Source organism: Lynx canadensis, chromosome A1, assembly GCF_007474595.2.
Source record: "Lynx canadensis isolate LIC74 chromosome A1, mLynCan4.pri.v2, whole genome shotgun sequence".
In the NCBI taxonomy this organism is placed as follows: domain Eukaryota; kingdom Metazoa; phylum Chordata; class Mammalia; order Carnivora; family Felidae; genus Lynx; species Lynx canadensis.
The window spans coordinates 207,818,176-207,890,264 of record NC_044303.2 but is presented as its reverse complement, the minus strand read 5'-3'; the positions used below and the strand labels follow the sequence as shown (position 1 = coordinate 207,890,264).

At 37.1% G+C, this 72,089-nt stretch overlaps 1 protein-coding gene across 1 annotated transcript; it reads right to left on the bottom strand.

Annotated features, from left to right (window-relative positions):
• Positions 1 to 23,887: 23,887 nt before the first annotated feature.
• LOC115523119 (elongation factor 1-alpha 1-like) lies at positions 23,888 to 65,994 on the bottom strand. Its single transcript, XM_030328853.1, is given in 10 exon segments — positions 23,888 to 24,009; positions 26,554 to 26,640; positions 28,418 to 28,512; positions 32,486 to 32,682; positions 37,832 to 37,857; positions 42,086 to 42,091; positions 64,925 to 65,455; positions 65,591 to 65,821; positions 65,824 to 65,889; positions 65,892 to 65,994. Coding segments are annotated over 10 exon segments (1,464 nt in total).
• Between the last annotated feature and the right edge of the window lie 6,095 nt (positions 65,995 to 72,089).

The following is a 72,089-nucleotide window of genomic DNA, read 5'->3' as shown; positions in this document are numbered from 1 at the left end:
CAGTCCCTCGACCCTGAGATCATGACCTGAGCCAAAATCAAGAGTTGGACACTCAACCCACTGAGCTACCCAGGTGCCCCTCCTTTCTTTTTATAAGCTCAGAAATTATTTCTAGCAGGCATCTCTTATAATTTATACAACATATAATTGTATTATAGCCAAAGGACCCCTTTTATTGTTTTGCCTGCAATGTATCACACTTCCTTTGCAACCTTAGCCTCCACTATTCCTTTTACTGAAACATTTATCAAATTATTCCCATGTGCCAGCATTCTACATTAGGTTCCCCCACTTAATCCTCTCAGCAGTATTCTAAAGTTAAGGATTGTTACCGTCCCCATTTTAGAGATGGAAAAAAAAAAAAAAAAAGCTGAGTCATGCTACGTAAGGGACAGACTTGGACTCTGAGCTTAGATCTTTCTGGCTCCAAAGTCATCTCTATTAATATCACCACCATATGACTTCTCAACATAAATTTTCAGCTTGACTCCTCTACTGACTCTTCCTCAGTTGAATTTCCCCAATTGTTACTAGCTAAATGGTGAATCTGGCCGATAATAATTAATTATTTATTTTCATTTTAACCGGCATATACTTTTTTTCTTTCCAGATGTGGGATTAGATTTTTAAGAGCATGAAATGTATCATTTACCATGTTCCACAGTAGCATCCAATAAAGTATTATGAAAACAAAGGTGTTCAGTAAATACTATTTAAGTCACGAAAAAATCTAACGATGTTTCAAACCCTAAAAGGAATAGGCAGTTTTTATTTTTTGAATAAACCTGTCTATAAGAATCATATAATAATTATTTTGAATTAAAATGCACATGTGTAACCAGTAACTAAAAAAAAAAATCTACAGCCACTAAGGAGAGTGCCATAAAAGGAAGAGTGATGTTTGGGTTAATAACGTGTCAATAAAATAACTAAAATGATTGTCTATTTTGTTCCTTGTTAATATATGTCAGTATATCAGGGTTATGGTCTACATTTCTGTTTTTGTTTTAACTGAATTGACTTGTCAATTTTTGAACATACCTAAGGTTTTCCACATTTCTCCATGCACCGATGATAATTTTAAAAGCAGGCATCAGAAATTAGCCTGTGACCAGGACCACAGTCAGTGTGGACAAAAAAATGTGTTGTTAGCATTACGGTAATAGGCTGACTTCTTTGACATCAACAACATGCTTTTCTTACCGCAATTTGTTCCGCTATATTGTTTCATCATTATAAGTGCTTGTTTAAAACCCATTTGCAAAGCTGATTGCCAAGTATTGACTAGAACTATTGCAAGAGATTTAGATGTGTGAAGTTTATGCTTGGTTATTAGACTTTTAACTGCGTTTTGCTTGCCAGGCACAGTTAATACTTGAAAACACTGTAACCAAGATGATGAAAGTTCAAGTTCCCCATGGCTGCCTTTACTTGCCTATCCTCCCCATCCACCTTTGATTACAGTTCCAGAAAATACACTGCCTCTCAGTAAATTCTTACGTTCTTGGAATTGATTCCAATAAGGCTAGTTATGAGGTGGTCTAATCCCTTCTTGCTGTGCTCCAAGTTGGCTTTTGGTTGTTATTTCAAATAAAATTCTTTTACTGCCTCCCTAATATGTCTGCATAGTAAAAGTCCCAGAATAGTCTCAATGCCTTTTTTTTTTTTTTTTTTTTTAGATGAATAAATTCAGCCTTGGGAAAAGTGCGGTTGTAGATATCATGCGAAAACTTATGATGAGTCTGTGATTCAGAAACAGCTACGCATGCATATGGGAGTGCACACATACTTACCAGCCCTGTGACCAGAGGTGTTGGCAAGGATGGGTGGCAGTCTGGTGACAGTGAAGCAGGGATCTGGGGAACAGGGCCAGAGGACTGCTGGCCCGCCGGCTCCCCCGAGTTCTGAACCGCTTGCAACCGCGGTGACGCAAATGTGCTCCCCAACTAAAATCAAGAACACGAAAGAGTTGACAGAATGATAGACAAATATAGGGAGGAGGACACATTAAGGAAGATTGGAAAAGAACAAAGAAAATTAGAGGTCAGTGCGGGGAGTACATTTCTCGGGCATCATCGGCACTGTTAGCTGCGCATGACAAGGTTTCCAGGAATCTAGACAGCCCGCCTCTTACCCAGGGTGAGAAACCACTCCTTCGCCGCATTCAGTTAGAGATGCTGAGAAAAATATTGATTTGTTCTTACTGAGTACAGGTTAGGTTGTAATTTGGAGGGCCCGTAACATGTTTAGGGCGAATTCAAAGCTTCGTTGTGATTTGGCTCACTGGCAAACTGATCCAGGAGACTGCGCAGGGCTGCCTGTCGTGCAAATGTGTTTCTTGCTCTGGCGCTGGCAGCTTTTTCCTTTCTTCCCCCGGCTCATCCAGACCACAGCCACACTTGCTACTCGGAGGACAGCTCCTCCGAAAGCATTAAGAGGCATAAATAATTATAGATTGGTTTTGTCCCTCAAAACCAGAACAACTTACTTAGGTCTTGATAGAAGTACTTCCTTGGTATTTCAAAAATAATTTCGGTCATTTTCTGGAATATAGGATTTAGGAATTGATACAAAAATAAATACGCATATACACACATACATGCACACGTTATAATGCTTAGGGTTTTTTTTTTTTTTTTGGCTCCTCAATTTTTAGGGTAAGGATAACCTCATGATACTGGTTTGATTTAGCCAAACTCGAAGTGAATAGCCATAATAGATATTTGTGGGACTATATTATAAGTGTTAGGTCACTTCAGTGTAATGTGTTGGCATTTTCCTGCTGCTGATTTGCCAAATTGGTGATTTTTTAGAAAAAGATTGGATAAACATAATAAACTTCTCAAAATTCAAAGAAAACCATTGCTATTGAAGTTATTTAAAATTTGGTATTCCGTAATTATATTTTCTTGTTCATTTTAACAGGTAATTTCAAATGTTTCAGAAAAAATATATTCATAGTATAATTACAAATTATTTATAAATATAAATTATTTTACATATTTATATAAATATACATCATTTATAATAGTTTATAAAATGATATCAACAATTTCCTTTTATTTTCACTGGAGTTTACACTTCCAATGAAACTCTGTCCAAACTTGTTATACTTTAAGTAGATCCACAGGTTATTTTTCATCCTTTAGATCACTACTGACATTGGAACACAAGTTATGCGAAGATGGTATTTATAACAATACACAGTGCTTGGAATTCTTCTAATTACCACTGAGACATCAACGGGATGGTAGATGTGCCAAAATAATTTAATCCATTTTGGACACATTTAAGTGAATACATTTGGGTGTTCCGTTGACTCTTAAATACAATCCACAGTCTTGCCCGTATTTTTCACTTTATTGTTTTGAATGTGCATTAGCCAGTGTAGGGGGATGGGGCACGTTTTATTAAGCAGTTTGTGGTTTGTTTTATACCTTTAAATATATAAACATATGGTACACGAGCCTTCCTTCATACTCTTGCTCCAGGCCCTGCAAATGTTGGGGCAGTCTAAGTTTGACAGCCTCAATATAATACAAATTGTACCTTTGCCAGATGCGAAAAGAGCTGTTTCTCCGTGGATGTTGTGTTAATGTGAGAATCCTTATAAGACCACACTCACTAACTTATTTTGAATGGAATAAAATATAGAAATCAATTCATGCAATGTTCTAAAGTCTTAAGATCAGTTATTTAGAAGTTTTTTAAAGTTATTTTTTGAATGATGAGAAATTATTTATAATTTTAGCAGAAATCCTGGATACGGAATTTGGAATTACCATGTAATATACCACCAATAAGACAGATCTCATGAACGATCATTATTTAACTGATTATTCATTGTTTTTCTGGTTGTACATAGTGTCTTTTTGTGAGGGAGTTCATGTGATGTATTCCTTCCATGTGAAGAATGATGAGGCTGTCTACAGAGGACCTCAGTAATGAACCTATCCCATCAGTGATCTTTTCTGTCTTCCACCCAGTTGTTTGGCCTTCTTGACTCAAGCTTCATGATTCATCATATGAGTCTATCTAATGCTACGGTCCTCTCATTACCACCAGAGATGTGTGGTGGGGCCGCTGTGTTTCAGTGGGTATCTTTGGTAACTGATTCAATTGAAAACCCACTTCCTTTTGATATTAACTCCACAGCTTTCACTGAAATGTTCTTTTGGGGGGGCAGAGAGAGAGAGGGAGAGAGAAAGAGCACGTGTGTGCATGCAAGCGGAAGAGGGGCAGAGGGAAAAGGAGAGACAGAATCTTAAGCAGGCTCCATGCTCATCGCTGGGAACCCGAGGCAGGGCTCGATCTCATGACTCCAGTATGATGACCTGAGCTGAAATCAAGAGTCAGAGGCTCAACTGACTGAGCCACCCAGGCGCCCCTTCACTGAAATGTTCTATAGTTAGTTTTCTTTTTTCTCTCTAATAAAAACACTCAACTTTCCTGCTTTTTAATTGTTTCAATATTTTTTCAAAGAAATCATAATTTGTAATCTTTTACCTGGTGTCCACCCTTCCAGATTCCAGTGTTTCACAGGGCCTTCACCTCTCTGGGCCTTTTACACTGTAAAAGTCTGTAAAAGTGGTGACTGAATGGGCTTTTATGTCTCTTGAAATTCCCCCATTTTCTGTATCACACTATTCTTTCAGATACTTTGGTACTCATTTGATCAATTAAAGAATAATGGATACATAGTTATACCATTGTGTAAGCTGATGCATGTAAGAAAAAGTAAAAAAACAAACCCACAAAACTTTGTTTACTTCCACTGCTTCTTTCTAATTTCAAGAAATACTACAATTTTAGAATTCTAGAATAATATAATGTTCTTTTTTGTTTGAGTGATTGAGTAAGCACAGAGCTTTTCACATCCTCTTCTCAACCTTCATGAATTAGAGTTCTTGTGTATAACTGTCCCTGTATCAATGGTCCTTATTCTACGGGAGGTTATTTATTCAGTTCCTATATGCTGTATTTTTTTATTATGAGAGCTTTATTGAAATGTAATCATACACCATATAATTCACCCCTTTAAAGTGTACAATTTACGGGGCGCTTGGGTGGCTCAGTCGGTTAAGTGTCTGACTTCGACTCAGATCACGATCTCGCGGTCTGTGAGTTCGAGCCCTGCGTCTCTCGGAGCCTGGAGCCTGCTTCCGATTCTGTGTCTCCCTCTCTCTCTGCCCCCCTGCCCCCGTTCATGCTCTGTCTCTCTCTGTCTCAAAAATAAACGTTAAAAATTTTTTTTTAAAGTGTACAATTTTATTAGTTCTTATGTGTGACCAAAAATAAACTATACCCATAGTCAATGTGAGATTGAATTATAGTTTTACACAAGGATAGGCTAATGACACTAAGCATTTACAAAATTAAAGAGATCTGTTGGGGGCTGAGATACCCTGGTTTCAGTTGGGATGTTCAAGGACAATTTTTTCACCTCTGTATCTAAACAAAAAACCAAGCAAACAAATAAAGAAACTATCATTTCTGTACAATGTATTTTATTCATTCCCCTCCAAATACCAAGTCTTATTTTTAGGGACTTTCATCCTACTCTAAATATTCATCACTATTTTCAGAGGCTTTCAAAAAAAGCATTCTTGAAACTAGGGTACATGTATCCCTAGAGTACATAAGAAGGGAAGAATAATGTGGTAAGAAGGGAAGAATAATAAGCTTACGGGATTAATTTTACTGGAATCTATTATTAGATCTTTAACATTTACTCCTAACTTTTAACTCCTAAAATAAATCTTCCTGAGAACTTATCTGTGGCCCAAATATCCCCTTAAAAATCACTCTTCTCTCACTTTTGCCTCTCACTGTATCATACTATTAGTGAGACATACATCTCACTAATTTTCTTACCTTGGTATATGCTCCTGAGTATTAAAAGCTTTGTGACACCAAACAAAGACCTAATTTCAAATATAAGGGAGAGAGGTGAGAAAATGAATAACTCTAATAAATAGGTAAGAAATCCTTTTTTGCAAGCTTGGTGGTTGTCAATTCTTTACTTTCAAAAACATTGAAGGAGAGACATAATAAAAATGCTAGCCAATACATTAGAAATAAGTCTAATGAAAGATCACTAGTGGCTTTTGCCACAAAACTCACATGGAACTTAAAGAATAGAGCGGCAGTGCACTAGGAAAACTCTACATTTTTATTTCTTTGCTTTGTGAAGATATAGTTCCTCAGCACTAACATCTACAAAAGCAAAAAATAAGAATTGAATTTATGCTGTGTAATCTAGCCAAAAATATACCATTTGTAATCATATTAACTCACTGGTGAATGAACTTATACAAATCAACAACATATGCATTTTCAAAAATACGTTTCATGATTATTTTTCCAAATTGTATGATATTTGCTTCATTTTGATTAATCATGGACTAATAATCATTGTAATGACTTTTTAACACAAAACTTTCTATCACTTAGAGACTTGTGAGTCAAAGAATTAAAAATTTGTAACTTTAACATGCACATATTTTTCTTCAATAGACATATGAGTGATTACTGTCAGGTTTTCAAGTGTGAAATTATATTACATTGGGATAAACCTCTATGTGGAGACTAGAATGGAAATTGTAGTTTATGGGGGAAAAGCAGATATAAAGCTTATGAGGATTGAAGAGATTGCTCATGCATTTGTTCATGGATAATGTTGGGTATCAGATCCACCATGGTGTTTAGACTCTAGTGGATACATTTAAAAGTTTTATAATAGTTTTATTTTAAAAGGAAGTATTTACAATATATTGGATTTTCTTTTATAAGTAATTAAACTTTTGTTGAAAACTTATTGATATCAACTTGTAAATGCATGTGAAGTATTTTCTTCAATGTTCGTTTAGCAATAAAAGAAAAAAATGTTTTGGAGACTCCATTCTTTAGTTACTGATGAAATCAACACATATCCTTCAGCCCCTTTTAATTTTTTTAAGTTTATTTATTTATTTTGAGGAAGACAGAGGGAGCATGAGCGGGGGTGGGGGGCAGAGAGAGAGAGAGAGAGAGGCAGAGAAAGTCCCAAGCAGGCTCCATGCTGTCCTTGCAGATCCCCACGTGAAGTGGGCTCCATCTCACAAACCATGAGATCATGACCTGAGCTGAAACCAACAGTCAGACGCTTAACCAACTGAGCCCCTCCTTCAGCCCCTTTTAAAGGTAAGAAGTGAGTGAGGCTGGGTTAGCTAAACCAGAAAGTTAGTTAACTATTCAGAAAGCCTGTAGACATCATGATTTTATGAAATTATTAAATATTCTTTCGTGTAATCTAAACGTCAAATGTTTCCTTAAGGAAAATATGTCATTTAAGATGACATATTTCGTGTTTGGTTTTGGAAATTAACTTCATTATTATCCTGGAGTTACTCAACAAAGTTGTGCTTCCAAATATGTCTTTGGGCCCTCACCTCTAATTAATGGTGCTCACTGCCACTAGCACCTGCCATAATTTCTAGGCCATGATTCTTTCGTGATGTAACTCTGGCTCTCTAGAACTCCAAATTCATCTTGCCTTTGCTGGGCAGTTGTTTATACTTCTACATCCTTTATTCTATTGAAATCACACTCTTGTGGGCTCTTGAAAAAATTATGGCTACTTATTTCATTTATTTGCTTGTGGAGAGCTCCTATTATTTCCCAGAAGTCCATGGTTTTAATTATCATTTGATAAACATTGTATAGAAAGGAGTATTAATACTCTCATATGCTCAGGAGTCCTTAACAATGATAATAATAACAACAATATCACAAACAGTAAAAAATTTCCACAGAGCTCCTTGGCAATTAAGTGGCAAGGTAGTTTGATACCAAAGCAAACTCTTAACTATTATGTCGAAGTAGTACCTGATGTTAATGCTAGTACCTATGTGTAATATTCCATAGACAATTGGCATTCCAATTTTCTAATTTGTTAAATATAAACTTACTAGTCTAAGTTTTAGGTGGTTATGTCATAAAAATAATATAATTGGGAGTAAATGATCAAATTCCATAGATCCTGAAGGGAAAATCACAGTTTTCCCTTGACATAGTCCATTTGTCTTCAAAATGATGCCATTAATTACACTGGACACCAGTGTGGCTGGGGCTGGATCACCACTCCTAAAAGGCTTAGAGTTCAAATTCTACTGACTGACACTATATTAGAAAGTTGTTTTTATTAATATATTATTGGAAAGGCAGAAAAGTTAAATGTTCATTTCTGCTGGAGAGATTTTTCTCCTCTTTGTAAGCCTGAGTTCCAAAATTAGTCTGAAATCAGATTTTGTTACTAACCTTGGTCTTAAATTAAAAAAAAATAAAAAGGTCATAGTATGTTTCTTATAGTTGATTTATGCCAGTCCCAGCTATGTGAAGGGAGAAAAAAGATGACAATCAAATTTTGTACTTTGAGTACATTAATGTCTTTTATGTAAACTTCCACTCTGAAATATATTTTTTAAAAATAGTCATGGGAACTGCAAATACTCCTCTATGCTCTGAATCAAATATGAAGGAATCAAATAAAATGATTTTTTGTAGCTTTTTTTGTCTTAATGAGAAAGCGTTTATCAGGTTTTATACACATTGCATATCACTGCATGTTCTCCTGAGTTATCCTTCATAGAAAATATTATTAAGCATTATTCTGAAATTATCACAATAGAAAAATGATTATGTGGATATGGCAACCACAAAATAATATGAGTTAGAGAAAGAGTATTCAGGAGTATGGTGGAAGTGAAAACCAGCCTAACTAGGCCAAAATTAAACGAGGAAAGAAGCCAGAAGTTAACTTACTCAAAATAAGTCATGGAAATGGGAAAAAATTAAAATTACTTATTGTGCTAAAATAAGACAAAAAACAATTGGCAAATAGTTTTGGAATTGAATACTTCCTTCCAAGGTTTTAAGATCATGGGAGAACATTAATGATCTTGTACAAAGTGGAAAAACAGAAAACCATCTTTTGTAAAATTTTCATTGAAAATATTTTTAACTTTAGTATTGACTTGTCCTTCATTGTTTTGTGATACCTTTTTAGAAGGAGATTGATATATGCACTGGCTTTTATAAATGGGACTTTATGAAGGATTATGGAATTGAAGGGAAACTTCAAAGTAAAGACCAGCCATCATTCATTCATTCATCCATTCATTCAATATTCCTTTATTCACTCAACAAATATATTCTTCGATAACTGGGGAAAGAGCAGTGAATGAGCAGATAATTCTTACTTACATTTTCATAGGGTTATATAAAGAACAAACAAGTAAATATGCAAAATGGCTAGAAGAGCTATGTAGAAAGAACATAGTAAGGGGAAGTAATACAGAAAACAGAGATAGTTGCATTAATACATAGAGTGATGGAAGGAAGGTTTACTGAGAAGATGACTCCTGAGTAAGACTGAAGAAGGTGACGGATGACACCTGTAGGTACCTAATGGAAGAGTTACTTAGGAACAGCACATGCAAAGAGCCTAAGACAGTGGTGGGTCTGGTATCAGCACAATTACAGGCAGTACAGAGCATGCCAAAAGGTGTGCTCTGGGTAGAAAACTCGTTTAAAGATGTTCTATTTTATGGACCGATGCAAGATTTCAGTTGGGGCCACCCATAGGTTATATGGGGTCCTAGGAAAAGAATTTTTGTGGGCCCCTGTTCTTATGAACAATTTTACTAAACTGTATCCCATTTTAATGGGCACATGCATGGAAATTTAGACTCATGAGTAGATAAGAGGTACTTAAGTTTATGGTTAGCAACAATCCTTGGTGCAGATGACACAGGGATTATTATTCAACCTCTTTGTTCCTAGCCCCTAGTACCCAGATCCTTATATGAGGCAGTTTCTGCCACCCGCTTAATTCCATTGTTTGTTTCATTTGCCCTTCTACCTAATCAATTCAATCTCTAGCCCTTGGCAAGATTCTGTACAATTACCATGCATTCTTATTGACTGACTGTGCTTGAAGCAGAGACATTAGTTAGGAGACTATTGCAATAATCCAGGAAATAGATGATTGTGATCAGCTGTGTCAAATACTGCTGATACATCAAAAAGATGAAGAGACTGAGAAATGATCATTGAATCATTAGTCTTTCCTGATTGTTCATGTTGGCTAATGACTGCACACTACAAGAGATAGGAAATTTCTCACTGAAGTATTTATTCCAAACTTCTACAGTTCTGGCTGTTAGACTTCTGCTTAAGGCATACAATGTCTACAAGTTAATGTTGAATACCCTTCTGTGAACATGCACTAGTTTAGTTTTTCTCTTCTGATAACACCAAAAAGAACATACGAGCATGGCAAATCATGGCAAATCTTCCTTCTTCATTAAACCTGTCAGTAAAGGAGAGGTTCAACTAAAAATTTAGAAACTAGTCCAAATAAACTTTAAATTCTTGTCCACTTTCTTAGTCTCCTAAGAAACTAATCCATTGTTGCTTTTTTTTTTTGTCAAGGACTAGAGACTGAGTTGGTAATTTGGGCAACAAGGCAATTAAATAAGCAGTGGAATTAGCTGCATGGTAGAAAGTGCCTCCAGTAAGGATCCGAGGACCAGGGGCTGGAAATGAAAGGGACTGTACAATAGCCCCTGCCCACCTACAGCCAAGGTGACCCCTGACACTGAACCACATACCTGATTAGGCAAGAGGTACCTACATGCTTTTGAACTTGGGTCATAGCTGGTCTCAGAATATGGGTTAATTCAAACTCATTGGTAGAGGTCAATAGGGACATTTGTCAGGCAGTTTCTGATATTAGAAAATAGGATGTGACTGGAATGACTCCCCCCCCCCATAGGAATTTAGAGCCTTATAACAGCAGAAGTATATTCTACATGCAAAACATGACCGTTATGCAGTTCAGATGAATGTGAAACATTTTACTATATAGATATAAAGTAGTGCTATGATAGTTGAGGGACCATTTTCTTTTATGTCTGTCATATCTTTTATGGGATTTTCCAGCTTCACTTGAGATATTTCTGGTAAATGAGGTACAAAACTCAAAACATCAATTGGAGCTGCAGACCGTAGATTTTTTTCTCTTTGCGTTTTATTTTCTTAAAATTCTGTTAAAGAAATAACTTGAGACTTTGGTTCAGGTTATAAATAAGAAGCATCCAGGGATAAGACCCATGCATGAGTCAGCATGAGTCAGTAATTCAGTAAGCCTGGGAACTGGAAATGAGTTGGAATGTAATAACTTTCTAGCACTTAAATGAACAAAGCTTTTGAACGCCTGAAATTTCAAATGTCTGTGGTTGTCTGTTTGAAGATGATTTTGTAATACAAAGTAATTCAGGGAAAGGTCTTTCAGACGGGACAAAAAGTTGCTACCACGTCTTATTAAAAGAATTACATTACTTGAGTAACTCAACCATGGTGAAATAAAGAAGTTACATAGTGTGAAATCCTGCAGCATCCACAACTAGTGAAAGCTTGAAGTACTTAACGTGAAACCCCAAATAAATCATTTCCGGGACAGATTTAAGCAAATTTCTTATTATAAAACAAGTGTAACTTTCAAATCTTCAAACATTGTAGTCATATAAAAAGGGGCTTCCACTTATTGAAGGAAGTAGCTGCATTTGCTTTGTCAGTATCTTCCGCTTTATGGAGGGTGGTGATAGTAAAGACATGTAAATAAATTGCTTGTGAATTCCTGTTATAGAAAAGCGAACGATCAAATAAATAGGCAGATAATTACCCACTGCCAACTACTGAGCTAATTAACTTAGAGATCCAAACAGGGACATTGAGAAGTTATAAATTATAAGCAGTAATGATATTCCAACTGATTAAAAAAAAAATAACATAGTCACAAGCCAGTCAGCATGGGTAGCACAATTATTCAAAAAGAACACCAGCTGTAAGTAACCAGTAGAGTCTTACTGGTAAGTATTCGCTGAATATTGGTGCAGGTTATGAGTAAATTCACCTATCAAGTTAATGATGCAAAGGAGACTTTGATTTCAACTAAGTCACTTTTATGTACCAGTAAACTTCTATGTACCAAAATTTTATTCATCTTCATATGTGGGAATTTGATCATTACCTCATAAGCTGTATGGAAAAGTATACAAATTGTTTAGGCTGCTGAGAAATAATTAAATTAAAATGTTTTCGAACAGTCATTAAATTAACTTGGGTAAGTGTAGGTAATAATAGACCAGTATTATTTGTCAAGGTCCTTGCAAAAGTGTGACAGCGAATTTGACTCCAGTGAAAAGGATGAGAAACTGGCTTAGTTTGTAGAATATATTGAATCTTAGCTACAGTATATGCTTCCCTATGACTTTGAGTAATATTTCGTGGTTTGCACTGAATGCTTGATTAGAGAGATAAGATCAGTGTTGTTGCTTCCTTATTTATTGTGCTGTAACTCTAAAAGTAGCAAATTGGAATTATTGATGAGGCAGCTGATATCTTACCCCACTTCTAACTCATAACGTTGGCTGTAAATTAGAGTTTGATGATCCTGTATGTATTCCAAGCTCCTTCAGACCCACTTGTGTTGCAGGTCAGTGCTAAGTTACCAAAAGCTTCATAATAAACTGTTCATCTGAACATGGAATTGCTAAGTAAATGCTGCAGAGAAAGAAGTTTAGGAGAGAGAAGGTTTAGGAGAAGGTTAGGAGTTTAGAAAGAAGTTTAGGAGAGAGAACTATTATGTTCAATTTGATTTATTATATTTGATAATATCAAAGGCTTTTGATGTTCATATATTACTGCAAACTTAAAAATTACCCAAGACCTATCCCATGTTTTTCCATTCTTATAGAGTATCTAGAAGTATAATGTATACAAAATAGGAAAACCTCTTTTGCAAGATTAAAGGAGTTCTGGAGACTGATCGCACAGCTATGCGAATGTACTTACTACTGGAATGTGTGCTTAAGAGTTGTTAAGATGGTAAATTGATGCTATGAGTGTTTTACTATACTTTTTTAAATGCTGAAAAAAATGGGCAGCAGACAAGCAAAAAGCAATGACATGTCTTGGGGAAATTCTTAAGTCACTTCACTCATGGAAGGTCCACAAATAACTTACACTATCTTTAGTCATGTAACTTCTTAATCAGTCAGACTTTTTAAAAAGTTTTCTTAACATTTATTTATTTTTGAGAGACAGAACATGAGTAGGAGATGGGCAGAGAGGGAGAGAGAGAGAGAGAGGGAGACACAGAATCTGAAGCAGGCTCCAGGCTCAGAGCTGTCAGCACAGAGCCCCACGCAGGGCTCGAACCCACAAACTGGGAGATCACGACCTGAGCTGAAGTTGGACACTTAACAGACTGAGCCACCCAGGCGCCCCAATCAGTCAGCCCTTTTAAACCAACATGGTAACTTGCTTCCTGGAGGGTTGGATCCATGAAGGGAGAGGACATTGTCTGCTATATCCCCATTGCCTATAACAGTGCCTGTTACAGAGTAGACAATAATCCAACAAATGGGAGACCACTTATTTTCTATGTTACATTATCCGCTAAAAGTAAAAAACAAAACAAAACAAAAAGTCAATCCCTGAGGATAAATATTTTTGTGACTCTCAATTCTAGGAGAAATGTATTTTAAAGCCCTGTTTTCAAGCATCATTCAAGTCCATTTCAAAATACTGTTTCTGAAACCATGCTTTATATTCCCACAACAGTATCTTCCAAACTGATATCCCACATAATGCTTTCTGGAAATTGGACAGATGTGTTGAGCACAAAAGAATTTTAGATTACAGAAGACTGGGAAGGGCCAGGTTACATCTTCCCATTTTTCTATATGGTAAGAATACTCATCATTTTTATAAGCCAATGAGCATCAGGAGCCCTCACCAGGGGATTAACAACAAGCCGTGCTTCCCAAACTCTTTTAATCATAGAGCATTGTGAGTGTGTGTGTGTACATAGTGCTCGTTATATATTTCCTGGAAGGAATGTTCTCCAGCCCAACATTCCACAGTCGGAAAATGCCGTTCCAGCTAGAAATCAGCGTATTGGTTCTGTGTCAGTGACACCCTCTGTTGGGTGGAACCATGTTAAGTTTCTACTTAGTGGGTTAGGGCGGTCCAGGTGTACTTTGGGGTCATCTAATCAGATTTAAAATATACAGAATCTCAAAGAAATCCATAAATCTCCTTTTGTTATCAAGTTAACTTTTGACACTAAGTTATGCTTAGAGAACCGTGGTGTCAGGATGATTCATTTTTGGATCATACACAGGCCGCGAGCAGATTCTTCCTTCCTGATATTTTTATCATAGTTCTCCAGGATGCATCTCCAGAGATCAGCACAGTTGTTCTTGTCTAACATAAAGCAATCCACTTTAATTTACTTTCTGGAACATGAGAGTACTGTTTTTTTCTGTTCAGGAACTAGTAAAAAAACATGGAGTCATATTTCTGTATTATATTTAAAATCACAAAGATTTATGTATATATATATATTTTTTCTAGTTGACGTGTGTTCCATAAATTCTGTTTAAACTGACGTTTTAGTATGGGATATTGTTGAAACATATGATTAACATGATTTATATGGAGCAACCCAGGAGCAAATTCTTTCAATAAAGATAAGAATCCTTTCTGCCTTCATTTTAAAGGATATATGTGTTTGATTATTCTCATAAAATCAGATACAACGGCAACCATGATATTTTAGTTGTGGTGGTGTTGGTAAAAAGATTATTGATAACTTGGAATTTCCAAAGAGATCTCATCCATCCATTCTCATTTAATTTTTGCAAATACCCTGTAAGGTAGATATTATTAGAAACTACGAAATGATTCTGACAATCAAACACATTTTAGTGGTTTGCTCAAGTTTCTGTAGTTAATAAGATGAACCTAAACTTAAGTCTAGTTTTACCAAATCCAGCCTTGATTCTTCTTTCATTAGGCTACAGCTACTTACTTTCTTGATAAAAAAAAAAAAAATTATGCAATTTGAATAATTCAGTAAGTGCATTTATATGATGAATTCTTAGAAAAGGAATTGATGGGTCAAAAGATGCACACACACAAAATTTGATATATATTGTCAGAATCTTTCTAAAGGCTAAGTCAATTACATTTTCACATAGGGGTTTCTCTTTACTCATACCCTAGACAGCTGTGTGTATTATTAAATATTGACCATTTTAATAAATTGCCCTTCTAGTAATTTTGATTTCTCTAAGTGATGAGTTACTTTGAAGGCCTTTTAATGTTTGTTTTTTGTTTTGTTTTGTTTTTTTTTTACAAATGTACAGTTCTGTTTTCATAAGACATCCTTGCTTTTCTTTTGCTCTTTTTAGAAAAACTGTTTTGCCTTATTGACTTATAAAAACTCATTGTACTTTAAGAAGATTAGCCCTAATCTTCTTGGGCTGGCTCAGTTAAGGGTCCAACCCTTGATTTCAGCTCAGGTCATGATGCGATTTGTGGAATCGAGCCCCACCTTGGGCTTGGTGCTGACCCAGTGGAGCCTGCTTGGGATTCTCTTTCTCCCTTTCTCTGCTCTCTCTCTCTCTCAAAATAAATAAACAAACTTAAAAAAAAAGATTAGCCTCAATTTACTGGCATATAAATTAGTGTGGAACTAAATTTATCCTTGTAATACCACTTTTCTCAATCATTCCAATATATTTTCTTTAGTGGGAGAGAAGAGACAGAGTGTTAGCTAATACCCTGAGAATTCAGTGTAACCCATGATCTGTTTTATCTGTGATTTGGTCTGTCTGTAACATTATTTGCTTTATTCCCCACCAGACTTTCTTTTATGTCAAAATATGGACATGCTCTTGGGAAAGTGTCACACATGTGAAAGTCATCTGCTGTGAATGTCACAGAAGGAAACAGTTTGAGAAATATTTATCGGGTATATCATCCCTGTTTCTAATGCGGGGGGAGGGGGTGGAAGTGGGGGTGGGGTGAATAGGTGAGAGGGGAACAGCCCAGAAGCACCGAGGTCAGGTGACTCACCAACAGTCATGAGATTACTGAGCACCAAAGGGAAGGAATACCAGGCTCTTGGAAGCCTCACATTTCGATCCCAACTCGCCAACAAATAAACTCTACTTCCCTGGCATTCCATTTCGGCTTCACATCCAAGCAAGGAAAAACTGCATCCTAGGAAGCTCTGCAACATTCTTGATATGGTTTCCCATAAAAATCCCCTTGACAATTAGCTAATAGGAAGCGTTCACATGAGTTTATTTGGGAATTGGCCGCGGCTGTGTTTTTGCTGTTGTTGCTGCTGCTGAAATAGTTTGAGTCTGAAATCATTATGGCTGTGGTTACATTTCTTTGGCCAGAGGATATTGTGAAAGCCTCCATCACCACAGAAACAGATGAATATTCCTCCGCTCATACTGGAAAAAAAGTGAATTGGTGACAAAGCTCTGGCTGCTTCATGGGAGGCCTCGAGCAGTGACTCAGGCTCGTGAGCTGATGTCCCCAAACACGATGACCCATTTCCTCTCCTGCTGGTATTTGCTGCTGCTCACAGGACCCAGGGTGCACTTTGAACAGTCTCTTTGAAAAGTTACTTTTCTCCCAATTATTTTCCGGATTTCGGATAGCTTTTGTAGAGAAAGGATTTGACATTATCCTATCTGGAAAGAGAGACTTCTTTCATGAAGCTAAGGAGTAAAATTTCTAGGTTCTTGAAAAGAAAAATATCCTAGGTTCTGATTCTTGAAACTTTGATATTCCAAAACAATAAATGTAATTATAGAAAATTTACATAACACAAACAAACCAAACCCAAAGAGATCACCTGCTAGGCCAGCACACGATATGAATCCTGTTGACCGTGATGAATAGGAGGTTTCTTTTCTATGAATTTTTGTCTTTCAGCCTTTTAAAGCTTTGGTTTAATTACAGATTACCCTAAAAGAGCACAAGGACAATTCTTTTTATATGCTCAGATGATATAATATTTTTATTTGGTGAAACATTCGTCTCCATTGTATGAAAAATATCAGATATATAAGGTGGCAATGTGGCTAAATTCAAACGGTTTTAGAAGACCGGTCTTAACAGCTGTCTCCTTAGTTCACTTAGTCGTGAATCTTTCAGTGAAAATCACTAAGTTCTTTAGGCTTTTCTTTACCCCATCTCTGAAATGGGATTTGATGACCCTAATTTTTTTTTAAATCCATACTTTTATGATTCCGTTCAAAGGCAAACATAGGGAAATCCCCCAACTCAATCTCCCAATTCCGTAAGTGTGTGGGAGGCCTCACAGACTAGTTAGAAGGTCTTAGTTTACCATCTCAGAAACACGAACATCAGACTAAGTGGATATTTTTAGTTACAGATATATTTTGGGTTTTGGAGAAACCAAGAAAATGACTCTTTCATTGCAAGAATGTTATCTGTTGCACAGTTTAATATTTTCTTTTAAAATGTGGTCATAATCCTGAAAGTTTTCTAGCATGTATCAGGATGCTGTCTTTTCTTTTTCACTTATATGCAATCAACTCATTATTTTTATTAAAAAAAAAACAAAACATGAGTTCTTTGTGGAAAATGCAAGGAATTCTAAAAATGTTTAAAGAAGAGGTAAAAATGACTCAACATGCCACCACCATAAACTAACAAGAATCAGCACTTGGTGAACATGAATACAAATATCGTCTGTGCGTTAATACAGAGAGAAAGACAGACAAAGAGACTGGCGTGAAGATGTAAAGGAAGTTTGACAAATATATTTAGCTCTCTGGATAGGTTTCATTTTATAATACGTCCATAATTCTGTACGTGCCATTTTAATAAAATTCTAAAGTTTAAATGTACTTGAACCTAATGGAAAAAATAAGGAAACGGAATTTGAAGTAAAGGAAATGCTGAATATCATTGCAGTCAATGTTTCTTCAACCCATGGGATGGGAGGGACAATTATAAAAATATAAGAACATTATAATCAATTTTTTCCTTAATTTCTTTTTTCAATTTTCTGAAAAATGGTCTCCCTGATATAAAAGGTAAGGAAGTTAGGATTCTTACATCTTCTCTACCCTTCCTTCTCCCATCTCATCTTTATTAGGTATAGTTTATTAGTTATCACTATTGCTTTTCAAAACTTTTAAGATTTCCATAGACCTAACAATCCTTACTTTTGTTTAATATTTGTCATAGGTTCAAATATTCACTGACCATCACCAGTTTTTTCCCAAAGCTTCTCCATTTTTGAGTACATTATTTTAAATCATCTCTTGATTATTCTGATTTTATTCACAATATAAGTTTCAGGAAGGGCACTGGTTATTACAGTCCCCAAGCTCTCTTATTTAAAACTGTGGAACTCTTGCCTTTATACTTGAATTGTGATTTTGTTTTAGATCAAAATTTGCAATAAGAGTTTTTCTTCCCTGATTTCTATAATTAACAGTAGCAATTCCATTGTATTGTCAAACTAAAGGGCGCTGCAACAATGGTTTTGAAACACTTAGAACAGTGCCTGGAAGCACTTAGAAAGTCCAATGTACATAAACATCTGAGACCAGACTTCTTTTTTTATCTCTTTACTGACGGATTGCTTAGTTTAGATGCTTGAAGATTTATCGTTATATTTTGATACATGAGCCAGATATGCCACAATATTGATTATTCTGCATCAATATTTCTTGGAATATAAAGCATCATTTCAAACTGCAGATTAAATTTTCTCTTAATTTTAGGAAATCTTCTTTTAGATCAAAGTACATTTTCCACTGTATTTATTTATGCCTCTGTTTCAGGAATAACAATATTGCTTCAATTGTTTCAACTCTGCTTCACCTCCATATTGCCAAACATCTCATCTTATAAATTTTCTTGTATTTTCCTTCCTGTGTTTACTGTAATTATCCTAAATCTTTCCACATGATAATATTTTTTGTCATAAATGTCTTTCTTCTCTTTCTTCTTCCTGTCCTTTTTTTTTTAATTTTTAAAAATGTTTTTATTTTATTTTATTTTTTTTTAAATTTTTTTTTTCAACGTTTATTTATTTTTGGGACAGAGAGAGACAGAGCATGAACGGGGGAGGGGCAGAGAGAGAGGGAGACACAGGATCTGAAGCAGGCTCCAGGCTCTGAGCTGTCAGCACAGAGCCCGACATGGGGCTCCAGCCCACAAACCTCGAGATCATGACCTGAGCCAAAGTCAGACGCTTAACCAACCGAGCCACCCAGGCACATCATCTTCTTCCTGTTCTTTTTAATTCACTTATTAAATATGCAGAAATGTAGCTTTTGTTAAGATATCTCCATAGCTCTGTAATCACAGAGGCTGCCGTGGGGAGGGCACTGAGGGTGCTGGGGGGTGGGGGCAGCTCACTCTCTTCCACCCAGAACCACCTTTGGTGTGTTGAACTGGGGAAGTAGAAGGAAGAGTGAAAAGATAACACAAATGTGCAGAAGGTGCCTTCTTTGGCTCATACTCTGAATCCTGGAGTTGGTGCTTTTATAAATATATTTATATACACAAATAGTGAATGGCAAAATCGGCTTGTCTAATTATTTGGCAAATAACCGATTATTTAAGAGGTAACACAGAGAAAAGTGATTAAAATTTAGGAAAGGAAAGTAAGACCCTTACATCACAATATATTACAAAATAAAATTACAGATTTAGAAAGGAATTGTAACAAACCACCACTATCACCACCACTAACAACAACAATAACAACAACAAACACTTAAAAGGATTAGCACAGGCAAATGGATCAACACATTGTGGTATATCCAAATAGTGGGATAAAAAGGAACAAGCTATTCGCAACATGGGTTAATCTCAGAATGACACTTTGGAGTAAGAGCACAGAGGAGAGGGTTCATGTGTATGTTGCCATTTATATGAAATTTGAGGAAAAGTCACTGGTCTACAATGACAGCAGTAGTGGTCACCTGGGAAGTAGGCTGGGGACAGTAGGGAAAGGGGCTGTAAGGGAATGCAAAGAAGTGTTGGGGGGTGATTAATATGTTCCCTCTTGTGGTGATGGTTTCACGAAGGTACACATATGTCAAAACTTAACAAATTGTACACTTCAGATATGTACAATTAATTGCATATCAGTAATACCTCAATAAAGCCTTTTTTAAAAGCCCCCTCCTCCCCGCAAAAGAGCTTATTGGGAGGTGTTGGAAAGACTGGATATTCACCTGCAAAAGAATGGAATTACACTCTAAACTTACACCAATCACTTCAAAATGGATTAATGAGTTAATTGTCAGACCTGAAACCATAAATCTCCTTATAGAAAATATAGGGATAGGGGTGCCTGGGTGGCTCAGTCAGTTAAGCATCTGACTCTTGGTTTTGGTTCAGGTCATGATCTCAGACCCTCAGACCCATGAGTTCGAGCCCCTTGTCAGGTAGAGCCTGCTTGGGATTCTCTCTGTCTCCCTCTCTCTCTGCCCCTGCCCCCTCAAGATAAATAAATAAACTTAAAAAAAAAAAAAAAGAAAATATAGGGACAAAGCCAACTGACATGAGTCTTAGCAGTATTGGGGGGGGCACCAAATCATAGGCAACAAAAGCAAATATACAAGTGTTACTATATCAAACTAAAACTTTCTGTACACCAAAGGAAAAATTAACAAAATTTAAGGGCAACCCATATAATGGGATAAAGTAAACGCAAAGCATATATCTGGTAAGAGGTTAATATTTAAAATACATAAGGAATTTTTACAAATCAATAACAAAACCAAATCACTCAGTTAAAAGATGGGCAGAGGACTAGAACAGACAATTGCCAAAGAAGACATACAAATGGCCAATATTTGTATATGAAAAGGTACTTGAACATCACGAATCACCTGGAAAAGGCAAAGCAAAACCATGAGATACCACTTCACATATATTAAGATGACTATTATATTAAAAATAAAACCCCTATAGATAACATATTTATAAGGATATGGACAGAAGGGGACCCTTTTGTTCAGTTGGTGATAATTTAAATTCGTATAGGCATTATGGAAAACAGTATGGAGGTTCCTCCAAAAATTTACACTAGCAGGGGAGCCTGGGTGGCTCAGTCAGTTAAGTGTCTGACTTCAGCTCAGGTCATGATCTTATGGTTCATGAGTTCAAGCCCCGTGTCAGGCTCTGTGCTGACAGCTCAGAGCCTGGAGCCTGCTTCAGATTCTGTGTCTCCCTCTCTCTGCTCCTCACCCACTCATGCTCTGTCTCTGTCTCAAAAGTAAATAACCATTAAAAAAATTTAAAACTAGCATATGACTCAGCAGTCCTACTTCTGGGTACATATCAAAAAAAAAAAAAAAAAGGACTAGGAGAAAAGTTGTGTAAATATTACCTTACTCAAGTATGGGAAAGATCATTCTCTGAATAAAAGCACAAAATGACAAGTTGTTAAACTATATCATATGAAAATTAAGGTATTCTATATATGAGAAATGCCATAAAATTGAGAGTTAATCTGACAAAAAGTATTTGCAAATAAATGCGTAGATATCTCTCCTAAAAATACTTTTAAAAATAACAGTCTCAACAGAAAATTGCATTCTCACTCATGCTTAGAAATTGTTCAACGATACAGGAAAATGCTCATGATCTATTATCAATTAAAATTGCATAGAGAACTGAATGACAAAAATACGCTGCTATAAAATGTCCATGGTGCTTAGTTCTGTGTGATGAGATTATGGAAACTTTTAAAATATTTTCATACTTTTCTAAATTGTCTCAATTTTCCTTTATATACAGAAAAGAATACCATATTATAAAAATGCAAAAGTCTAAAATAAACACAATGATTGATCCCTAAACCAACTTCAGGGAAATAGGTGTGGGGAAATATTTGAATAATGTATGTGTTCACCCTTTGTGAAAAGATTACTATTAGAAATGTTTGTCTTAGGGGCGCCTGGGTGGCTCAGTTGGTTGGGCGTCCGACTTCGGCCCAGGTCGTGATCTCACATCCGTGAGTTCGAGCCCCGCGTCGTGCTCTGTGCTGACAGCTCAGAGCCTGGAGCCTGTTTCAGATTCTGTGTCTCCCTCTCTCTCTGACCCTCCCCCATTCATGCTCTGTCTCTCTCTGTCTCAAAAATAAATAAACGTTAAAAAAAAAAAAGAAAAAAGAAATGTTTGTCTTACTGAAAATGTGATGGAAATTAGTTATTTAAAAAAGGCTTTTCTTGAAAAGCATGTTCGAATGTCTAAAACTGTGTAGCCTATTATCATTTTGTAAGGTTACAAAAATGTCTTAAGTGAGCAAAACAATACAGTAGGTTAAGTCATGTCTAAACTTCATCACTGTGTGTGTTCTTGGGTGAATCATTTTATTTTTCTCTTAGTTCATTTATTATAAAGGTTTGAGCTTTAAGCTTAAGCAACATTTGGGCATGTCAGGGAGCACCTTGATGTAGGCAGCTAGAAATCTATTTGCACGGAGGGCAGGGAACCAATTAGGCCATAATATCCCAATGTTAGCAGGGAGTCAGGTGGGGCAGGAATGCTTCTCAACCAAGTGTTAGCCATGAGCACAGAGAAGTGAGTCTAAGTACACATAATTTCTCTTATTTGAATTTGTTTCTGGCTCATTCCCCATAGAGTTGTGACTTAAGAAAATAGAATCTAAGTAAAAACCATAAAAACAATTTTATTAAAAATTTCATAAGGTAATAAATACAGCATAAACTGCCTTACTAAGACATCTAGTTGTTTCTCACTGGAGGGAGGCTTCCAAGTAGTTCTACATACAGGCTGAGTGATGACGCCTGACCTGAGAGGTCAGAGTAGCCACAGTACCCAAGATAAACCATTGATTAGACTCACTAATGGGCTCTCCCAGGGAAGCTTTGTAGTGAAGGGACTTTTAGAAAAACTCACCAACAACTGGAGCAAGAGAAAGCACAAATGTCATCATTTTACTTGAGGCACAGATGAGATAGCGCATGCGGAAGAACTTTGGGAAATAGGGATCATTACAAGTGTTCACGATGTGTATTTGCTCAGTTCAGACACCACGTGAGCAGCTGAAAAGAAAGAGAACAAAGCTCGGTCCCTGGACTGGCTGTTCTTTCACTGTTCTTTCTCTCTGAGTCCCCACTCTTTAGTGTTAATTATTGTGACGCCGTGTCTTCATTAGTAATTATAAGAAAGATCAAAAATCAACCAGAAATGGGCGCCTGGGTGGCTCAGTCAGCTGAGCGTCTGACTTTGGCTCAGGTCATGATCTCCCAGTTCGTGAATTCAAGCCCCACATTGGGCTCTCTGCTGTCAGCGCAGAGCCTGCTTTAGATCCTCTGCCCCCCTCTCTTTCTCTGTCCGTCCCCTGCTTGCACTCTCTCTCAAAAATAAACATTTAAAAAAATCGACCAGAGAGAATTAAAGAACTTACAACAGCTTGTTAAAGTTCTCTATAATATCCTTGTATGTGTACACAAATGCATATAATTTACGTAAATTGGATTACATTATGCATACTCTTTGGCAACTTAATGTTTTCACCCAGAGCTATTCATTGACAGCTTCATCCCATGTAGGGGCTGCACAGTATCCCTTTGTATTGACAGATCATATTTATTTAGCCAGTCGTGTACTGCTGGAGAATCACTCATTCAGTAAGTCTTTATTGAGCACGTACTATGTGATAGGCAATTGTGCCATTGATTGAGGTACTACAGTGAGCAAGGTGGAGATTGTTCTGCAGAGCTTCCAGACAGATGTGCAGAGACACAAATGAAGAGCCAGGAGATCCTGATCTCTTCTGCCCAAACAGTAACTGGGCAGGGCCTGAGAACTAGGGAAGAATTTGGTTGAGTTACCTCTAATTGTGAGCAGCCCTGCGTGGTGCTCGTTGGAGCAGGGTAGCGATTAACCTTGTAAACTGTGAAAGAGTGAGTGTAGCAAGCACAGGCTGTTTCATTGTGACCCAGTGTAGACATCATGTCCAGTGTGCCCAGTCCACAGTGAAAACGTCCTGGAGGTGCTCTCTTATTTGGATGTCTAGATCAACAGCCAGCCACAGAGCTCGCTGCTGCTGCCCATAACCGAGGGCCTGGGGAGCTGTGGAAGGAGTTTACATTCCAGGTGTCGGGGCACATGCTGAAGAGATCAACCTGTGACCAGACGTGGGGGAGGGGAAAGGAAGCGCGACGGGGCACCAGGCAATGGCGGCTCCAGGTAACATCCTCCATTTCTGTTTCCATGTATCATAAAATGTGTTCTCCTTTTCCCCATAAGCTTTGTTTAATTAATGTACAGAGTTCAATGAAAAGAAGAGTAAAAATGGAACAACCAAATCCTCTGCGTTTTGTTTTTTTGTTTGTTTTTTAGTATATTTTTTCTTTGTTTGAAAATGTTCTCTCTTTTTAATTTAGAATATAGATGGCACACAATGTTACATTAGTTTCAGGGGTACGACTTAGTTGATGTGACGAGTTTATATATTATGCTCTGTTCTCCACAAGTGTAGCTACCCTCTGACCCCTTACATCGCTGTTCCCATCCCCTTGACAGTATTCCTTGTGCTGTGCCTCCAGGAATTGCATTAGGACTGCTGTGACAATGCATGATCATTCTGCAAATTAGAGTATCCTGGATATTTTGAAATACTTGATATGAAAACAGTCTAGTTGACTTAAAACCCCGTTAGTACTCTCCAACAAAAAAATTCAAGGTTTCATTTGCTAATGGAAGAAAAGGAAACCTGTTAAGATTCCTTAGATACAAATTGAACTCTCATGTCCTGATGCAAAGAATCACCTTTACAGAAAACAAGTTCAAATTTCTCATTTTAAAATATTGGAAAATATTTTATTTGATTCAATAATTTCTTCTGTGTTTTGATTTATGCTGTTCTTATTACAAATATGTGGAGTAATAGTAATATTTTTCATTGAAACCCAGTTAGAAAGCAATTAAATGCCCTGACTTTACCCCAGTGTCCCACACAAATATTATCAACTTTTTAAAAAGCTGTGCTATGAAATGATACAGGCTAGGAAGCGTGGATCCAATGACTGCTTCTAAAAGTATATGTGGTGAGGGGCGCCTGGCGGCTCAGTTAAGTGTCCGACTTTGGCTCAGGTCATGATCTCACGGTTCTTGAGTTTAAATCCCGCATCGGGCCCTGTGCTGACAGCTCAGAGCATGGAGCCTGCTTCAGATTCTGTGTTCCCCCTCTCTCTGCTCCTCTCCCACTCACACTCTGTCTCTCTCTCCTTCAAAAATAAACAGACACTAAAAAATATTAAAAACAAATAAATAAAAGTATTATCTGTGGTAAAGTACCAATTTTTAAAAAAATTTCGGCTGTAGTGGATCATTATTTTTGTGACAAATGAAGTGGCAATAAAAATGAATGATTAAAAAAAGGAAAGAAAAAAGGGCATAAAATTCAAGCTTCTATATTTTTAATTACAAAGCTCAACAGATATGATATTACTTTGCCAAATTGCCATAAAAACTTAATGCTTCTTCTCAGTTCTTTATCTTGTCATGAACTCACTAAAAACCAGTTTGCAGACCAACAATAGAAAATGGACCATACTCTTTTGTGTAATCCTGATCTGTTAGAGTTGGATTCTGAATTTCAGCTATTTTGAAGCCACTGAGGCATTTCTATATTATTAGGCATACAACTTAATAAATTTTCTGATTATTTCCTTGCAAGAAATTCTTAGAAATGCAATAATAGTCTTTTTTAAACTTCTTCCATAGATAATGTAAATCAACTTCTTTTCCACTGATATGATATTTTTGGTTACTGTACATATGGCTGCTAGACTTGACCTTTTGGATGTTGATTTTATGTATCAATAGAGTCTATTTTCTTTAAGCATGATGCATCCAAGCATAGCCAAAACAATTTTGAAATAGAAGAATAAAGTGAAATAATAAATCTTCCCAATGTTAAGACAGTGTCAAACTGGTTGAGGGACAGACACATAGATCAACAGAACAGAGGAGCCAGAAATATCTATTCATACACATATGTCCAATTCTTCTTGACAAAATAGCAAAAACAATTGAATGGACAAGTGACAACCTTTTCAATAAATGGTGCTGGAGCAATCAGACATCCCTGGGAAAAAGGTGAATCTCAACCAAAATTCACATTTCACACAAAAATTATCTCAAATGGGTCATGGATTTAAATATTGAGCAGAAAACTATAAAACTTCTAGGGAAAAAATGAGAGAAAATCTTTAGGACCTAGAATTAGACAAAGATTTCTTAGATATGACCCAAAATATGTTCCATAAAAGGAAAAATCATCAGATTGGACTTCATCAAAATTAAAAATTTTGTGCTGTGAAGACTTTAATAGGATGAAAAGACAAGTTTCAGACTTGGAGAGATAATTGAAAATCACACATACAAAAAAAAGGTTTGTATTTAGAATATATAAAGAACTCTCAAAAGTCAGCATTAATAAACAACCCAATTAAAAATGGGCAGAAGGCACCCATAGACATTGAACTGAAGACACGTATGATGAAAATAAGCACATAAAAGATTTTCAGCAACAGCTGAGGGGCAGAATCTGAGGGTCCAGGAAAGGCAGAGCTTACCAGCTATACTCAACGAAGGAGCTATGAAAAATACCATCATCATTGTCATTGTTGCCATTATCATCAGTCATTAGAAAAATGCAAGTTACAGCCAGAAGGAGATAACAACCTTTCAGAATAGCTAAAAAAAAAAAAAAAAATAGTGATAACCCTAAATGCTGGAGAGGTTGCACAGAAACTGGATAATTCATTTATTGCCTTTGGGAATGTAAAATGGTACATCTACTGTGAAAAATACTTTGGCAGTTACTTTCAAAGCTAAAAATAGACTTCCACATAACCAGAACATATATCACAGAGGAATTTTTTAAAACATTTATGCAAAAATGTGTACATGAATGCTTATGGCACCTTTTTTTTTTAATAGTCAAGAACTGGAAACAACCCAGATGGCCTTTCAATGGGTACATTCAGATCACGGGATACTATTCAGCAAGAACAAAGAAAGATATTGATACAGACAACAACTTGGAGGAACCTCAAGGAAATTACATTAAGTGCAAAAAACTGATCTCAAAAGGATACATACTTGGAATCCATTCATGAGGACACAGATGTAACATGTCTGTGAAGTGACATAATTATAGATAAGGAAAACAGATGAGTGGTTGCTAGGGGTTAGGCATGCATTGGGACTGGGGCAGAGTGGCTATAAAGGGGTAGGACAAGAGAACCTTGTGGTGATGGTACAGTTAAGTATCTTAATTGTGGTGATAGTCACAAAGAGCTACACATGTGATGCAACTACAGAGAGCTACACACACACACGCGCGCGCGTACATATATGATCAGTGAAATATGAATAAGCTCTATAGTTGTATCAATGCCTGGTTGTATCAATACCCTGGTTTTAAGGTTGTGCTATAGTTAGGCTAGATGTCAACAATGAGGGGCATTAAAAGTTGTATATATATACAACTATATATATATATATATATATATATATATATAGTGCCCCCAGTGTTGACATCTAGCCTAACTATAGCACAACCTTAAAACCAGGATTTATATTTATATATATTATATTATATACATATTATATATATATATATATATATATATAATTTTATAATTTAACATTCTAGTTCTAATGAATCAACATTAAAGCATTTGGAGAAAAATAAAAGTCACACAATGATATGAGGGGGGAGCCTGGGGAAATTTCCAAAATGGAAGAGAGAGAGCACAGCATTTACTAGTATAAATTATATATATATTGACATCTCAGTTTTATATCCTTACTTTGTGGTAAAGAAAAGTTAGAGAAAATGAACAAGGGTCTACTAACAGAAATTCCAGGCAGGCTGGTGAGTTGGCACTTGGTTATTGAAAGCACTCAGCATTCCTTGGTATAAGGGCTCTGTCCAAGTTCATGGCATTATTATGCCTGTGACTTCAAAAGCCTTATTGGGTAAAAGCAAGGGGACTTTCCATAAACATACTGTTTTTATCCAGATGATTTCCGAAAATAATAATGAAAAATGATAGTCAAATATTAAAGGAATGGGCACCAAGTAAGGAGATTGCTTTTGAAATGATGCTTGGGGATATTTATACTTCACTCACTAAGACTTGAAAGATTTCTCTCTGTCCATCAGTGATAGCACGATTGTTATGATGGAATCACCAGTCTGTCAAATAGTATCCTTTCTGCTATAGGTTTCCTTGGGTTGGTTGAAAAGTCTAGAACTTTCCATCCCTGAAAGGTATCAGGACAAATGGGTAAAGAGATCCCAAATGAAACTTGAGAGAACAAGAAAAGGAATTAAAGAGGAGGGAGGAGGATACGGCTCTAGTCCCACATGATCTCAAGGGCAGAGAACAGACAGCAGGCCCTGCCATAGGAAAACCCATTTGGAAGATCTCTGTGTGTAGGCAACCCATGTGAAACAACTCACCCGGAATACCAGGCATGAGACGGCATTTGTAGGGTGTGAGAAAGGCAATAGAGAATGGAGATCTACCATCACTTTTCTTGGATCCTGAAGTAAGTCTAACATTAGAATTTTTGCCGATTAGCTTATGTAATCACTTAATAGATATTTAGAGTCATACCTTTAACCGGATAAGGTGGATTTGTCATAATTTTAAATAAAAACTCTTCAAAGCTCAGATAAAAATTATACTTGGGTAAAAGCATAGATGGGTCCTTTGAAAATGCAATTTATTTGCATTATTACTTACTTTTTAAAGGATTAAGAAGCAGAGGTCTATTCAATTCACCTCAACCGGTAAATAAGAAAAGACAGTTCATTTTCTTTATAATTGAGCAATTATTTTTCATGCTTCTGCCAAAAGAGATGGATTCTGTAGTGTGAGTAGGTGGTGAAGCCAGTTGATAGAGGCTGTTATGATGAGAGGAGAAAAAGAGAGAGAGAGAGAAGAGGAAGGAAGGAAGGAAGGAAGGAAGGAAGGAAGGAAGGAAGGAAGGGAAAAGTATTTACAAGAACATTATTCACAAATTTTAGGGGGGTTAGATCATGAGCACTAGAATCCACCTGCCTGGGTTTGAATCCTGGCTTCACCACTTACCAGGTGTGTGAACTTGCTTTGGTTGCTTAACTCTCTGCTCTTCGTCTATAATTAAGGGTAATAAAATAACTTGCCTTAGAGTGTTCTTGTGAGGGTTAAATAAATCAACAAATCCTTTTATTCTTACAATCATAAACTCACTGCAAAATCTGAGGGCCAAGGAAAGACAGGGTTTACCAGCTGTGTGCATAGAAAGACTAGTGAAAAATATGATCATTGTTGTCATCATCATCATCATCATCATGGCTTAGATGGCTTCACTGGTCAATTCTACCAAGCATTAAAGAAGAAATAGTACTCAACACAAAAACCCTTCTTTAAAAAAAGAATAGTTCAAAACAGAGAAAACAATGAGTTCCCAATTCATTCTTAGAGGCTAGTTTTACTATATCAGAGCAGGACAAAGATATCACAAGAAAAGAATACAAAAGACAATAATAACCATGAACAAAAACTAAAAAAAAAATTAACAGCAAAGAAGAAACTGAATCCAGTTATATATATATATATATATGTATGTATATATACATACATATATATATACATACATATATATATATACATTATCCAAGGGGTATTTCTGCAATGTATCAAGGACTCAGGAAGTCCACTCTGTGGGATTCATTATTTAATAAATTAATTCTCTGTAAAGAAATTGAATGTCCCATTCTTCATGTACTCACACTTTTTTCTCAGTCTCTTCAATGCTTGCTATGAGGTATGGGAGGTTGAAAGACAGAGTACAATGATCAGAGGGAACAATAGAAAGGGAACAAAGAAAAATCTAGTTATTTAGGTCTGGTGTAAGTATAGTAAGTAAAAACTTGCTATGCATCCCAGAGTGACAAAGAGATCCCTCCAGTACTGTCTCTATCCACTAACAGATAGTCTTAAGAAACACGCTCATTACACTGAGTTAGGCAAGTGCTAGATGAAAACTGTCTCCACATATTTCCATAACCAATCAAAACATCCTCTCTGGATAATATCAAAGGCTGATTGACCAGACCAAGCTCCATTCCCCACATTCCATGATGCTGTGTTTCTCTTGAGATATGTATAACCAGTTTACAAGAATATATTTATAAATGTCACTACTGGGGCACCTGGGTAACTCAGTTGGTTAAGCGTTCAACTCTTGGTTTTGGCTCAGATCATGATCTCAGGGTTTTGTGAGTTCAAGCCCCATGTCTGGCAATGGCAGTGCGGAGTCTGCTTTGCGATTCTTACTCTCCCTCTCTCTCTGCCCCTCCCCCACTCATGTTGTCTCTGTCTCTCTCAAAATAAATAAATAAACTTAAAAAAATAAAAATAAAAAATATATAACTACCTAAAATCCATATTTGTTTAGAGGTTTTAGACTAACCAGTGTGAATGGGCACTAAATTGAAAATACAAATAATTTTTATGCCTTGGCAAAAAACAAGTCCTACATTTGGTCAAGAACTAAAGGTCAAAGGAGATATGCGGATTACAAGAAAAACAAATTATAAAAACTGATTCCCATAATAGTTTTGCCAGAGTTTTCCTATACATGCTACACTTTCTTGTTTGGAATGCAGTGCTGTTTTTTCAGTAATTACGAAAGAATGATAATGCGTTTTTTCACATTGGAGATTATCTTTGGTATCAATGATATGCTCAGTTTGCTATGTCCTTAAAAATTAAATATTATGGATAGAATGCTTAAGAACCTTTGTCTGGGAACCGTAGTTTGGTAGAACGTCTACGTAGTCTGGTAGAAGCAAGGATAACTGCTTCTGCCTTCCAAGGCAAGTTTAGCATCGATATTTCCAAGTCAGTAAGACCTTCCTTTAGGGAAAGCCCCTGGTTTCAGTGGGCGCCCAATGGCCAGTGGTCCGGGGAAGGGGCGTGGGTGGAGGGGTGAGGATGGGGGAGAGTGGGGGAGAGGTAGACAGGACTCTCAAGAGTTGAGGGGCTTTTACAGCTGCCTCCACCAAACCAAGTGTGTCTCTTCTGAACCCTGAGGTCAGCACTGAAATACTTCCTATTATTTTCTACCTCCTTCAGAGAGATCTCCTTGTACTGGGTGAAATCTTGCCCAGAAATATGCAGCTTTGAATCTTAGTAATATTTTGTGATGTTGGTCAGTGGGTACATGTGAATATAATTTGGCAACGCTTCACCTTAGCCCGACAGCTGTTGAAGTTTAGCTAAACTAGAAACTCATAAAAATGACTCCAAACATTCCACATGCTTTCTTTAATTGTATTTCCCTGAATCTGCTTGGGGGAAGTCTTTTAGCAGATGTCCTAACCATATGGAACTGTCCTAGCAATTAATTTTTATAACTCATGGGCTGAGAATGTATTGAATGGAAATATGCCTGCTGGGTATATATGTGTTGTGGACACTTTTTATAGAAACAGCTAGAAGTACATTGTAGCAAATACATCTCATTTATGGGAAGTTCACTCTTCCTTCTCTGGAACATTTCCCAGACATTCTTCCATCATTCCACCCTGCAGGTTGTCAAAATGATAGATACTCTTTGGTCTGAGCACCTCTGCTTTCTCATTAGGGTCTCGGGCACTATTTTTTTTTTTTTCTTTCTGAGGAGACAGGTTAAGTTTTTTTTATTTCTTTCTGTCCTGCACCTCTGACCACTGCATTAAGTTCCTCAAAGTCTTATTCTTTATCTTCCCACACTTGTCCCAATCAATGATTTTGAGGATGGATTTTGAGATTTTTGAAACCACTGATTAATTTCCTCTCCCACCAATCATGTATACCTTCTACAGTGATTGCAGGAAAGTTGTCTTTTAGACTTCTGCCCCACTCGTGCTAAAAATGTAGAAGAGAAATTTATGAGACAAGGCCAGAGCAGTGTTTTAAGAAACCTTTGTTGGTCTCTTACGTATTCATATGTATTGGTTATTATAGGATTTATATTAATTAATTGTATTATAGAATAAATTTGCATTTTAAAACTGTTATTATTGTTGTCATTATTGTTATTGTAATCTACTTGCCCTCCTTATTCCCCGGGCACCTTTACGAATTCAGTCTCACTGCATTTAAGGAGGGAAGAGAGTGAAGTTTGTGGCACACATTGTGGAGATTTGGATTGTACATCGTTCACCACCACATCAAAGTGTTCCCTGTTCTCAACTTACCCAGATCCCACATTCACTTTTCTTGGAAGTGTTGAAGTTCTTTTTTTTTTTAATGTTTATGTATTCATTTTTGAGAAGCAGGGGGTGGCGGGGGAGGAAGAGGCAGAGAGAGAGAGAGGTTGACAGAAGAGGATCCAAAGCAGACTCTGGTCCGTCAGCGCAGAGCCCAACGCGGGGTTCAAACTCACAAACCAGGAGATCATGACCTGAGCCGAAGTGGAACCCTTAACCAACTGGGCCACCCAGGCACCCCGAAGTGTTTAAGTTCTGTAGTTGTTTTCAATCAGCTTCTCTCACTTAAGGTGTGGGCATGCCACGAGAAAAGGAGTGGCCAGTGAAGTAGGAGGAAAACGAAGAGAGAGTGGTGTCCTGGGAGCCGAGCGGTAGGAACAGTGATTCACTGTGTCCAACCTGAGGAAAGCCCAGGGTGAGGATGGAGAAGCTTCCATCGGGAACATGGAGGCCATTTTCGTGGAGTGGTTGGGTCTGCGTAACTGGCAGGGATTTAAGGAAGAAGGAAGGAGGAAACAGCAGGCAGGGAGCATATATAAATCATTTAAGAAATTTTGTAGTAAGGGGAAGCAGAGAAAGTAAGCGGGAAATGCAGGGGGAAAGCAGGCCAAGGTTTATTTGCTTTTGTGTTCCCTTTAGGGGAAAATCTTGCTGCAGTGAAGAGTAATGGTTGAAGAGAGGGAAACTCAGTGGAGTCGGCGGGAGGGGACAGACCACAAGGGGTAGATTCGTACTTCACAGGAACACAGACAGTTCATCTATTTCATGAGAGGGAAGGCCGGGTATGTGCTCACAAGGGCCTGTGAATGAGTAGAGCGGTGGGAGAAGGATTTCAAAAGAATCATTTTATTGCTTCTGTTACCTCCATGAAATTGGAAGCAATGCTTTTATTAATTTATGTAAAGCCCTTGCAGAGAATGTAAATTTCATTCCGGTGCAACCCCTGAATGTGTGTTCATCTAGACGCTTTTCTGTGCGTTAATTTCACTGTTTATAAAACGTCCCTTCAACTCATTCCTTCCTCTTCTTTGTAATTATAGGTTCAAACTTAAATAAAGGAAAGCTTGCAGAGGATACTTGTAAGTAATGACTTTATGTGTATGTGAGTTTATTCATGTGTGTGTGTCTGTATTTTTTTTTTTCTCAACTACCTTCCCAAAGACTCTGAGAAGTGCTATACTGAAAAGCACATTCATGATGTGACTGAACAGATGCCTCCGGGGCCCTGCGTCAGTCTCCTCGGCCTATCAGAGTTCAGCAGCAGCTGAGATTCATACTCAACCTGGTGTGCTAAGTATCCTGATCCAGGATCTACCCCTAAATGCCTCCTCTGAAGCCTCACCCACAGCAGAAATAACCCAGGAGGCTCCATCAGCGGGGCACAGGAGCTAGTGTATTATCTAAGTGACAAGTCTGCTTTCTATGTGAGTTTCTTTCACGGGATAAAGGTGCCAATCTCATTCTTCAGGGCACTTCAGGGGGGTATGCTGTATACTCAAAGATCTGAATAAACCAAGTCCCACTGCCCACCACGGTGATGCTGTGAATGCTCCTACTTTTCATCTCCCTCCTCTTGTCCCTGTTCCTTCACCTTCCTTCTGGGAATGACCCCCTAACAGATACCTGAGCCCAAGTACTCAACTCGGGCTCTGATTTTGTGATCATTTAAATAAAAACTGAACATTTAAGACCACAGAGGGGGCTGCAAAATACAATAATAGAATAAACCTGAGCTGATAGATAACCATAGTTGGATGCTGAATTTTATTCTGAAATTTCCTGATATCTGTAGCTCAAAGAAGAAATGATGGACGAATAATGATTATCATCCTATAAAAAGAAGTATAATGATTGACTTGGAAAAACTCATTTATCTTTCAGAAAATCATAAGGAAAACTCAAATAGAGACAATAATGCCTTAAAATTAAATATTGTGGTGTGGCAGCCATGTTCTTCACATCTCCCCATCAGGAGAACCGAGACTGTAATGCTGTTCATGCATTAGGTGACCAAGCTCATAGAATGAGTCTTGTGTTGATCATCTGCATATTTCAGATTATTCCAAGGTCTAAAATATAATAATATACCATGATACTGCTGATAAAATTTTCGATAGCTTTTTTAAAAAGTAGAGAACAAAACTCTGATAAAATATTTTCTCTTGTTGCACAGTCTCTACATTAAGCTAATAATGCTTTGATTTGCCTTGTGATTAAGCAGATAAACTCCTCTCCCGTCCAGAAAGTGTGTAGACCCTACATTTGTAAAGCTATGAAAAGGCAAAACATGCCACAACTGATACAATGCTGTCTTTCACATTTAAGTGGAGATGTTTGCTGCTATAAGAATGCCCAAACCCACTCAAAAGGATTGTCTTTGTCTTGTTTGCCCTCAGCCTTACACAGTCAGAAGTGAGCAAGTCAGTGCCTGATATTTCTGTGCATTTGTTCAGTCTATAAATAGCAGTTTTGTGAACTATTGGTAGCAGAAATTTCTAATAATGCAGCACTCCCAGTGTGTAGAGTGAGGTTTTTCTGAGGAGCCTAAGATCTAGTCTGAATACTGGTACAGGGCTTTCTGGGTATGTTACCCCTTGCATCAACTGGGGTCCAAGCAGAGAAGCAGAACCAGTAGGAGATCTATATGAAGAAAAATGTGTCCAAAATCTGAAGGGCAGGTCATCAGGAAAAGCGGGGGCACTGAGGAAAGCTTCCACAAGTGGAAACCCTTCTCTAGGGAAGTCTCAGCTCTTCTAAGACTTTTCAACTCATTGAATCGGGTCCACCAAGATTATCTAGGATAATCTCCCTTACTAAATTCAGTTGATTATACTTGTCCCATGTACAAAATACTTTCACAGCAACACCTATATTAGTGTTTGTTTGAATCCTTGGGGACTGTAGCCTAGCCCAGTTGACACATCACATTGACCATGACACCCCTAAAGGAGAATTATGAACTTTTGCAGACTTTTTAGTAACATAAGAAGCAGTCTGGCAAAGCTTGTTTAGATAAAAGTAAGCAAGAAAAAAATAATTATGAAAACCTCTCTTCTTGGTAGTATATTTCTGCCAAAGTACTTTGTAGTTCATGGTCATTCTTCAAGTACAGTACTGATCTCTTTTTTAAAAATTGCTTATTTGCTTATTTTTGAGAGAGAAAGAGAGAAAGATTGAGTGCATACAGGGGAGGGGCAGAGAGAGAGAGGGAGACAGAGAATCCAAAGCAGGCCCCAGGCTCCCAGCTGTCAGTGCAGAGCCTTGCAGGACTTGAACCCAGGAACCCAGAAACCATGAGATCATGACCTGAGATGAAGTTGGATGCTTAACTGACTGACTGAGCCATCCAGGTGCCCCAGTACTAATCTATCTTAAGCATTCTAATACTTTTATGCAAGGGTCTCAGTGCTTCCAGGACTCAGGACTAAACAAGACATATTCCCCAGAAAACCTCATTGATACCATTCTGATTTTCCAGGAGATCTTTGGTGAATTGACTGAAATCTTTGAGTGGCTAAAAGCAGAAGATCCAAAAGTTCTCTATTAGGGAAATCTCAGTGCCATTACCAGGGTCTCAGAAGACATATACATTACCTGGATTTCTAGAGCACGGGCCAGAAGCATCTCTTATGCTATATAATGCCTGTACTAATAACATTGAGACACTTGTGCTCAGGACCGGTGGCTTAGGGTGAGATAATAGCCCTCATTAAAGATGGTCTGGCAACCTAGGAGATCACTAGCATAGATTCCTAAAGCAATGTCTTACCTTATTAAATCCTCATGCTTGAGGCTCTTTACATAAATTTAAAAACTTGGCTTGCATTTCTAATATAATCTGCTCTTCTGGAAAGGTCATGTGGTTCAGCAACAACTTTGAAAGAAAATGAGAATGGCCGAACTCTGCAATATGAATGTGATGTTAGCCTGTGCATGTTCCTAATTGCCATTGGAATGACTGGCTTTTTTTTAATAGTTACACTAACTAAATCTGGGAGCACACCTCTGAGGAATAAAATGAAAGTGGGATAGATATACAAAGCTGGTAGTGCACAGCTTGTCTTGAAAAATCCCGCAATGGTATAGAAAATCTGAAGTGCAAAAAAATGTAAGATTAACAAGAATTACAAATTGCCTTTGAGTAATGTGGGCCAAGAATGCGGTCTACCACGTCCTTCTGTATGCATACTTTGTCTTTAGCTAGCCTTGTGTGTTCCAAAACTCAACTGGTGATAATATGAAGTAGTCAGTTATCATGGTTTGTTTTCTTTCCTTGTCACCTTTTTTTTATGATGAGGATTGTGCCTTTCAAAATTTTCATATTTAGTTCCTGGATTTTCCTGTACCTTTGTTTTTATTACAAATATTAGAGAAATGTGGGGAGCATGGGTGGCTCAGTTAAGTATCTGGCTCTCGATTTTGGCTCAGGTCATGAGCTCACGGTTCATGAGATGAGCTTTGAGTCAGGCTTTGCTTATAGTGTGGAGCCTATTTACGATTCTGTGTCTCCCTCTCTCTGCCCCTCCCCTGCTTGTTGAACGCTCTTTCTCTCTCTCTCTCTCAAAATAAATAAATAAAAACTTAAAACATTTTATTAGAGAAATGTAAAACTGCCTCCCAGGCAGAATAAAAGGATATGCAGCAGCCATCAGCTTGGCTTATTATCAGTCTGTTTTCACACTTAGGTTCTGTATGGGATTTAAATTTTGCTGACTTTGTAAATATCCTCCTGCACTAAATTTTTAAATAAGTATGATTACGAATTTAAGGGAATAATAAAAGTTCTAAATAAAAATTTAGAACCAACATCACACTTTCAAATGTATTATCCTTTCAGGTAGGCATTCAAAGCAACCAACTACAACACATTCTATGACTAAGTTGTTAACACATTTCTAGAAATTTACTTGTGTAAATTTTCTTCAGAGCCTGCATTAAATAGTATTGCATATTTTTGAAGAAATAAATGAAATAAACACACATAAATAAAATTTGGAGTAAAGCTACAGCATACACAAGTTATCAAGCCAATCATTCTGTCTCTGACCAAGAAGCTATGAAATTGGGGTACCTGGGTGGCTCAGTCAGTTGAGCGTCCAACTCTCAATTTAGGCTCAGGTCATGATCCTGGGGTTGTGGGATCAAGCCCTGTGTTGGGCTCTGTGCTGAGCATGGAACCTGCTTAGGATTCTCTCTCTCCCTCTGCCACTCTGTCCCGCTCATGCTTTCTCTCTCTCTAAAATAAAAAAAAAAAAAAGAAGAAGATAGAAGGAGCTATGAAATTAAAACCATACATGGGTATGTATTACTGAATCTGAACACAATTTTCAAGAAGGAGTTATCAAAAAGTATCTCACGTATATACCTTTGCAGGGACATAACACCAATGTGGATGTATATTATTGGATATGTTTGCTTTATAAAGTGATTTGATATGTGCAACACTTTTCTTAACTGCTTTAAAATTGCTTACATGTATAATTTATACATATATATGTATAATTTATAATTGCTTATATTGGTTTAAAATTACCAATTCATTATCATTCTACTAGGGGGTCTAGTAAGATGAATTATTTTTAGAAAATTTTGTTGCTTATCCATATGCGGTTCTCTTCTCCTTCTAAATACATGGCTGGATTTCACTCTTCCATCTGCTTGTAATTAGGCAGGGCCCCATGACTAGTTCTAGACAATAGGTTGTGAGGTAAAGTGATATATGTAATTTACTGGCAGAGATGGTACAAAGTCCAAGTATAATTTCAGTCTCTATTCTTCAATCAAGAAGACCATGTGATACACAGGATGCAGATAAAAGGTGTGAAACATACAACAGCCTGTGTTTTGTGTGACATGCGGAGCCAATCTCACTTTATGTCCATTCTGGACATGGTGGATGAACAGGAGATAACTTTTGTTCAAGTATGGAGTCTTTGTGTTTACCTATCAACACAGTACATTAATGAAACCAAGCCCGACTAAGACTGTAAGTATTTTCTTTACCTTAGAATTTAAAGAAGGTTGGGTATCATTTGATCTTATGGTGAAACCTAATTAACAATCAGTTCCATCCTGCATGGCATGGCCCCTCTTTCACTAGCAGGCATCAATTACCAGGAAAAATGCTAACAGCTAGCAAAAGTGTGGGGTGGGGGGAGTATTTTAAGGGACCTCGTTGTTATTACGGTTAGGTGGGGAAAGGCAGTCTTAAAAGAACAGTAAAATATAAAACTCCTTATTCTACTAGGCTTATCTAGAATTAGATTATCCTTTAAAAGTCTTTCTAGTTAGGAGTAGGTTTTCTAAATTTTAGTTTAAATTTAATTCATAGGCAATATCATACCTCATAGAAAATAATGCCAAATATTTAAAGCAACAAACACTATCTTACTGAGAGAAGAGCCCCGATAATATAGGGAGATAATGATGGGAGGTATCATTTAGGAAAGGTCCAGAATATATCCCAGTCTTGTTCTGGGTGATTGATCCTGTGTGGAAACTGACACTCTGCAAATAAGATGTGTCATGAGTCAGGAAGGAAGGTGGTCAAGAAGGACCGAAGAGGCAAGACATAAAGTGAGATGGCACGTAAATGTATTTCATTGTTTTGTGATATTTGTTCTACTGCTCACACTGATTTTGATTCTGTTATTCTTGTTTTCTTTATCTCCAGTCTGCTAGGCCACTTAGGAGATGTATGTATCCAGGGACGCCTGGGTGGCTCAGTTGGTTAAGCATCTGACTCTTGGTTTTGGCTCAGGTCATGATCTCCCAGTTTCATGAATTTCAGCCCTGTTTCGGGCTCTGTGCTGGCAGTGCAAAGCCTGCTTGGGATTCTTTTCTCCACCCTCCCCCAGCCCCTCCCCCACTTGTTCTGTCTCTGTCACTCTTAAAAAAAAAAAAACTAAAAAAATCATGTATCCACTTAGTTCACTGAAGATGCTAATGAAGACTCATCAGCACAATCTGGTCATTACAGTCCCAGTTTTGAATCCTTTTTTTTGCAGAATTTGCTGCCCAAAGTACCTTGTACTGCCTATAGTTTTTAAATGACCAGATTAGGAACAACTTGAACATAATTTGTGAATGTTTTCCATTATTTCATCCGTGGTTTTGCTAAACCTTCTCTCTCTGGTTGGAAAGAGAGATTAGGTTTCATGAGACTGTCTTAATGTGTTTAAAGAGCTTTTAAAAATCAAATTGTAACTACTAGCTATATAATGACCTAACCAAAAGAAGCTGGAGCTATTAAAACGACATGAGAAAATATATTCATAAGATATTCAAGAAAAGCATTGCTTCTATTTTTGTAAAGATATTATCTGAAATAATGTGAAAATTTTATTGTCTTAGTGATGCTGTTTTTGTTTTAACAGAAATTATCTTCATACTTTTATGCTATTGGCTATATAAATGGATCAATTAAAGCATGTACCGAAGCATCAATGTAAAATAATTAAATAGTTACTATCATAGTCAGTGAGAAATAGCCCAAAACTTCAGAAGTCACACACCTAATGAATATTTTAGTCCTTAAAATAAACACATAGGTTTATTTAAATAAATAAAAGTGAGTTCCTGGATATTGTAGAGACATGAGTATCATATTTGGGAAATTCAGACTGAGCTAATACCTTTGGCTGTCTAAACACAATGAGAGGACAGCATTCCAAACTCAGCCATGTCAGAAACAAAGTGAGAGAGATAATAAAACAATTTCCAGCACTTTTATTTTCAGTCTTGGTTTTGAGGCCATGTTTTGGAAACTTATAGTGCTATGTATATGAAGGTTGTATAGCATTCATGAGTAATGAATTGAAAATCTCTTTGAAAGGTTCTAATTTGTTTCAAAGTCACTGTTAAACTCAGGGTTATGCTAGGTTATACTACAGTTGAGAAATGAGGAGACAATATCCCTTTGCATTGGTCTGCTCAGGCTGCCATAACAAAATACCAGAAAGTGGCCGGCTTAAACAACAGAAGTTTATTTTCTCATAGTTCTGGCGGCTGGAAGTCCAATATCAAGGTATTAGAAGGTTTGGGTTCTCTTGAGGCCTCTCTCCTTGGCTTGCAGATGGCTATCTTCCCATTGTGTCCTCACATGGCCCTTTTTCTGGGTGCGCACCTCCCTGATTTTCCCTCTTTCCATGAGGACATCAGTAATACTATATTGGACTGAGGGCCACCCATATAACCCCATGTAACTTTACTTTTTAAAAATGTATCTCCAAATACAGTCACATAGGGGTTTAAGGCTTCAACATATGAAGTTGGGGGGAGGGACACAATTCAGTCCATAACACCCTTCTGATAAAATATTAATAAATATACTCTGATCTTCAAAGTCAGAAAAGATGTAGAAAGAAATTCCACTTCTCCATGCTATGTTTTAACATACTGCACATACAAGACATACATACAGTCATAAGAGGGGTATATGACTACGTTGGGTATTTAAAAAAAATGGTTGGAATTGTAATGATAAAGGGGCAAGGCCATTTTGAAAGATGAAATCCCAGATTCTCAAGGAAGTTTTTCCTTCAGGGGCCCCTTACTGTGGGTAGCAGATGTTGTCAGTGCTCTGGCCATAACTCCTCGTCTTCCAGCATGCTCCAGTGGACGTTCAGTTGCTGGGATCTGTACATGTATTCCTGAGGGCTGTTTTATCGGAATGGAGGAAAGCTCTATCCAAGCAGAGAAGAAATTCTGGAAAATTCACAGCCTCATTCCACCTCCCCAGCATTTCTCACAGAGGCTCTCAGGAGCTGCACAAATTCTTAGATGTGTGCTTAGCAGTTTCCTGGGTTCTCCATGGGATCAAATCCCGTTGCTCCCTGCAGTAGATAGTTTAGTAGTGTAGCCTTTATTGGCTGGCATTCCTGTGTCTCCTGTATCCCACAGGTAAACTACTTGCCCTTGATTCCTTGTAGCAGAGTCTACCCCTGGGAAAACCCAGTATCAGACCTTAAAGTGAACTGAAAGATCAAGTTTCGACCAGGACGGATGCACGTCTTACATAAGATGTTCTTGCTGGTGGGCTTCCTGGTTTAGGCTTGCAGATAATTTTTTTTATTTTTATCTTCTAGAAACTGATGGCACAAGAACGTAAGGCGAGATTTTTCTAATTAGGATGTCTAGAGTTGCCAGTTCTCTGTACTGTATGGAAGAATTGGTTATTTACAGATTTAGGTTTCTCTGGATTGCTAAGCTGGGAGAACCAAAGGCATAGAAATGGTGCTGCCAATAAAGATCAAGAAGATAGAGATGGGGAAGATCCAAAGTAGAGGTAGCTCTTCAGGAGAATGGAGTAAGAAGACGTAAGCCAGGGAAGAGGACTTAAAAGGGTCATAAAAAAATAGTATGGTAGAGTGGCTCATACCAGCTAGCCAGACCCAATTGCACATTTTCCAGGAATTTTGTAAGGTTGTTGTTTAAAACAGCCAGTATTTAAAATTAAATTATATAAATGTAATTAAATAATATACGCAAAACAAAGGTAATAACCATTATTCCCTTGTCATTGCTATTTTCTGTGGTCTTGAGGTTTTATGTCTATTGTATTTATATAGTGGAAATACTATATAATGATATTTGTTGCTACATCTAGTTTCAACTTTGCACTGAGTGATACCTTGTTGGTAGCCTGCAATGAGATATGCTGGGATATTGCTGTCAATCAGGACTGGTTTTCTTTTTTTTCTGGTGACCCAGTTATTACACATTTACCAGCATACCACAGATGACAAGGTAAAATATTTATCATAACTGAGTATTCTGAATACAGAAGAGGTATTTTTGGAAGGTATACAGGAGACTTCCCTGATAGATTGATCATTTGATCTCAGAACACCCTGTCAGACTTGATAAAGTTATATAGAACTTCACCATAATCTAAGACCCTTCTGCCTCACCTTTACTCCTTCCCACTCTCCTTCACAACAATCAGACCAACACTGTGATATTACAGATCTCTCAGCCTCCTCCAGCTCTGTTTTCCATCACAGGCATTTTCCTTAATAAATCTCTAATATTCTTGGCGCCTGCTTCTCAGATGATCTAGACTGACACTTGTGGTTCCAAGAGTGGTCCAAGAAGACACTTGGTAAGACTGAGATTCAAGACTTTATCCACTGCCCTGCAGGTGAAAAGGACACCGTTGTGGTTGGTAGGTGGGGCCTGGGAAATGCCTGGAACACAGAAGCAGCTTAACCACTAAAGACCTTGGAAGAATATCCTAGTGTAGAAAAATAATGTTACAGGCCAAAGAATAAAAGAATTTAAAATATACGGAGAGGGAAATCCGGAAAAACAGTGGAGTTTGCTGGTTATTGAAAAATTGTACTGATCACATGAAGAGGAAAAATGAGAGATTAAGGTCCTTTGAAAAACAGTCTTGATTTTGATGGCTATGCGTGAGAGCCAAAGGCCTTAACAAAAAGTCCCTTACCCTCTGCAATGGGAGAAAGGCCTGCTGAGCAGCAGGCCAAGGACCTTATTGTTAAAATTTCAGAGTTTTAGAGACATTCCATGCATGGCCAAGTCAATTCCAATATGTGGAGATAAAGGCCCTGATGGGAAAGCCTGGGCCCTGTAGTATAAGATGGTAACATCTGGCTGGATGTCTCTGTAGAGGTTGAGTCTGCAGCTCGCCTGAACTCTCTAGGCTTGTTGAGGTGACCCACCCTTCCAAAGTAAGAACTAGCACTTCTGCTGTGCTAGAATATTCTACAGGTACCTCCTCATTGCAAGGCAACAGGAGTCTGCTTCAGGAAATGCCTCCACATTCTGTCCTGACTGCCAGGCCAAAAAGTAACATTAAATTTTGGCATGATATGGATGGGATTTGTGCTAAGCTTGGGATTTGTGAATGATTTGTGCTAAGCTTGATTTAAGAAAAAGATGTTGCACATCAACTGGTTTGCAAAAGGTAACCAGTATGTAGCAGTAGGAGTGAGAAGAATGCCTGTTATTGAATTTTGAAAGTGCTTAGTAAGGCTGGATAACCAAGAATTCCATGACTTGGGCTCACTCTCTCAAGACACAGGATCTAGCTCCAGAAGACAACTTGCTACTGGAATGACTTGTAGAAGTCTGGACAAAGTGATGGTCAAAATTCGGCAAAGTATAAATGGACAAGTTTCCCTCATAGACAGCAGAAGTAATAAAGAGGTTGAAAGAAGCATTCTGGAAGAGATATATTATATGAAGACCTTGCAGAAAATCATGTTCCATGAGAAAATCCAGAAGGACACACTATTCACTGAATCCATGAGGAACGTGCTCATAAAAGGGGCGCCAGCATCAGTGGAACTTCAGTAGTAGGTTTTCTATGTAGGCCAGGGGTGATGGTAGGGGAGACGGTTGTAGAGCTGAGTTATTAATATCCATGGAGATGTAGCCACGAAGTAATAAAAGCCGGGTGGGGGGTGGGGCACCAAAATATCAGAATCCAGGAGGCAGCAATTACTGTAAAGGCCAATAAGATTGGATGAAGAATCAAGAAGGCTTGAATCAAAGGTAAATTGTGGAGGTGCTTGTGATTGTTCTCTAGGTATATATTGTTGTCATTTCAGTCCACCTCCACCCAAAATAAATAACTAGGTACATGGTTCAAGGCTCTTCCTTTTGGGAAATTTTTCCTATTATCTTTCAAGGGCACATCTAAATGAAGTGTAATTTTGGGGCGCCTGGGTGGCTCAGTCGGTTAAGCGTCTGACTTCGGCTCAGGTCATGATCTCACAGTCTGTGGGTTCCAGCCCCGCGTGGGGCTCTGTGCTGAGAGCTCAGAGCCTGGAGCCTGCTTCAGATTCTGTATCTCCCTCTCTCTCTCTGCCCCTCCCCTGCTCATACTTTGTCTCTCTCTGTCTCAAAAATAAATAAAAACATTAAAAAAAATTTTAAATGAAGTATAATTTAGTCACTATTTATGGTTTGTACTCATGTTAACAGACCAGCTCATCTGTAAACCGAGCTTGGGCTTGCAGTTAAAAAAATATTTCATGGTCCTGTAAGTAGTATAAATGCTTGTTTGTTCTTCTAGTTCATCCAAGAAGCATATCCTAAGATGGGATTGAGTGTGCAAAGATGCTATTACACAAGAAATGCCTGAATCAGAGAAAATCATCCTTCATGTGTCCTCCTTCTCTGCCACCCTGTGCTGTGCATGGACTCACACACACTCCAGGGACACCCACTGCCGGTCTCTGTGCCCTTACCCCACTCCAGTTCTTTAATGTCTGGCATCTCCTCTGTACAGCTTCCCTGCCACTCTGAAATTAGCTGGAGTGTGGCAAGTGTGGAAGGGCTGACCTCAAACATTCTCCTTGAGGAGCAGAGTTCCCACTCAACTGGGACAAATTCCCGAGTGTTCTTATCTTGCTCTGCTGCTCTAGCACCTTGTGCAGGGCTTGGCATAAGGTGGGGGTTCAATGGTGGCCGGAAGGCTCTGGAAACTGAGTTCTCCAAAGGTGCGTCCGTTCAAAACTACGGTTGTGTAAGAATTTCCAGAAATTATTGAGGAGGCAGAAAGGGCCGAGGGAATGAATTATGTTCCCAACACAAAATTCTCCCCAACTTTGTGCCAGGAGCTGAAGCTTCCGTCTGGGTTAGGGAGGAGGGAGGGTGTCTCATTCAGCTAGGACAGTTTCAGGTGTGTTTCAGAAGCCATTCTGCTTCTGAAAAACGGCTTACAACCACTGCACGCCAGGATGTGGAGCTTTCCTTCGCTGGCCCCCAAAATTTACACATATCCTGTGGCTTCTTTCACTTAATATAAGGCATTTGGATTATTTTCATTTAGGGAGAAGTATTAAAAAGGCTGCTATAAGCATTCTCGTACGGGTTTTTGGGTGAGCATGTTTTCATTTTACGTTGGACAAATACCTAGGAGTGAAGTTAAAAAGCCATATGGTAAGTGTGTGCTTAACTTTTTTTTGAACAAGGTTTTCAAGTAAACAATATCAGCTGGAAGCTACTGCAAATACTTCCCAAAGTGACCTCAGTCTGTGCTTCTTAAAAGATTGAAGACTGAATCTCTTAAGAATATTTTAAATACAAACAGACCTCAGTTTCTTTTTTGCACTTATTTTACTCTTACCTTTTGACCCCCTTTACCCATTTATTCTGCCCCAAACCCTTGCCTCTGGCAACCACCAACCTATTCTCTGTATCTGTGAGCTTGTTTGTTTGTTTATATTCCGCATATAGGAGAGATCATAGGGTGTTTCTCTTTGCTGTTTGACTTACTTCATTTAGCCTAATGCCCTAGAGGTCCATCCATGTTGTCGCAAATGGCAAGATTTCATTCTTTTTTATGGCTGAATATAATTTTGTTATACACACACACCAGAGTTTATTCATCCATCAATGGGCACTTAAGTTTTGTATTTTGGCTATTGTAAATAAAGCTTCAGGGAACTTGGGGGTACATCTATCTTTTAGAAATAGTGATTTATTTTTCTTCAGATAAACAACCATAAGTGAGATTTCTGGATCATATGGTAATGCTATTTTTAATTTTTCAAGAAACCTCCATACTGTTTCCATAGCGGCTGTACTGGTTTACCTTCCCAGCTAACAGTGCACCAAGATGCCCTTTTCTCCACCTCCTCAGTACACAGTCGTTCTTTCTTGTCTTTTTGATAATAGCTATTCTAACACATGTGAGGTGATACCTCATTGTTGTGATTTCCATTTTCATGATGATTAGTGATGTCGAGCATCTGTTTATGTACCTGTTGGCCATCTGTATGTCTTCTTTGGGGAAATGTCTATTCAGATCTTCTCATTTTTTAATCGGATTGTGAGGGGTTGTTTTTTTTGTTGTTGTTGTTGTTGTTTTTTGCTATTGAGGTATATGAGTTATTTGTATATTTTATACACCAGGCCCTTCTCAGATACATGATTTGCAAGTATTTTTTTGTATTCAGTAGGCTGTCTTTTCATTTTGTTGATGGTCTCCTTTGCTGTGCAGCTTTTGGTGTTAGATTAAAAAAATAATCTCTAAGACCTGTGTCAGGAGCTTACTGCTTATGTTTTCTTCTAGGAATTTTATGGTTTCACGTCTTATGTTCAAGCATATAATCCATTTAGAGATAATTTGTGTGTATGGTGTTAAGATAGTAGTCAAGTTTCATTCTTTTGTAAGCGGCAGGTCAGCATTCCCAGCACTACTTATTAAAGAGACTGTCCTTTCCCTGTTGCATATTCGTGGCTCCTATGTCATAAGTTAATTGACTGTATATGTATGGGTTTATTTATGGGTTCTCTATTCTGTTCCATTGATTCTCTTCCATAGTTTTATGCCAATATAATATAGTTTTAAAAACTATAGCTTTGACATATAGTTTTAGGGGAGCCTGGGTGGCTCAGTCAGTTAAGCATCCAACTCTTGACTTCAGCTCAGGTCATGATCTTACAGTTTGTGAGTTTAAGCCCTACATCTGGTTCTACACTGACAATGCAATGCAGATTCTTTGTCTCCTCCTCCCTCTGCCTCTCTGGCACTCTCTCTCTTTCCCTCTCTCAAAAAGTAAATAAATAAACTTAAAAAAAATACATTTTAAAATCAGGGAGTGTGATTCCTGCAACTTTGTTCTTCTTTTTCAAGATTTTTTGACTATTTATAGATTTTTGTGGCTCCTTACAAATTTCAGAATTACTTGTTCTATTTCTTTGAAAAATGACACTGTAATTTTGATAGGGATTGCATTGAATCTGTAGATTGCTTTGGGTAGTATGGACATTTCAACAATATTAATTATTCCAATCCATGAGCACAGAATGTCTTTCCATTTACTTGTGTATTCTTCAATTTCTTTTATTCACATCTTGTAGTTTTCAGTATACAGCAGTTTCACCTTCTTGGTTAAATTTATTCCTAGGTATTGTATTCTTTTATTTATCTAGCTTTTTAAAAGGAAGTGGCCCCTTTATAGCCAACACCCTTGTATAGTGGAACTACAGGTCTTTCTGGGCTAACAGTGTAAATGAAGGAATTCTAATCTAGGATTTGGGGATGATAACAAAGCCACTGGAGTGAAAAAAGTTGCAGATATAATGGGTGAATAATGGATAGTTCTTTTACAGGTGAAATTGAGAACAGAACTGGATAAGGTTCATTGTAAAATGAAAAAAGTTTAAGTTGTCTTATCTCTTGAGTGACAGAGATGAGGATGGCTAACTATAACTATTTTGGGAGGTCAGAGAGGGAAAAAAGAGGGTTTTTTTCATATCTTCCCATTCTGCTTGTATCCACTACAAGTAAATGATGCAGCTGATATTGACAAAAATACCTTGCATAGAATAGCAGAGGCGTAGAATATTTCTTGCTGTCGGGAGTAGGGACAAGAATTGATTATGGACAAATCAAAGAGTGGAAGTGTTCTAAGATCTTAAAAATATTTAGACATCAAGCATTTATAATGGGAAAAATCAGCATAGATATGGAGGAAATTAGAGAAAAATGGACAGCAAGAGTCCTGCAAAGTAATCAGTGGCCAAGAGAGCTTCAAGAGTTAAAGGTTGCACAAAACACATAACCAATGAACACATCACATGGGATCCTATGAATTTAGATACCGATTAGAATTTATGCCATCTTTCTCAGAACGAGAATATATTTTCTGACTGCTTTAAGGTTTACCAAACCCAAACATTGAAACAAAGAGATGCAGCAGCTAATGAAAGCCAGTATTGACATCTTTGTGTGTGTAGATGATGGAGTAGGAGCTCTGTTCTACACACAGAGGTGTGCATGGTTCAGATCTCAGTTCTGCCACTATTAGTTCCATGGCTGGGATCTTGTTACTTAAAGTGTCTCATTCTATGTTTTCTTATCTGTAAAACTGGAATAGTGATATCTACCTCAAAGCATTGATGAAATAATCAGGTGAAATAAAATAAACAGAATAGTTTCTCAATAAATAATTCACTTCCTTGAATTATATAAAAATATTAAGATGGTTGAAGGACTAATTTCCAGAATTTCCAGCACTAAAATCCAGAATTTCTATTTGGAGTATTTGTGGACCCCAATCTGGATGGAAGCCTGGAGGCCAGGAAACTTCTCTTGGGGATGTGTTTCTATAGCAAGAATACTATTTTGTTTTTTTTTTTTTTCATAGCTGTTATATTTATTTGGGTTATCTTTGGTGGGTTGCATGGCTACTGATAAGAGGGAGTGCTAAAGCATCACTCGGTTTGCAAGCCTCCCCTTGGCACTGCTATTGGTGATAAAGTTTGTTGCTTGGTGAAATGGGCCATGTCTCACTATTTTTGTAGACCCTAGCCAGTAGTAAATGAGCATACCAGTCAAAGTTGATGGTTATAGTTATACTGCATGGTTGCTGAGAGCCCAAGCTGGGTGACAACTATTAAATCATCCTGTAGAAAAAGATTCCAAGAGGGAATGTTAGGTCAGAAGGCCTGCTTATTAAATCTCTGAGATGACGGTTTTCTATGTCTCACTGGAATTCACAAACCTCAACGACTGTAGCTAATAGGCCTGAATTTTCTCAACAGCCCTTTCTAGAAGGCATACAGGAGAGTGGCTGAGCAACTTCTGACTGGGATTTTGACTGTTTTTATGAGCAATCCTTGGGTCTTTCTAAATACACTCATAAGGTAAGAAATTCCCTTCTGAAAGCAAATAAAAAGCTCTACAGTACATGGTCAAAGTTGAACTTTGAAATGAGATAAAAACAGTTTTGTAAAGTCTATGTGTAGAGTTTGAATGAGTGAGACATTTGGGAAAATCTTGGAGTCTCAAAAACAATCCACCAATCCTGCCCCAGACTCTGTAATAACACAGAATCTGAATTTTATCACTTATCTTCAAGGTTAGCTTTTTAATAAGGATTGTGTATTATTAAAGAAACAGAAATACTCATATACACATATGTTCACACCATCTAAAGCTTTGTAGTAGGGGTATCACAGGGTAATTGAGCAGGAACTAGGAGTTGTGTGCTTAACATCTAGTTGCCTATAGCAACCAAAAGAGAATACTTAATGTTTCAGGGATTTTGTTCTGCTTTTATTGTTGCCTTGGGGCCATTGCTCAATTCTGGTGTTTTCATAAATGGATTGTAGAAGCTTTTGACCTTTCTCCTTTCACTTCTTCCTCTTCTTCCTCTTCTTCACCTTTCTGGTATGAAAAGTCTTTTTTATGCTACTACCTGATTTTTTCCAATTTTCTCAAGTGGGATTTTAAAAATTCTCAAAATGAATTGGACTACTGTGCGAATGTGATTCAGAAATTTGTCATTGTGATCTGCCAAACTGTAGGCTTATTAAACAGGTTAAGCAGATGTCCACTCACTTCTTCCCTCAGTATTTCATGAATCTCCCTTGAAACTGAGCTTGGTTGCAGTGATGAATGATTTCAGGTAAAGGATTATGGTCACCTGTATATAATGAACTCCAAAGAACACTCAAAATACATTTTAATGCATTTAAACTCCTGTTTACATTAGGCATAAGTAGGATGTCTGGATAATTTTTCCTAACTTGAGTATATACAATCTTTCTCTGTTGATGATTTTATACTTGTTCTAATTGAATTTCCCTCTTCCATTTATTGTATTATATTTTTAAAAACCTTTACATTTTACAATATGCCTTTTTTGTTCTTTTTTGTTTTTAACATTTATTCATTTTTGAGAGTCAGAGAGAGACAGAGCGTAAGCATGGGAGGGGCAGAGAGAGAGGGAGACACAGAATCTGAAGCAGGCTCCAGGCTCTGAGCTGTCAGCACGGAGCCCAATGCGGGGCTTGAACCCACAAACCATGAGATCATGACTGAGCCAAAGTCGGACGCTTAACTGACTGAGCCACCAAGGCGCTCCTACCTTTTTTCCTTAATCCGCAACTAAACATTGGATTTCTTGCATGTAGTTACAGCATTACTTATCCTTGAATCTCAAGAACTTATCAGTTCCTAACCCATAAAAGATACTCAACTTAGTTTTGACTAGTAATTAAATGAATTAACAAAATAATTTTATATTTCATCCAAAGTAAATGCAAATTCAAAATAATAACAATAACTCACCAAGGTTTCATTCAAAGTGGTGTTCAATTATAGTTTGGTCAGTTACTTCTTAACTAAATTAAGGCAATGAGCCTTGTTAATTGATGACAGCCCACTGAACAAAGTTGAGAGTGTTGAGGAAAGGTTTGCATTAGTGAGAAAGCAGAATATTATCTTTTGCATACTACGGTGATGAGCAGGTAATGAAGAATAGGACTGTTTTCATAAGTACAAGTAGAAATCTGACTAACGTACTTGCTAATTTTCTTCCTTTCTGTTACATCTGGTACCAAGATGATGCTCATGGTACACTATCAATGTCACAGTTGTTGGGTATTGTTGTGATTGTTATTTTTGAGTAGCAGTAACAATGGATTCAAGCCAGTTCATCTAGAGTCTCTTCCTTAATATGGTTTATGACCAGAGGAGATGGTGTATGAGATTACCTGTATAGACTTTGCCCATCGATAGAGCATATCTAAATGTTCAGAAGAGCATTTAAGTAGAGACCTAACTCTTATCTTGTAAGACCCAGACAATGATTTTGACTATGTATCAATTCTCTTTGAAAGTAATGCTCAAAATGCTGTGGCTTTAGAATAAGCAAATGAATAATAAATTTGAGAACATATAAGTAGTACAATTCTTAAAATTCTGTAAGAAACAATGAAGAGTCTATTAGGAAAACATTTGGAATACATATACAAGCAATGGGTGAATTATTTGAATTCACAGACTTTACACAAACCAAATCTAACAGAAGTATTAGATAGAATAGAAATATTATATGTAGTACATTATGTATATTATTTATGCATATAGAAATATTAGAATAGAAATATTATACCTACTATTATACATATGACATATATACAGATATTTTATATGTATACACACACATATACATATACAATAGAAAAATAATAGAAACATGGGCAAAGGATTTGAATAAATAAGTATCAGAAAATATACAAATGCACAAATAAATAATAAATTTTACTTAAAACTAAAGGCATACAAAACAAATCAGAGAAGTGATTTATTCAATATATAAATATATTGTCAAAAAATAATATGTGTGGTATTATTTCTTATAGGAAAGATGGTGGGATAACAAGGCTCTCATACTTTGTTGGTGGAAGAATAAAGTGGTGTTGTGTATTTAGAGAGTAACCTGATATCTGACAAAACCAAAATCCACACAGATTTTGACATATTTTTAGTGATTCATTCAGTAGTCATTCTTACAAAAGAACGTTAAGATGCAATAAACCTTATGTCAGCATTTTTAGCTATTGGAAAAACCTGAAAATATCTTCAATTTTCACCAATTAACCCAGTTAAGTCCTGGTTTTTACCTGCCCCCTCACTGGTTTTCTGTCTGTTTAGCACTTGTCACTCTTAAAAATATGCTGGGTAGGGAATAAATTATATGATCACCCTCCAATATGGAAACAGTTAATTTAATTATGGAAGAAAATATGGCACACATGGATCTCATTTTTCATTGTATACCTTTCTACACTGTTTGAATTTTGCCCATGTGTATGTACTACTCTTTTTGCTCAGAATATTTTTGGTAAAGTGTGTGCATCTTAGTTATTCTCTGAAATTCAATTAATGGGAATAAACTTTTACATTCTTACACAAACTATTGAGAATCACTGTTTTTATGGTTACTTTGAGAGGAGATAAACATTCCTGCTGAACCCTGAGGTTCTAATCCTCTGATTTTGATGCAGACTAAATTCTAGTGAATTAAGTTTTGTTTATCGAGGAACTGGAGTTTGTTCTATGTAAGACTATCAAAATCTCTTAGTTTGGTACTAGTATAATGCTTGTGAATTTCATAAGCAGATGTTAATATTTTCTGAATGAAGAAATTTTATGCCTGAAATAATATTCTCAATTTTAGCTTAGGTCATTTAGTGTTAAGCATTATGCTGAAAAATCACAAGACATAATTGAAAAGAAAGTCTCAGCAACCTTTTAATATGAAACAGACTAGAATTGGATGGATAAAATGGTGGGAAGTCTCCTTTGTAAGCCTACTTATTGTTAATTTTGACGGTTCCAGAATTAGGCTGTTAGGGTTCAAATCCTATCATTTGGAAGTTATGTGACTTTGGGCAAATTAGTTACTTTCTCTGTATTTGAGGTTCTTCATATGTAAAATCAGGATATTAACTGCTATGAACTTCATGTATGTGTCCATCACAAAATTCATACATTGAAACTCCCCAGTGTGATGGTATTTGGTGATGAGACCTTAAGGAGGTCATTAGGTAATAAGGGTAGCGTCCCTATGATGGCATTAAAGCCCTTATAAGAAGATGCCAGAGAGCTAGCTAACTTGCTCTTTCTTTCTCCATCCTCAGCCCTCTGAAAACCAGGAAGAGGGTTCTCACCAGGAACCTAATCAGCTAGCACCTTAATATTGGACTTTGCAGGCTCCAGAAGAGTAAGACATAAATGTTCACTGGTTAAGCCATTCAGTCAATGGTATTCTATTGGAACAGCCTGAACTAAAACAATAACTATATCTAATTCATAGGTGCATTTGTTTCCTATGACTGCTGAGACAAATCACCACAAATTTAGTGACTTAGAGCATCATATATTCTCCTATATTCTGGAGTCAGAAGTCAGAAGTGATTTCACTGAGTTCTGATTTGACTTACAAAATACAAAAACCCATCTAGTTATCATTGTATCTTTCCGGTTGCTTTTTTCCTTATGGTCTTACTTTTCCCTACACCTGTCTAAATGGGGATTGTTTTTATTTTTCACTCTTTCAAACTACCACGTTGACAAGGTTCTCAAACCTTGTGGCATATTCGTATTGCCTTAGGAGTTAAAATGCAGTACTTCCAATCAACGCAGTTAGATTTTCTGGGGCTGGGAAATGGGAGTCGTTTTTGTTTGTTTTAAAATTTCTTTGAGATTCCAAGGAGTAGTGACATTTGAGAAAAAATGTACTTCACTATCCAGTGTGGTCATCAGACCAGTAGTTTGGGCATTACTGGATGCTCGTTAGAAATACAGAATCTCAGGGTGCCTGGATGGGTGGCTCAGTCAGTTAAGTGTCCGACTTTGGCTCAGGTCATGATCTCACGGTTTGTGAGTTTGAACCCCGCGACGGGCTCTGTGCTGACAGCTCAGAGCCTGCAGCCTGCTTTGGATTCTGTCTCCCTCTCTCTTTGCCCATCTTCCACTCAGCCTCTGTCTCTGTCTCTTTCTCTCTTAAAAATAAGAATAATAATAATAAAAAAAGAAATACAGACTCTCGTGCCCCACCTGAAATGTACTAGGACAAAGGGTACATTTTTGAAGTCCTAGACGATTCATATCTGTATTAAAACGTAAAAAGTACTGATGCAGATGACTAAATTTCAGCACTTGTCCTAACTTTTGTCCTATGCTCTCTCTCTGTTTCTACTATCATTTGCTTACGGAATAGCTTTACCTGTATCATCCAGTGAGGACCTCACACTGAACTTAAACTTACAATTGAACTAATCTTTGCTCTTCCAGTCATGTATCAGCATTTTTCTCTGAATGTTCACCTATGAATAATATCTCTGCTCATCCTGCCTTTATACTTTCTAAAAAATTGTCTCTTTTAAAAAACTTTTCTTTTATGCACAGTCCGAAATCCTTTTATAATACTATTCCAAATCTCTCACGTGTCATTCCTTTCCATTTGCACCATCAATGCAGACATAATTACCTCTCACTTGAACTTTTCAGATTACTTCTTTACATAGATTTTATTTGAGTATAGCTGACACACGACGTGACATTAGTTTCAGGGTACAGTGTCATGATTTGACAGGTTTATACGTTATGCCACGTTCACCATAAGTGTGGCTACTATCTGTCCCTATACATCGCCATTACAGTGTCATTGACTGTATTCCTTATGCTCTGCTTTTTATTCCTGTGACTTACTCATACCATAACTGATGGCCTGTACTGAGATCGCTTCTTAACCAATCTTGTTGCCTTCGGTGGCTCCTCACGTCAATCTGTTGTGCACACTTGGGTTAACCCTCCTAATATACACCAGTATCAGCTGGCACAGAGGAGTGCCTACTTTTAATGATCTCTGGAAGTGATGGCATATCTTACCTGAGCAACTCATTCATAAACTTCACTTTAAGTGAATTATAATCTACCATTTTAATAACCAGATTAAAGTAATTTTCACATTTTCTAATTTCGTTGAAGATGGGAAACTGGTGACCATAAAACAGAGTGCAGGGGCACCTGCATGGCTCAATCAGTTAAGCATCAGGCTCTTGGTTTCGGCTCAGGTCATGATCTCATGGTTCATGAGTTTGAGCCCCACATTGGGCTCCACACTGACCACGCAGAGCCAGCTTGGGATTCTCTCTCTCTCTCCCTTTCTCTCTGCCCCTCCCCTGCTCATGCTCTGTCTCTCTCTCTCTCTTAAATAAATAAATAAACAAACAAACTTAAGAAAAAAAACCAACAGTGTAGATTGGCAAAATCTAAAACAGTCAAAACAAGAAACCACAAAGTCCTTTGAGAGCAAATGCAACAATAAGAAATTATTTTCACTTTCTATTAATTTAGAAAGTGTCTTGCATGTTTGTCATTTAATTTAGTTATTCTTTCCATCACTTATTATTCAGATAAGAAATTATTAAAATTTCTAATCACAGCTGAGAGTACTTCATGTATTTCCTCAGCAACAAAATGTAATAACATTAGTCATTCAGATTATGTCATTTTAATAAGTTTGAAATTTCTTTCAAACAATAACCATGCCATGTAAGAATTATTAAATTATATCTGGTTTCCAATATTAATGCTAATGTAGTTTTCTACTTAACTTAGCCATTACTTTTTAAAAACAGAATGGAAAAACTCAAGCTCAGTAAGAGGATACTTTTATTTCTTTAAAATATTTAGGCTCAATTTAAAGAATGAAGCAAGACAGTCTTAACAAAATATATTTCTTAAGTTTTTTTCATGGGGAATTTGAAAAGTTTCTAAAGAAAAGTACTTGCAGAATTCCAGAAACTCAATTTATGTTTGCCTGGACAAGGAGTTCGTTGAAGAGTAATTGGAAGGAACGAGGTTGGTTAATTACTAAAATAATTTCAATTAAATTGATTTATCTACACAATGCCCTTTCATGTTTAGTATTTATATGATCTATTAATCAGAGAATTGCAATAGAAAATTCCTGGGTCCTTGGAACTGCTTTTGAGTCCATGAGGAAACCCAAACAAATTTACTATCCATTTAATTCTGTTTCCTGATGGGCAAGCATGTTTCCTGAATTCTCAAGAATACTGTAAGAATACTCATTGAGATACTCCTGATAGGAACATTTTCCACATCATTTTTTCTAGCATAGAAAAAAATAACTGACTCCAAAAAAATGTTCATTAGCTGTGTATTTTTTGTTCACTATTTAAATTATAGGACTAATTCATTTCCACTTTGGGTGGTTATTAAACAGAGACAGATTCTGCTGATTTAACTAACAAATGAATGATAAAATGGAATGAACGTTTGATTGCTACAGCCACAGTAGGCAGCAGATGTTTAAAAAAAGCAAAACCACAAATTCTAACCAACAATTTAAAGGGTTGAGTCCTCCTCTGGGAAAAAAATTGAGACAGCATTTTTGGAATCTCCCTTGCCCCAAACACTGAAACAATTTTTTAAATATGAAATTTCATAGATACCAAGATATCATAGAACAAACAAGTAAGTCTTTTCTCAATTTCTCTATGGGAATTTCAGTAAAAGTTCAAAAATTAGCAAAGTCATGAGCCTATGCCTGAGTTAGGGGATCAGGAAGGGAGTTGCAGGGTCTAAACAATTGCAATTTTCCTTTTTTATGTACAGACCACACTGGGTGAATGTGAAGATGAAGTAAAAGTGTAAGGGGGCTGGGGCCATTGGTATGGAGGGGGAGATGGCTGCCTTGGATGCCATGTTGACAACAAAGAGAGTGTTACATCCTGGCTTGGGTTGTTGAGTTTATTTGGAAGCTGCCATTCTGATGCTCTAGGTGAGGAGAAGCCTGGGTTTAGATGCCTCTGGGAAATGGAAGAAAGTTTTATTCCCAAACAAATATATAAATTAATATAACTGGCGGTTTTCATCCTTTGACTGAAGTATGAAGGGGGGTGTTTTGACTGCTTGTCTTACAGAGCTAAGTTCATTGGGTTCAAAGGCACTTAAATACATATAATTACAAGAAAGTGACAGCATCAGTATTCTGCTCATCCCCACAGATCCAGAAATTTTAAAGATCTAAAGTGGAAGAAAGTGTTTTCTTGCCTTCTTTGTGCTGCTTATGGGCTTCTGGGACTGGGGACCATACAGATTAAGTACAGATTGAGTACATGGTACAAGTACATAGAGACTCATGCCTATCAATTTTGAATATAAAAGTAAAAAACAAAACAAAAAACAACTTCCACTATTCACTGATGAAACCCAAAGTACTCGGATTTACCCATTTTAGAGTTAGCAGTTCTGTAGCCCTACCTTCTCTTGATACGGTATGTATCAAGGCAAATCCCTTGCTGCCCCCCTCAGTAACCACCATCTACTATACTCCATGCAGAATCCTGACAGTGTTTGCAATTTATCTGAGGAGAGTAGATAAGTGACATTTTCCAAACTCAATTTGAATCACTTTTCTTCAACACATACTGCCTTGACAAAAAAAAAAAAAAAAAGGCCAAACAAACAAACAAATAAAACATTTCTTCCAATGTTTTCTTGATTGGAATTGTCATTTTTCTAAAGAGGAATTTCAGAGGCATCTTTGACCCCTCTCTTTCCTTAATTTAAACATCTGTTCATTCACCATATCCTATTGATTCTACTTCCTAAGTATTATTGATTCTGTCCCTCCTCTAAATCCACTGTTACTCCTTCAACTCAGGCCCTAAATTCTCTTGTGTTGACTGCTCTATTGGTTTTCTAATCGGGTATCATGTTTTCAGCTTTTCTTTCTTATGAACCCTATACTTTATTTTATAAAAATCTGAAATGGATTACCCTATTTCTCCCATTAGACCAAAACTAAAACCAAATCAAAACAAATTTGAACACTCAAAGGCTTCATAATGCCTGGAGAATAAAATTTAAACTTGTCACTTAGGCTAAAGCCATCATTCAATCAGCATTCTATTCTTTGGATTCCCAGATTCAGAGTAGAGTTTGAAACATAACACCTTGTAATTATGGATGAACTCAAAAGGTGTGGTGTCCTTCAAAGTCTACCCACTTATTTCCTTTCCTAATTGTCTTTTTCCATTCTGCAGCTCTCCTAATCCCATGTGAAGCCATGTGATTTAGGTACCTCTCCTATAAAATAGCCAACACAGAATTAAAAAACAATTGTGTTCCAACATGTAAAGAACTATTTAGAGATTATTAAATAATTAATAGAGTTAACCTCATGAATAAAACTGCCAGCTATTATACCAGCAAAACAAGACAATGGGTTTATTTGGGAATAGAAGAAAATTGCAATCTGGGAGAAGCAAGCTACTGCAAAACCAGTAAGATACAGGAGAGGATGACTGTTTTATAGAGGAAAGAGGGAACTAGGGAGTGCGGTCATAAACAAAAAGTCTTTTGGAGTAACTGGGAATTTGAAGTATAGTGGCTTTTCATTGGCTGAGTTATGACTCTCATTGGTTAGGCTGCTACCTGTTGTTGAGGAAGAGGAAAACTTTCTTCCTCCTGCTGGGATGGTAAAGTAGTGGCTCAAGTAGTATGGGCTTGCAAGGCATGTCTCTTCCTGCTGGGTCTGCAATTGATGATGAGTAGTAGGGCATGAGATCTCCCTTGCTTGCCTCCTGAATCCTTTCTAAAGGAGGTTTATTAATTTTCACAATAGTATATTCTGATGTACTTAAAAGTATAGATAGGTAGATGATAGATAGATAGATAGATAGATAGATAGATAATACATAGATAAATTGATAGAAGAAAGGAAAGAAAGGAGAAAGAAGGAGCAAGAAAAGCCAAGTTGTGCTTACCATTTCATTCTTACTACTATCAATTTGAGTATACTGAATTATCATGCCCTACTCTGGAATTCTATGTTTATATGTCGTTTTGTCAAGCATATTAGGAAAACATGGAAACAGATTTATGATGCTTTGATGGAACTAATGGATTTTTCAAAAATAAAAAGATGACTTGATGTGATAGCACTTTAAGTGATAAATTTAGATAGAAGTTTCAGTGGAAAAAACACTAGCTTGAAAGCATGTTTTAGACATGTCTTTGATATTTATTTACTCTGAGAACCTGACAAATTACTATATATTTTTCCATCATCTGATTTTATTAATAGCACATTGCTATTTTTTAGACTAATATTTGAGCCTCAACTGCTTAACAGGTGAAATAAGGATATTAATATCCACTCCAACTTTTGATATTGCACAGTTTGATACTATGAAGATCATATCAGATAAAGAAAACAAAGGGCGCCTGGGTGGCTCAATCGGTTAAGCATCCTATTTCGGCTCAGGTCATGATCTCACAGTTCGTGGGCTCGAGCCCTGCTTCAGGCTCTGTGCTGACAGCTCAGAGCCTGGAGCCTGCTTCAGATTCTGTGTCTCCCTCTCTGTCTGCTCCTCTCCATTCATGCTCTGCCTCTCTGTCTCTCAAAAATAAATAAAAGTTAAAAAAAAAAAAGGAAATAAAATATCCTGAAAATTGTAAAACTCTATGGACATTTATTATTTTTTCTACTCATTCAGCCATTGAATAGATAAATTAAAAAGTACTTATCTGTATATTAATAAATAGTGTTCCACAGAGTTCCCAGAAGATTCTTATATATCCATGGCAATCTTGACATTTATTTTTTTATAATGTTCTTCTGGGAATTTTATTATGAGGAAACTAATTATTGAGCATATTTTCTTTTTTAGTCTTCTCTGTAGGGGCAAGATGCAGTAAAGGTTATGCCGATATATATTTAAAAGTTAGCATTTTAAAAATGGAATACTTTGGGGGGCGCCTGGATGGCTCAGTCAGTTAAGCATCTGACTTTGGCTCAGGTCATGATCTCTTGGTTCATGGGTTTGAGCCCCACATCAGGCTCCATGCTGGCAGTGTGGAACCTGCTTGGGATTCTCTCTCTTTCCCTCTCTTTCTGCCCCTCCCCAACTCACGCTTTCTCTGTCTCTCTAAATAAATTAATTAAAAAAAATAAAAATAATGAAAATGGAATAGTTTGAGTCCACATGAAATGAAAATCCTCTAGACTCTGTGGGTTTTTGTTGAATATTTTATTGCTATGTTCCTATCAAATAATATATTTCTTCAGATTTAATGTTTTACTTTGAGGATGGCTTACATTTATGCATTTGAATACATTTGTTTTATTCCAAATCTCTTTGAAGACTGTATATAAAAATAAAACTTGTAAATTCTCCTTCAGTTGGAGAATTTAATTTATGGTGAAGATTAATGAACCTTCTAACTATCTAAATGTGTTCCACTTTGCTCTACTTTCATATGTATTTGTCTCTCATGGTCACTTGGATTATGCATTCTGACCGATGTAAATTTTATGGGAAATAATGGGTTAAATCACAGCCAGTACATCAGTCCCATTTGGAAATCCACTGACCTGAAGTGTAGATCTCGATGTATTACACATACATTGAAACTAACGAGTGGTATTTAAGTTTCTCACCATCTTAAGAACAATCCAAAGCGCGTTGGTATTTCCTGTAGCAGAGCAGGCATTATTATTCCCTTCTCACAGATGCCTCTTCCTGGTAGTCTAGATGCTCGTCTGACTGATTCTCACACTCGTACAAGAGAACTTCAAAGGGAAATGAATCAGATTTCACAGTTTTGTTTTGTTTTGTTTTGTTTTTGGTAAACATGCTGGTATTTACTAGCTTTGTGACTTAGAGTAAACTCACAGTCCTTGAGGACATCAGCTTTCACATCTTTAAAACAAAGGGATTAAAAGATGATTGCTAAGGTCTCTTTCAATTTAAAAATTTTACATACTAATTTAAGTGTGAATCTTATTCTATATGGTAAAATCAAATATGCTATCATGGTTACAAGTGTTTTACTGAAAATGTTGGGTAAAAAAAAATCAAACTCTAGATAAAATCATGAATGAAAATGGAATGATTACAACCAATCCCTCAGAGATACAAACAATTATCAGGGAATACTATGAAAAATTATATGCCAACAAATTGGACAACCTGGAAGAAATGGACACATTCCTGAACACCCACACTCTTCCAAAACTCAATCAGGAGGAAATAGAAAGCTTGAACAGACCCATAACCAGCGAAGAAATTGAATCGGTTATCAAAAATCTCCCAACAAATAAGAGTCCAGGACCAGATGGCTTCCCAGGGGAGTTCTACCAGACATTTAAAGCAGAGATAATACCTATCCTTCTCAAGCTATTCCAAGAAATAGAAAGGGAAGGAAAACTTCCAGACTCATTCTATGAAGCCAGTATTACTTTGATTCCTAAACCAGACAGAGACCCAGTCAAAAAAGAGAACTACAGGCCAATATCCCTGATGAATATGGATGCCAAAATTCTCAATAAGATACTAGCAAATCGAATTCAACAGCATATAAAAAGAATTATTCACCATGATCAAGTGGGATTCATTCCCGGGATGCAGGGCTGGTTCAACATTCGCAAATCAATCAACGTGATACATCACATTAACAAAAAAAAAGAGAAGAACCATATGATCCTGTCAATCGATGCAGAAAAGGCCTTTGACAAAATCCAGCACCCTTTCTTAATAAAAACCTTGAGAAAGTCGGGATAGAAGGAACATACTTAAAGATCATAAAAGCCATTTATGAAAAGCCCACAGCTAACATCATCCTCAACGGGGAAAAACTGAGAGCTTTTTCCCTGAGATCAGGAACACGACAGGGATGCCCACTCTCACCGCTGTTGTTTAACATAGTGCTGGAAGTTCTAGCATCAGCAATCAGACAACAAAAGGAAATCAAAGGCATCAAAATTGGCAAAGATGAAGTCAAGCTTTCGCTTTTTGCAGATGACATGATATTATACATGGAAAATCCGATAGACTCCACCAAAAGTCTGCTAGAACTGATACATGAATTCAGCAAAATTGCAGGATACAAAATCAATGTCCAGAAATCAGTTGCATTCTTATACACTAACAATGAAGCAACAGAAAGACAAATAAAGAAAATGATCCCATTCACCATTGCACCAAGAAGCATAAAATACCTAGGAATAAATCTAACCAAAGATGTAAAGGATCTGTATGCTGAAAACTACAGAAAGCTTATGAAGGTAATTGAAGAAGATTTAAAGAAATGGAAAGACATTCCCTGCTCATGGATTGGAAAAATAAATATTGTCAAAATGTCAATACTACCCAAAGCTATCTACACATTCAATGCAATCCCAATCAAAATTGCACCAGCATTCTTCTCGAAACTAGAACAAGCAATCCTAAAATTCATATGGAACCACAAAAGGCCCCGAATAGCCAAAGGAATTTTGAAGAAGAAGACCAAAGCAGGAGGCATCACAATCCCAGACTTCAGCCTCTACTACAAAGCTGTCATCATCAAGACAGCATGGTATTGGCAAAATAACAGACACACAGACCAATGGAATAGAATAGAAACCCCAGAACTAGACCCACAAACGTATGGCCAACTCATCTTTGACAAAGCAGGAAAGAACATCCAATGGAAAAAAGACAGCCTCTTTAACAAATGGTGCTGGGAGAACTGGACAGCAACATGCAGAAGGTTGAAACTAGACCACTTTCTCACACCATTTACAAAAATAAACTCAAAATGGATAAAGGACCTAAATGTGAGACAGGAAACCATCAGAACCCTAGAGGAGAAAGCAGGAAAAGACCTCTCTGACCTCAGCCGTAGCAATCTCTTACTTGACACATCCCCAAAGGCAAGGGAATTAAAAGCAAAAGTGAATTACTGGGACCTTATGAAGATAAAAAGCTTCTGCACAGCAAAGGAAACAACCAACAAAACTAAAAGGCAACCAACGGAATGGGAAAAGATATTTGCAAATGACATATCGGACAAAGGGCTAGTATCTAAAATCTATAAAGAGCTCACCAAACTCCACACCCGAAAAACAAATAACCCAGTGAAGAAATGGGCAGAAAACATGAATAGACACTTCTCGAAAGAAGACATCCAGATGGCCAACAGGCACATGAAAAGATGCTCAGCGTCGCTCCTTATCAGGGAAATACAAATCAAAACCACACTCAGGTATCACCTCACGCCAGTCAGAGTGGCCAAAATGAACAAATCAGGAGACTATAGATGCTGGAGAGGATGTGGAGAAACGGGAACCCTCTTGCACTGTTGGTGGGAATGCAAATTGGTGCAGCCGCTCTGGAAAGCAGTGTGGAGGTTCCTCAGAAAATTAAAAATAGACCTACCCTATGACCCAGCAATAGCACTGCTAGGAATTTATCCAAGGGATACAGGAGTACTGATGCATAGGGGCACTTGTACCCCAATGTTCATAGCAGCACTCTCAACAATAGCCAAATTATGGAAAGAGCCTAAATGTCCATCAACTGATGAATGGATAAAGAAATTGTGGTTTATATACACATGGAATACTATGTGGCAATGAGAAAAAATGAAATATGGCCCTTTGTAGCAACGTGGATGGAACTGGAGAGTGTAATGCTAAGTGAAATAAGCCATACAGAGAAAGACAGATACCATATGGTTTCACTCTTATGTGGATCCTGAGAAACTTAACAGGAACCCATGGGGGAGGGGAAGGAAAAAAAAAAAAAAGAGGTTAGAGTGGGAGAGAGCCAAAGCATAAGAGATTGTTAAAAACTGAGAACAAACTGAGGGTTGATGGGGGGTGGGAGGGAGGGGAGGGTGGGTGATGGGTATTGAGGAGGGCACCTTTTGGGATGAGCACTGGGTGTTGTATGGAAACCAATTTGTCAATAAATTTCATAAAAAAAAAAATAAAATAAAACCAACCACCTGTAGATCCCATAAAAAAAAAAAAATCAAACTCAATCCCATGGCACTCAGATTCTTTTAGCACTTTAAAAACAGTTTTTTCATTCACAGCTCTCTTTTTTTGTTGCCATTTAATAAATTATCTTCTTATAATACATATAATATATTGAGTCAGATAATTTCAAATTAGAAGCTTATTTAGTATAAGCATCACTAAATTTTAAAATTAACTTTCATTTTTTTTTACTGCTTTTATCCCATATTTTATTAACAAAAAATTTCAAAGATATAAGAAGCTTGACTTGAACACAATCTAGATGTTAAAATATACATTTTGGGCACTTGGGTGGCTCAGTCGGTTATGGGTCCGACTTTGGCTCAAGTCATGATCTCACAGTTTGTGGTTCAAGCCCCACATCGGGCTGTGTGCTGACAGCTCAGAGCCTGTGTCTCCATCTGTGTGGATTCTGTGTCTCCATCTCTTTCTGTCCCTCCCCCGCTCATGGTGTGTGTGGGTGTGTGTGTGTGTGTGTGTGTGTGTGTGTCTCAAAAATAAATCAACATTTAAAAAATCTTTTAAAAAATAAAATAAGCGTTTTGCTCACTCTGCTTTGTCACATATCTATCCAACCATCCATTTCTCTGACATTTCATCAATCTGTCTCATTACAGATACATTTTAAAGTAAGTTGCCAATATCAGTACCCTTCACCCCTAAACACTTCAGGATGCGTGCCCTTAACTAGAGTTCAATATTTGTTTATAGCTTTTTCTTTAGTTTAAATTGCCATACAGTGCGGGGCACCTGGGTGACTCAGTTGGTTGAGTGTCCGACTCTTGGTTTTGGCTCAGATCATGATCTCACAGTCAACCCTGCTCTGTGCAGAACATGGAGCCTGTTTGGGATTCTCTCTCTCCATCTCTGCCCCTCCCTGCTCATACTCTTTCTCTTGTGTGTGCTCTCTCTCTCTCTCTCAAATAAATAAACTTTAAATTGCCATACAGTGAATTGCACAAATCTTAAGTGCACCATATGATAACTTTTGTTGTACAGGAATATCTATGTAACCCAAAGATTTGTCAAGATAAGGAATATCGTTATCTTCCCAGAAAGTTTTCTTGGGCCCCTTCCTGATCAAACCTTTTGCATATTCCCCAAAGACACCTACTGTTTTGGTTATTTTTTCCACCAGAGATTAGTTTTACCTATTATAGAACTTCATATAAATCGAACAATAAAATATGTACACTTCTGTATAAGGTATCTTTTACTCAGGTACCTCAGGTACCTCAAAAATTTTCAGGCACATCAACATTGTATGTATTAGTAATTTGTTCATTTCTTTGCTTAATAGTATTCCATTGACTGAGTATACCATAGTTGATTTTTGTTTTGTTTATTTCTCATTAAACTTTTGTTTTAATGGATCTCAAAATTCTTTGACAGATATTTGGTCAAGTTGTGTCTGTAAAAAGTACTGACTTTTGCCACACACACACAAGTTGTCCCCAAAATATTTCCCTTTCCTTCTGAAGGTTTTACAATGCATTGTTATCATTAACCAGTCTTTTACTATTAAACTTAAATGGCCAATTGACACAAACAGTTCTGAGACCATTCTTCCATCACTGATTAAGACTGGGGTGGCAGGTATTGGTGATACATTCATTTAGCCTTCTGAGCTTCTGGGCAGACTTGGTGACCTTGCCACTTCCAGCTGCCTTCTTGCCCACTGCTTTGATGATACCAACAGCAACTGTCTGTCTCATGTTACAAAGAGCAAAATGGCCCAGAGGAGGATAGTCAGAGTAGCTCTCAACACACATAGGAACCATATCAACGATGGCAACATCACCAGATTTCAAGAGCTTGGGACCATCTTCCAGCTTTTTTTCCAGAATGACAATCTTCTCCTTCTGCTCAGCGAACCTGCAGGCAATGTGAGCTGTGTGACCATTCAGCAGAGGTGCATATCCGGCACTGATTTGGCCTGGATGGTTCAAGATAATCACCCGAGCTGTGAAGCCAACTGCTTTCATTGGTGGGCCATTTTTGCTGTCACCAGCCACATTGCCACAGTGAACATCTCTGACAGACACGTTCTTGACAGTGAAGCCCACGTTGTCCCCAGGAAGAACCTCACTCAAAGCTTCATGGTGCATTTCAACAGACTTTACTTCAGTTGTAACATTGACTGGAGCGAAGGTGACCACCACACCAGGTTTAGGAATGCCAGTCTCCATTAGGACCACAGGGACAGTACCAATACCACCACTTTTGGAGGCATCGTAGAGGGGCAAGGACTTGTTGCTTGGTCAAGTTGGTGAACAAGTTGGTGGCTGTCCATTCTTGGAGAGACCTGCTTCAAATTCACCAACACCAGCATCAACAATCAGGACAGCACAGTCAGCCTAAGATGTGCCTCTAATCACATTTTTGATAAAGTCTCCGTGTCTTGGGGCATCAACGATGGTCACATAATACTTGCTGGTCTTGAATTTCGACAGGGAGATATCAATGGTGATACCACATTCACATTCAGCTTTCAGTTTGTCCAGACCCAGGCATACTTGCAAGAGCCTTTTCCCATCTCAGCAGCCTCCTTCTCAAATTTTTCAATAGTTCTTTGTCAATCCCACCACATTTGTAGATCAGATGACCAGTAATGGTAGACATGCCTGAATCTACATTTCCAATGACAATGATGATCATATGAAAGTCTTCCTTTCCCATTTTGGTTTAGGTTTAGGGATGGTTTTCATGGTACCTGTGTTCTGGTGGCAAACCGTTGGGAAAAAGCTGAGTACATGATAATTTATCTATTTTTTTTTCATGGACACTTGGGCTGCTTCCAGTTTTTAATCTAACATAAATAAAGATGCTATGAACATTTGTTTTAGGTCTTTATACGAGCATATATTTTAATTTCTATTTGGTGACTACCTACGAGCAGAATTGCAGAGTTATAGGGTAAAGTATACATCTAGTTTTATGAGAATCTACCAAAAGTTTTTCTAAGATTTTTGTACCATTTTACACTCCAGCTACCAGGGTTTGAGAATTCTAGTTGGTTAATATACTCACAAACATTTTATGTTGTGTCTTTTTAAATTTCAAACATTTTGGTAGGTATGGAGTGGCATCTTATTGTGATCTTAATTTTTATTTCTCTGATGACTAATGATGTAGGTTACCTCTTCAGAAATATATATGGACCTTTGTCAGATACATAATTCATGAATATTTTTCTCCTGGGATTTTGCTTACCTATTCAATTTCTTAATTGTGTTGTGTGATGAACAAAGGTTTTTTAAAATTCTGATGAAGAGTAATTTACTCAGCATTATAATAAAATAAAATAAAAATAATTTTTTATTTTATTAAATAAAATAAAATAATTTTTTATTTTATTAAATAAAATAAAATAATTTCTCTTTTATGGTTATTGATTATTGTGGCCTTAAAATAAAACTTCTCTCTTCCAACTCCCAAAAACCTGTTTTCTTCTAAAAACATTGTTACATGTTTACCTTTTATGTTTATGTGTTCTAATGTAATTATTCAATTCTTCCAGCATCATTCTTAGGCTTCCTTTTCCCCCATTGCATTGTTTTAGTGCCTTTGTAGACAACTGAACAATCTGATAAGGTGGGCCTATTTCCGAGCTCCTTATTGTTTCACTGATTTACACCAGAATTATTCTGTCTTGGTTACTGCATATGTATGGTAGATCTTGAAGCAAGATCTTCAAGCAAGATCTTGAATCAAGATAGATTCTTGATTACACTATCAAGAAGATAGTGTAAATACTTATTTTCTTCTTTTTGAAGATCGTTTTGTCTATTCTAGTTCCTTTGTACATTTCAGAAGCAGATTATCAATTTCCACTAAAAACGCCTGATGGATTATGACTGGCATTGTTTTAAATCTATAGATTAATTTGAGGAAAATTGATATCTTAACAATATTGAATCTTCCTATTTATGGATATAGTATCTTTCTTTGTTTCAGAATTTTTCAGAAGAATGAGTGGTCACTACATCTTTTTTAGAAATGAATGAGTAATGAAATGAAAGGCATAGCAGAAAGCAGAGCAGGGGAAAAACAGGTAGAGAGGGAAAGTTGGAAAATGTAGGTGTGGCTTATACTATGTATGCAGAGCATACACAATTCTTATGAAACAAAGATCAAAGATCTTGAGAAAGCTCTGTAATCAGAGTATTTTAGACCCAGTGTAGAGCCAAAGCTGCAAAGCAGTAAATATTTTATTATGTAAATGGCATATCATAGCCACTTCACATGTATGTGGTTAACATGTAAGATAAAGGAATGATGAGTGAAAAAACAAATTCTAATCTTATCCTAAAAATTAAAAACAACAACAACAACAACAAATGCTAAGATTGTGCTTAGAATTAGGTTTCTGTTTGGAAGTTAATATAATTATCTCAAACCCACAGCTCTTATGGCAAACCAGATCTATTGCTGGCTGACTAATGAGGAACAATGATGATCAGTTAAGGTACTGAACCTGGTTCTCTTCCTGATGTTTTTGTTTCATATACTAAGTCATGAGGATAGTAGTGTTATTGATACCATATAGCAGTGGAAGTTTTTATGATCTCTGTAAAGCTGGTAATGGAAGTTTATTAATATTACTTATTATAAAGAAAATCAACATTTTTGAAGTGGAAAAATGACTTCATAGTGGTTTCAAATTACCTACAAGATAGTCTTTGATTAATGAAGTTAAATGAATTAAAGCAACAACTGACATATCAGCAATATTCATTGTTCTCAGAGTTTCCTCTCTCTCTCTCTCTCTCTCTCTCTCTCTGTCTCTCTGTCTCTCACACACACACACACACTTTTTAAAAAATCAATTTAACAAAACAGAAAGTTTAAGTGGTTTGTCTGACTCATAAGGTGAATGTAATTTGTATTAGGACTTTCGGGCTTTAATGTGACATATTTCCATATACACTACAGCTTCCTGAGTAATCTTAGCAGGTGGTGAAAAGAAAATGTGTGAATGGTTATCACCCACCCTATTCTGTCTTGCTATATTAACTGGATTTAAAAAATTTTACTACTACAGAGACCATCTTCAAACCAGACCCAGAAAAGCTCTACTAGGTTTTTTCGGGTAATTTTTAAACTAAACATTCTAAATTATAACTAAGCAGTAGAATGCTAAAACATTAAACTTTTTTTGTGAACTGTTTGGAATCAGATTCCAGAAATCAGGTGGTACTTCCTCTCCTTCACATGAATGCTTCATCCCAATTCTGAAGTATGAATTCTTTCTATCCATCTGTATAATAGAAGCACAAAATACTTTAAGTTGTAGAGATATGCTAATGGTTTCTGCTTTAATATGCTCTTTTGCTTCTATTTGGTGAATTTATCTTTTACTGATGATTCCTTGCATCACATAATGAATTGTTCTATTTACTGTACTAAAAGAGTGAAAAACACAAGGTTATATGTTTTCTTCTCTAGACTGTGCACGAAATGCGACATTAAAAAAACGTGAAATCTGTGGCTTCTTTTAAATGTCATACTATAATATGTGTTCATTTTTTTCTTTTATAATAATAATGCTCAAAATAACTTAGACATCAGCTGTTCAGCCTCCTCATGTCATACATAGGAAACTAAAAACCAGAGCTATGTAGCAACTCACATAGATAATTAATACTTAGTTCACATTAGAATTCACCTGGGTCTTCTGGCTTCTAAAGCAACACTGCTTCCATGACAGGAGAGAGAGCCGCAAGGTACTTGTCCATTTACTGTCAAAATGGGATAAGCAGCCATCAAGAGAATCCCAAACATACTATCTTGTCCCAAATACATTCTTCCCTGACTGCTTGTATGACAGCAGCCTTACCAGTATCAGTTACCCAAGCCAGATAATAACTCATCTTCTGCCTACTGGTCCTGCATATCGATAAAACCTAGCAAGAGTTATCTACTTCCATAGTCCTTATAGATACTATTTCTACTGCATTTCTCAAAAGCCTGATAATATCACACCGGCTAATGAATTGTCTTCCACCACTATTCTATCCCAGTTCACCAGTACAAGTTTTAATGATTACACTGCCACCTACCAGAGGCTATTTGTGTTCCACCTACGACTAGTGATTAGGGTCTTACTGCCAGCCAAGTGGCAAATGATCCAGTTCCAAAATGCCATCTCACCATCTGCTTTCTCAAACTTTTAGTGATATGAAGTTCTACAGAGTCGGTTCCTCAGGAAGCAGCAATTAACATGTAGATGATTTCTCAGGGAGTAACCTTGAGAGCAACACCCTTGGAAGGAAAGATTAAAAAGCAGGACTGAGCAGCAACGGACGTTGATTTAATTTCAGTGAGGGCCTCAGATCACTCTGTGGAGTGTTCTGAAGTTGAGATAAGGGGGCTGGCATTTATACCCCTACATCAATTAATCATTAGGATGCAAGGCTGTATGTCCTTGATCGAAGTGATTCTCTTCAGCTAAGGCAATTCTACAGAGGCTGACACCTAAAGATTTTCTGCCAGCAGTGGGGGAACAAATCTTTCATTCTTGAAGGGGATGTGCATAGCACATCACAGTGGCCACCACACTTCTTTGGAAAATTCACAGTCATTTTTCATATCACTGTTACCTATTTATTGATATCATCCCACCTACTACATGGAAGGCATATTGAAGATAAGATGTTGACATTTTCAACTTTGATCTGCCTGGCAATGTCAGTTACTCGGTTTTATATTTGTGTTATTATGCTGCATGAATGCATGGCCTTTTCTTTTTCCTAAAATCTTCATACTAAATTGAGCACTTCTACGATGCAAAGTTAAAAATGCCAACAATTGTTCCAAGTGGCCCTTTCTTTTTTCTTCTTTTGCTGGTTATCTTGTACTCTATTTTAAAGATACAACTATGCTGGAGTGCCTGGCTGGCTCAGTCAGTAGAGCATGCAACTCTTGATCTCAAGGTTGTGAGATGCATTGGGCATGGAGCCTATAAATAGCTAGCTAGCTAGCTAGATACAGCTGTGCTATAAAGTTCTTCTCCTGGGGCACCTGGGTGGCTCAGTTGGTTAAGCATCCAAATCCAACTCTTGATTTTGGCTCAGGTCATGATCTCACCATTCATGAGTTTGAGCCCTGCATCAGGCTCTGTGCTGACAGCGCGAAGCCTGTTTGGGATTCTCTGTCTCCCTCTCCCCACTCACTCTCTCTCAAAACAAACAAGCAAACATTAAAAAAAAATGTTCTCCTTCTATCCTTTTCAACTCTGGCTATATCCAGAAATTATGGTGATTTTGAATGTATCATACCAGAGACAGTTTATAAAGTTTAAATATTTTACTTTTAAAAGATGTCTAAAGTCTCTATCAGCTCCTTTTATCATTGTGTGTGTGTGTGTGTGTGTGTGTGTGTGTGTAAATTATGGAAAAGATAAAATCTAAAGTGACATAAGAGATCACCTGGACTTTAATTATTTCTCCATTTCAGCATGAAGCTTTGTGCATACCAGATCTTCAGAACTTCTGTTTATTGAATCCACATATTGGAATATTTAGTGCATTGGAGACTTTATCCAACAGTGATGAATAAGGTAATCAGGTCACCAGTTGACCAGCTCCTTAGCAACCAAAAGTACAAATTGACCTCATTTGTACCAACAGTTCCCTCAGAACAATTTGTTTAAGGTATAAGAACAATGAAAGGAAAAGTAAACTTTTGCAATGTCTGAATTATATTTATAAATATGCATCAATTCTAGTTGAACCGTAATAAATTGGAAATTTGCCCAAAACTTGAAGAAGAAAGTTGGAAAGAAAACAACATGCCACAGGGACTTCTAGCATTCTTTTAGTTTTAACAAAGTAGTAGACAGTGTTCCCATAAGATTGCCCCTCCCTGGTCATACAGAGACAGTATTTACTCTACACTGCTTCTTTAAAACTGTGTCCTTTTTCATTTGTGTATTCTGCTAGGGGCTATCAGTCATAGCTTGGTAAGATGACAGGTCCTTAGCAATGTGTTTGCACTCCCTGAGGAAGACAGCTAATAGTTGACGGGATTATATGCTTAGTGAGCTGAAGGCTGACAATATTTCATTATGCCAACAACAACATTTATAGAAATAAGGCTCAAATAAGTTCAGCTAGCAATGTTCTCTTCAAGGAAATTGATAATATGAACTTTTTCTGTGTAGAATCAATAACATAAGAATATTTCATACTATACTACGACAGGATGTCTATATGAATGGGCTCCTAAGTTAATAAGCATCCTAATAATACTCTTCAAAATTCAAAGAGTGTAAAACTATGGAACTAAAGATGAGGAAGCAAATCTGATTGTTAAAATGAATAAGGATACAGAAATGGTTAGTGGTTCTCTATTTAGTTGTTTAGCGTCTTATACAAATAGCCATTTCTATTGTTTTGAAAACTGACTTGTTATTGTTTTATTTTTATTTAAAAAATTTTTAAAACATGTTTTGTGTATTTTTGAGAGACAGAGAGACAGAGTGCGAGCCGGGGAGGGGCAGAGAGAGAGGGAGACACAGAATCCGAAGCAGGCTCCAGGCTCCGAGCTGTCAGCACAGTCTGACATGGGACTCAGATTCATGAACTGTGAGATCATGACCCGAGCTGAAGTCAGTTAACCAACTGAGCCATCCAGGCACCCCTGTTATTGCTTTAATGCTACAAATTCAAAGAAGAAATTGCAGCAGTACAGAAAAATAAAAGATTAAAATATTCCCACGTTTCTCCACCTAGAACTAATCATGATAGATATTAGGTAGAGATTATTCCAAA